Source organism: Tachypleus tridentatus, chromosome 8, assembly GCF_004210375.1.
Source record: "Tachypleus tridentatus isolate NWPU-2018 chromosome 8, ASM421037v1, whole genome shotgun sequence".
NCBI lineage: Eukaryota > Metazoa > Arthropoda > Merostomata > Xiphosura > Limulidae > Tachypleus > Tachypleus tridentatus.
In genome coordinates this window covers 74470067-74531395 of record NC_134832.1, presented here as the reverse complement: position 1 = coordinate 74531395, position 61329 = coordinate 74470067, and the positions used below count along the sequence as shown (strand labels likewise).

Sequence of the window (61329 nt, the reverse complement as noted above, 5' to 3'; positions counted from 1 at the left end):
GTATCTGTAGTTTGTAGATTTTATTGTGTTTGAATTTTGTAGAAGACTGCTTGCGTATTTGATATAATAATGAAAATAATAATTATAAATGCGTTGCCTTGCAAAGGTATTCACCCCTATCAGCAATATCATATTTTGGTGAAATACAATTAATATAAACAATTATTTTTAATGAAATTGTTTTTATTCAAAATTCTAATGGTCAAACTTAACACTGTTATGTGTGAAGGAGGTTGAATATCAGCAAAATCTGAAATATATATATATATATATATAAATTAAAATTTGCTCAATGCGTAAGTATGTAGTCCTCTAAGTCAGTACCTGATGGAAGTACTGCTGTGAATCTTTGTGGGTAATGGCCCTGCATGACCAGGTTGTTAGGTCGCTCGACTCGCAATCTGAGGGTCGCGAGCTCGAATCTCTCTCACACCAAACATACTTGCCCCTTTCAGCCATGGGGGCGTTATAATGTAACGGTCAATCCATCTATTCGTTGGTAAAAGAGTAGCTTACGAGTTGGCGGTGCGTGGTGATCACTAGCTGTTTTCCCTCTAGTCTTACATTGCTAATTCAAAGATGATTAGTGCAAATAGTCCTCGTGTAGCTTTGCGTAAAATTAAACAAACAAAGAAACAAACACTTTTTGGGTAGGTCTCTACTAGCTTTGCACAATGGAATGGTGTAATTTCTACCCACAATTTCTTGAAAAATTGCTTCAGTTCTTAAAAATTCGCTGGGGATCGCTGATGGGCAGCAATATTCTAGTCTCGCCATACATTTTCTGTTGGATTTATGTCAGGACTTTGACTGGGTCATTCCAGAACATTCACCTTAATCTTTTGAAACCACTCCAGTGTAGCTTTGGTGTTGTTGTTCGGGTAACTGTTCTGCCGAGGTTTGAATTTTCGATCCAGTTTCAAATTATTGTCTAACTCAAACAAGGTTTTTACAAGATTCGCCTGTACGTCTCACTGTCCATCTTCCCCTCAATCCTGACAAGCTTCCCAGACCCTGCTGATGAGAAACAACTTTATAACATAATGTTGCTACCACCAAGTTTGGCAGTTTGAATGGTGTTAACTAAGTGATGTTCTGTATTAGGCTTGTCCCAGATGTAATGTTTTGAATTTAGACAAAAAACTCAATTTTTGTTTCGTCTGATCACAAAACATTCTGCCTCACATCTATAGCATTATTTAGACACTTTGTCGTAAACTCCATATGAGATTTAAGATTATTCTTTTTCTGTAATGGCTTATTTCATGCCACTCACCCATACAGGCCAGCTTTGTGTAGGGACCAGGATAATGTCGACTTACCGTATGAACACCGACTCTCATCTCAGTGACTACCCTAACTAGTTTTCTGTGTGCCACTGCTTCGTTTGGACGGGCGGTCCGATCTGAATAATGACTGGGTAATATTGAATCACATTCCATTTCTTAATGACGAGGCCCTAGTGGCACAACGGTATGTCTGCGGACTCACACCGCAAGAAACCGGCTTGTGATACCGTGGTGGACAGAGCACAGATAATCCATTGTGTAGACTTTTGCTTAATTCCAAACGAACAAACCTAAACGGTGGACTTCACTGAACTCAAAGGAATAATAATCAAATTTAAATTTTTCGTGTAATCTCCTTCTGATCTGTATTTCTCTATCACTTTATCCCTGACTTGTTTAGAAAGCTCCTTAATCTTCATGGTTGACTTGTAGTATCACAATGTGATTTGTGGCTTGAGCAAATTCATTTACTTTGAAGTCAAGACAGGAAGAAACCATTACACTAATTTCATGACCTCCCGAACTGATATTTTGCACCTAAACTGATTAAAGGTTGCCGTAGCAAATGTGTTCAATACTTGTGCAATTGAGAATAATCTAATTTTTATTTTAAAACCTAACTTACATAAATAATATCAGCGTTTATTTCAGCTTTCTCAGTTTGGAACAGATTGTGTAGATTCTAAATATAAAACCCCATTTGAAAGTTTCATGATTAAAAGTTCAAACGGTAACAAAATGTGGAAATTTTGCAGGGGGGATGAATACTTTTGCATGGTCCGGCATAGCCAGGTGGTTAAGGCACTAGAGTAGTAATATGAGAGTCGCAGGTTCGAATCTCTGTCACACCAAACATACTCGCTCTTACAGCCATGGAGGTGTTATAACTGACGATCAATTTCACTATTCGTTGGTAAAAGAGTAGTTCAAGAGTTGGCGGTGGGTGGTGATGACTAGCTGTCTTCCCTCTAGTCTAACACTGCTAAATTAGGGACGGCTAGCGCAGATAGCCCTCGAGCAGCTTTGTGCCAAATTCAGACCAAAACAATACTTTTACAAGGCACTGTTTATATATAAATACAGAAAGATAGAGCCGTGTGTGTTATTTTCTTTCAATGTTTCAAGAAAGTTTATGCTGTATCTAATTTTTCTACAAGAGTGTTTCTTTGATACATTAGAAACATTTGGAGATGTTTTGAAAAACATGTGTAATTTTGAAATTGTGTTATTTCTGTTTTTTCACTTAACGTAAAGTTTTATATTACTATATATTCTATGTTTTATGAAAGAACGATATTAATACAAAGTAGGAATTCTGACACGTCTTGTGAATCTTTTAAATGTCATTGAAATGTTTTTATAGTCACACTTGTTCCCATGCGCTAAAAATGACAGCTCAATGAGATCACGTGCAAATAATAACAAATCAGATAGCGTTCCCACCAGAGCGTATCCTGCGCAGTTCAATTGCGCTCTCAAGATTGAGATCCAAAATGCCGTCTACCACAGAGGTAGGGGTTGTAGCACTGCCAACGGTGACAGAGAAGCCAATACATTATACGTAAGTGTGTGATTTATTTAATAGTTATTTATTTCTTTGCGTTAATACCAACCAACACAGTGATCTTATTTTTAAATTTCTGCATTTTTTGTACAGGTATTTAAAAGAGTTTCGTGTAGAGCAGTGTCCACTGTTTCTTCAACATAAATGTACCCAACATAAACCATTCACGTGTTTCTATTGGCATTTTATGAATCAACGTAGGAGAAGGCCGATATTTCGAAAACGGGACGGAACGTTTAATTACAGTCCAGATGTGTACTGTGCGACATACGACGAAACAACGGGCATTTGCCCTGAAGGAGATGAGTGAGTAGCAGGCGTTTTTGAAACTAACGTCATTGTTACTGGTGGTAGAAATAGAAGTATTCGAGATCACCGATTTATTCTCGCACATTATGGTTAACGTTATAAAATTGTTACTCAGTTCGCAGTCCCAAAAAATTTATTTAATTACTTTATTTCGTTGAATGCGTTTTGACAGTATGTAAGGAAATAATATTTCCAGATATACAGAGCAAAGCAAGGTTGATGTTATTAATTGCTGTCAGAGATGTATACGTATAAGAACTTACTTGTAAACATAAAGTCCGCCATCATACTCGTAATTGTATACACGCCATGTTGGCGCGCGTTTATGACGTGTCGAAATGAGAACCTATGAGAGTGACTTATCCCAGCGCATGGCGTAATTTTGATATACTTGAATAGTTCAAATCAGCTTCTACTCTTGAGGGTCTGAAATGAGCGAAGATTTATTATTGCGTGTGTGTGTGTATATATATGTAACGATTGTCACCACTCTTTTTAACTGAACTTTTGATTAGTATAGAATAGATCTTAATAACCTAATTAAAGCGCTTTGAAACAAAAGTGTTGGGTTGGATTTTCTTTTCCTTTAAGTAAACAGTGTAGTTAACATCAACAATGGCACGTGCAAAATGACCAGTAGTACTACTCTCAGTACTAGAAGTGAGTAACGTGTTTCAAAACAAGTGTTATGATTACCTCAAAGCTAGTCTTGTATAAACTTGAATCTTAGATTGATGTAAGAAAATCACGAATATTTTCGGTTAGCATTGACTGCATTTGGAAAAAAATATTAACTTAATTTCTGGTTTACTTCTAAGAGTAAGTGCTGCTACTGTTATTTACATTTGAATTAGAAAAATTACTTTGGGTTGCAATTGAATGTTAACTGTGTTATTTATCTAAGTGAGCAGGCTGATTTTGTAAATAATATAGTAGACTTGTCAATAGTATGTGATTTGTGATGTTAATAATCAGATCTGCATTATATCTGCTTGGTGATGCTCAATTAAATCATGAACTTGTGGAACCTTTTGTACAGCACCAAAATAATTCTAAACAGTGTATAGAACATTTAAACAATTAGACACTGTAAATAAAACTGATGTAATAAAAATGGCAGAAGTATACTTTGGTAATTTGTGCTTACATCATCTTACCACAATGTTGTATGTTTCTAAACATTTCTCATTCTTCTATTTACAACAACATTGCCCACATAATTATTTTAGTCACTTTATAAACAAAGGTCGTCCTTGAAAATAAACTTTGGCTTGTTTGGTCATTACTTTGTTAGCATCATTAACAAATTTGCTTTCAAACTGGAAATCAAGCTGAGCTAGTGCATTCTCCACCATGTTAGAAATGTGTACTTTCTGTTTTAGCTCATTTACTGGAAAATAACATGTTTGGAATTATAGTTTTTGTTAGTACAGTTGCAGTAAGCTGAAGTTATTGCATTCAGTGTTTGCTACTGTGTCTTTGTTAGCTATGTATACTCTTTGGTTTCAACTTTGTTTAATGAGTAAGAAAGAGAAAAAGCCATGATTAGCAGTGGTAACATGAAAATAAAAAGGAATTTTTTTATTTTTTTAGCCAGATACCATATTTTAAATACAAATCAACAATGCTGCTGTTTGATATTTTTTTGTTTCTATTTGGAAACAACTTTTTTTGTAAAGTAACACTTGCCGTAACTCTGTGTGCAGCTTAAAAAGCGTTTTACACTTTTTCTTAAGGTTACATTTAATCAACTTTTCTTCTTGTCTTTGGTATAGAATTAGAATATATATATATTTATTTAATAAATAAATTGTCATGATAAATTAAATGGTGTATATTTATAAAATCTGTAAACTTGGCTAAATCAAATTCTTGAAACTAAGAAAAGAATAATATTTAATGAAAATGTTCTTTCTTTATTGTGAAGAAAGACCATATAGTAGGGGAAGTGAAACTTTCAAAAGCTTCAGTATGAAGCTATTATTCTGTTGCTATTAGATTTCCACATAGATGAAATCAAAGTGTGTTTTATCAATCATAAAATAAGTCTCTAAATTTGAAGTTTATTACTAATAACTTGTATATTGTGAGTGTTAAGTTGATAAAATCTGCATAATAATGCAAACAATTTAGAAGTAATAGTTATAAAATGCTATGATTTATTATTTATTTACTAAAAAGTGTTATTTTATATAATTAAAAATGTATTATCTGAAAGACTAAACATTGTATTTATGAAGCTATTAAACCTAACAATAAAATATAAAAGTTAGAATAAATTATAATAATTAAAATTGCAGTGAAAGTTATACAGGTGTTCTACATAGAGAATTCAACTAGAAATATCAAAAAATTGATAGGTTGAAAGAAGTTAACATATTAATCAAATTTGGAAATTGCATGAAGAGAAGATAAATTGAGGACTAAAAGATTTGTTTGAGAATAAACAGAAATTATATCTTTTATGCTAATAAACCATGTAGTACTGTAAACAAAAGTAAATGTTTTGTGCCAGCTTAGGTTAGAGAAGTGTTGGGTTATCTCAAAACATGTTTTTTGAAGTAAATTAATTATAGAAATGTAAAATGGCAAATATTTTCTTTGCAAAAATATTTATTTCTTACTGGTCATATATTTCTTCATGAAATGTAATTTTATAATATGAGAAGTTCTGTATTTTTCCCCCCTTATTTTTGTCAGTTGCCCTTACCTTCATCGTACAGCTGGAGATACAGAAAGACGTTATCATCTACGCTATTACAAAACTGGAATATGTGTTCATGATACAGATAGCAGAGGCTACTGTGCAAAAAATGGACCACATTGTGCATTTGCACATGGAATCCATGATTTGAGGTGTCCTGTTTATGATATTCGGGAATTGAATGCTCTTGAAACTTCTGAAGAAGGGGCTGATGGAACATCAGGGCCCAATAATCTTGACAAAGAGAGAAGTGCTCTGAATGAAGACCTAAAATGGCAAGGTAACTCTTAATACAAATTTTATGGAAAACCATTTCCTGTTAGAAAGAAATGTCTTCAAATGGCATTTATACACATTTCCGTTTCTTTTTTATCTGAAAGATCAGGGAGGGCTTAACAGTTGAATTTGTATTTTCAATTTTGAGAACATTTAAAGACTGATTTGTATATCTGTTATATATATCTGACTTAAACCAAGTTGCTTTAATAAATTTGTATTTTAGATACTACCTATATTTTAGAAAGTTATAAGACAGAACCATGTAAACGACCTCCAAGGTTATGTAGGCAAGGTTATGCCTGTCCTCAGTATCACAACAATCGGGATCGAAGAAGAAGTCCCAAAATCTACACATACAGGCAAGTCTCTCTAAAATTGTGAATGCAAACATATTGCTTTATTTCCATAGACAGTTACAAAATATTTTTACAGCAGCTATGTAATTTGTGCATCTTTTGTATAAGTATGGATTTGTTTACTATATATTTCTTATCTTGATCATACTGATAGAATTGATAAACATAGGAAGAATATTGCAGTTTTTCTAGAAGCTTGTAATACTAATAGTTTTATATGGTAACAGATTTATTATTTAAACTTTTAATATTTTTTGTATTATTAAACATGAATACACTTTTCAGTTAGCAACTGAATTTTCATAGGACATTTTCAAACTTGTAGTTAAGTTACTTGTTTATATTACTTGACAGGTGAATTCAGCATTGTTGCATGCTTACATTGCAGCCTCTGAGAAAATTCACTAAGTATTAGAAATTGTAATTCTAATATTTGCAGGTCTAAAGATCTATAACCAGTTTTGAAATATTTGTGCAGATATTTATTATAGATGTCTTTTATTTTAGTTTCTTATCTGATAGCTCATATCTTCTTACATAATAGCTTTCTTCAGTTTGTGCTGCCTTCTAAATGCAGTTATTTGCCATTAGCTTTTGTGCTTCCTCCTACCTTGTGGCAGCCTTCCTCTTATCAGATTTATTCATCTGTGGCACCCTTTTGTTGCAGATTAGCGGGTTCTTGAAGTGGTAGTAGAACAAATATTTTCTTGTTTTTCACTTTTCTTCCATTAACACTAGTTACAATATTCTTTTCCTCCTCCTCCTCAAGATCCACTTTCTTGCCAGTGTCTCCTTGAAGTGTTCTTGAATCAAGCACAGGTCTCTGCTCATTAAGTGTAACTCCCTTTATCAGAATTTTATTTCTGTTTGTTTGTTGTCCTCAAGAAAACTGGTGTTTGATGCCATGTTATTGATCTTGTGACCTTCACCACTTCCTTGGCCTCCCTTGTTTCACTGTGGAGCTTTTTCTCAGCCTTATTTGATTGTTTATTCCAGGTCTGTGAAAGACTAAGGGCAATGTCTTGGATACTCATCTTTTATATCTTTATTTCTCCTGCATCCCAACATTACCCTCAGTTTTTTCATTAGGGACAAACTGGAGAAGTTACATTTCACCCCCTCTGTATCTTATTCATCTTGAGTTATTTTTCTAAGACAGTATTTGTTGACAGTATTGCTATTCTTTGACATTGGCTTTGCCTATTTCACCATTGGTCTAGCATGCTCCAGTTTTTTATACCCCACTTAAATTCCCTTAGATATTTTATCCATCTTTTATCTGCCCTCTATCCTGGTGCTTTACATAACCATCTCCCTTACATAATGTAATCACTTTTTGCCAACAAAGCATTGATTTTTTTTTACTTGGAGTATTGTGAATTGTCCCATCATGGATTTCAGTTTTTATGCTGCCTTGTAGATTTTGGTATAATTAAAAAAACAAACCCAAACCAAATAAGAGGTTATATTTGCAGGTATAAATTCATGTATTTACTGTTATCAGCATGGTGGCTAATCCAACCTCCCCTATTCCGCCTTTGTTATCTAGTATCTTTTTCTATTCAGGGGAGGGTGGTGTCACTTTTGGTTAGGGCTGTTCATATTTTCATCTGCTGAAAGATGGAGACAGTCATTTTGGCTTATGAAAAAACACCCTAGTGCTTCTGAATTTGCCTTTTTTGTTAACCCTGAGGAAAATTTGGATTCTGTTTTCTGACAATATTTTTAACTAAGTCAGCTTCTTATGAGTCCAATTTGGAACCACTTCCTGTTCCTTTTCTTCAATTAATCATTTGAATTTGTGAAATTTAGGGACTTTTCTTTGTCTCCTTTGGTTCTACTCTTGGTGGTATAAGCAGGGGGAATATTTAATCATTAGATTTCATTTATCTATTGGGGGACATTTTACAGGCCGCTATTCATACTTCTTTCAGTGCTTTTCTCTCATGTTCTTTACAGGCTTGGCCAGTTTTTTTTTACTTGGAGTTTTCCCCTATCTCTTTATCTCTTGGTCAACATCTGCTGGATTATAAGGAGGAGGGATACTTTTGTCACAATCTAATCTGTTTTCCAAGATTTCTTTCATCTTAATTTCACTGGATCACATTTTGTGGCAAGTGCTGCTTAAATATGTTTCTCTTAATCCATTTCCACACTAGAAACCAATATTATTATTTTTACTTTTGGTTGTAACAGGCTCTGTAAAAGTGAGGTGTTCCATAATACTATCTAGGTTTTTATCAGATGACATTTCTATATTATCTTGGAGATCCACTCGTGGACCAATGTGAGTAAAGCTAAAAGGGATCTTGCCTGTCCATACCAATCGTCATATTGAAGAAATTGGAGCCAGTTTGCTTTCAAAAATTCAGGAAACTTGGTCCACCTATTGCACTGTTGCCAGAAAACTGTTCCTAAGGGCTCTTCAACATGCATTACCCTCCAGATTCTACTAGGGGAGCTAGGAAGTTTTTACCAAACCCAGTTTCCAGTCACTGCAGTGGTGGACAGAGGCTTTTTCTCCAGTGTTAATGTTTCTCCTCTGTGGGAGTGTACTAACAGTTCTGGTTCAGATTTGACACTATGCTCTCCAGTTGGGTTGTGCATATTCTTTCTCTTTGATCAATGTTGGTTTTGTGTAATGTTCATGGAAGGAAGCGTAATGCCTTTTTCAAAATTCTGAACAGGAAGTAGCCCCATTCTAGGACCTTGGTTGAGTACTGGTTCCACATTCTCTTCATAATTCCAGGAGCAAGTGGAATACTCCATGCCTGCTTGGTTTGGAAGTAAGGGTGAATGCTCATAATTCCAGACTAGTTGAATCCTGTTCCTTTAGTTGAGTATGGCGTATGTGATCCTATCATACCAAGCTTAAAATGTTGCCTTTTGAACTATTTTTCAGGTGGAGGAGAAAGTTTGCTTAAATGTTGCTTACTTTCTCATTATGATTCCTGTGGTGTGAAATGCATCACTCTATGGTTGTGATCCAATTAAAAGTATGTATGTATCTATGACATTGCAGCCCAACAGCCCTACTCACCAACATGGGATATAGGAAAAAACGCCCCTTAATTCCGACTCGAGTTGTGAAACCTTGGCTATCTAGTTGGGCCTGGCCTGTAATAATAATTACTTGTGTACATGATACAGGAATTAGATTTGGGTGAAGAGCATACCTGTTCTTGGTGTAGTGGGGTTCCTCCACTTGTGTACCAGTTTTATATTGGTACAACACTGTTCTATGCAGATGATTTTTGTATAGATCATATCTGCACTGGCCCCTTTACTTTCTCACTCTGAGATTCCAGCTATATTGTTAGCTGATTATGAGTATGTTTTGGAAATGAATTTCCAATACTACTTACCTCTATTGACACTCTCCTGCCCCACCTCACCACTAAAAGCTAGTGTAAGTTTTGGAAAAGTGATTATATTATCTAAGTTAGGAGCTTATAAAGTTCCAGGATAGAGGATGCATTGACAAGGGTGGAGTAATTTCCAAATATAATATTGCCAAGGGTATTTAAGTGGGATATAAAAGACTGGAGCATGCAAGACCATTGCTTAGGTAGGTAAAACAAATGTTGAAGAATAGCTATATTTGTATTAAAAAAACCTTTTCTGTGTAGGAAAATGTTCTGTTATATTGGTGTTGCACAATCAGTGGAACCTTGCTTGGGATCCTGTGGACTCCATTTTTTTTCCTTCCATTCTTCAAGTAGACTTTGCCTGGTGGCTCAGTAGAGACAATGCCTCAGCTGGTGCTTCTCCTCATCCTCATCTCTATACATGCATCTTTGACAGGATGGGAGGCATGTTGGGATCCTCAGTAGGTAGCCAGTCATTGATCAGCAGTTGAAACTACCAACACTTTGACCTTTTAAAACTCCTAGCTGGTTGCTGAGTATTGGAGCATTTCCTGTCTGAGGTACTGGGGGTACCTGGTCTTGATCCATTGGGACAGTTCAATGGTTGTCTCTTAAATTAATCTCAAAGGGAGCACTTGATCTCTTTTACTTTGTTTTTGAACACTAAATCTCTGTATCAAACCATTCTTTATCAAGTATTGACATTTCTTTGGTTCTGATCCACATAAAACACATTTACAAGTAATTGGTATCGCACTTTCTTATAACACTTATTTTTGTTATTGCTGCAAAAGGCTTTTTCTAATTTGCTATTATTAGAGAGTTAATTCTCAGTCTGAGTAGTCACCTCACTAATTTCTCTTTTCCAATAACATAATCAATTGTTATTTTTCTTTTTGAACTAGAAGATTGAAGCCACTTCTTCATAATAACCCTCATTTAGTGCAAAGAAAAATAAACAAAGAATAATGTTTAGTTTTAATTTGTCCAATTTGAAACTTGCTTTGGCACAATGACAGTGGTCTCATACCCATGTGTCATCCCTCAAGCACATCAAATTCAAAACATTGACTAATAAGAATAATAAAAAGATTCAAAACATTATGACCAGTAAGAATAATAAAATATTGTAAATGTGTTACACATCAACATAAAGCAGTAGTAAATTGTAATAGATGGGATGTTTAAATTGAATATTAACTATTTAGATTTGATACATTTTTTTTTCTATGGATATAAATTTTAAAACATCTTTTTTTAATAATTAATGGACCTCTAATTTACTGTAGTACTTTTGTTTAAGTAGTGTACAATACTCATGGGATTTTTGTCCTTTATAAACTGCTCTGTATTACCTAAAAGTAATTTAAGTGTGAATGATACTATGGCATTTTGGCTAATTATCATTCAGTATTATACAGAGAACCAATTTTTTAAAAATTACTTTATAGATTTTTATTTTCACTAAGCTAAATAAAAGATTTATTTCTTTAATTTGCTGAACTCCCTGCTGTGGACATCATTTTCACATATTCAAGGCTCGTTAGCACAGCTTGTGTCATCAAGCTAAAGAAATACAGTTGGGTATCTAATTATGGTGTTATGTATATAATATTTATAGGATTTTTAAGTCCTTTTTAACTTGCCATGTAGTTACCTTAACAAAGAGTAGACAAATTGTTTGAATGTTCTGGTGCATGCATTTAATGCTACCTGATTCTTTGTAGTACAGAAGCTCCTTCATACTAAGATTATAAATATAAATAACCTTTTTTATTTTTATCAAATTACCAAACTTAATTATTCACTTTGCACACATTGTCTTCAGATTGTATTCCTATTTCAGGTCAACACCTTGTCCCAATGTTAAGCAAGCAGATGAATGGGGTGATCCAGTTAATTGTGAAAATGGAGATGATTGTCCTTATTGTCATACTCGAACCGAACAACAGTTTCATCCAGATGTGAGAGTTCTTTTTGTTACTACAATTAATTTTCTCATACTGTGAAATAGAACTTTGTACAATCTAAAAGAATAGTCATTAAGGTTGGAGGTAGCTTATAAATTAAATTATAATGTGATGCATTTCATTTTAGGAATCCAGTATAAGTGAATATTTTCCCCTTAGGTAATTTTAAATTTGCTTCTCAGAATTGTGCTACTGATGTTTTATTAAAAATGTGATCTTGATATTCTTATATTTAGTGAAAGTCAAAAATTACATTTTCATTGAAATTATTGGGGAATGTTTTAATATCTTGTATTACCTTGCTTAAAATAAACTACTACAGTTATGAATACAAAATGGACAAAAATAATAAGAATTAACATATATTTTTCATTAAAAACATTTTGTTAAATATTGCTTTATAGGAACATTGATGTCATTTGTCTAAAGTGCTTATGTTACTAATGTCTTCATTCCAGATCTATAAATCAACAAAATGTAATGATATTCAGCAGACAGGTTACTGTCCTCGTGGCCCTTTCTGTGCATTTGCTCATGTTGACAGTAAGTTGATTTCAGTTTCTAAAATCATTTGTAGATCTCTGAAATGAAGGCTTTGAGTTTTTTTCCCTTCAAATGTACATAAGACAGTCATCTAATGACCTAAATTTTTTTTTTCTGTTGAATATATTGTGAAATGATTAATCACACATGATAATTATGCAGTATAAATAAAATACTAATATTGGTACACTGAAATTATAAACCACAAGAGCATTCATAAATCAGTATTTATTTAAGTGCATCATTTATTAAACTGTATAGTTAGAAAGAATCTCTGGTCTCTGTCCAACAGAGTTTGAAATTAAAAAAAAAAAAAAGAATCTACAGGATGGCATCTAAATTTTCAAACATTACTCCATTTTGTGAAATATGTGAAACAAAACAACTGGAAACATTGTTTTATATTTTTATTAGTTTTGAGTTAACTATCCTGTTTGTATTTTAACCCTTTCACAGCAGGTTAGGGTTCAAAGACCATGTCATCGTGTTTGTTGATTTGGATTCAAAATTGTATTGAATTACTATTTTATGAATCTGTCACTGAGTTTGGAGTCAAATTGTACATTATAATTTAAACCTTTATATATGAATTAATTTCTTAGTTTTAAAGTAAATATTAAAAGAAAGTAACCAAATATAGATTTTAGTTATTCATGTTGTATGTTGAATGCAACACTGTTTAAACTTAGATGTTTTGTGATGTCAAAATACTAAATTTATAATTTTGTTTAATTTTACACAAATTAGGAACTCAAACTACTAATATTGACAAGCTAGAATGTAAAGAAACAAAGAACCTTGTGTCTTTTTATTTTGCTGAGATATAGCTTACATACTGAATCAAACACGGTGGTGCCCCATTCAACTCTCCATTTCTTGAAACTGTCCTTTTATTATTCTTACTATAGTACAAGACATGTGAATAACCAAACAACAGCTCAGAATGTCCACAGAGTGGTTTTCCCTGTCATTTTAATCTTTGAAAAGGCTTCCATGTTCTTTCAATGTTAAGTTTTCAAGAATGTAAGTTGTGTATTTAGTCTGCTAGAAGTTTCATATTTTATAAAATAAAAAAAACAACACAAAAAACTTAGTTACAAAGCTTAATAAATTATAGTGGAATTCTTTGGTATCAGTATAGTTATTTATGATGTTTGGTTATTCAACTACATGTATAAAACCTAAAAAAAAAAAAAAAATGTTTGATATCCTCTATGTGTGAAATTTCAAAAGGCTCGGCAACCTATGTCCAGCAACAAGTACAAAGTTATAGCAAGTAGTAGTAGTTTTCTTTACTTCTTGATTTGTTGTTCTATATATTAAGAACAATAAGTTTAAAAGTTTATTTCTAAATATCAATAACCTATATACATATATAATGTAATGAAATATGAGTGTATATTACAAAATATTAAATCACTAAAACACAGCCAAGACAGGCAAGCCTAAAGATCAGTTTCATATTACTGGATATGTGACCTGAGTGCTTGTGCACTGCATCAGTGCAAGCTATGTAATGCTACATAGGCATGAGTGGAAGGTCCAAATAATAAATATATATCTTACAATGCTATATCTGAACACTTAAGCTACTTAGAATAAACATATGTATTTTTGTATTATGATATGTAGTCATTCTAGGATTGCAAAAGTATAATTTATATTCCAAATTATTTTTATAATGGTTACGAAGTTGGTTAAGTGACAGATTCCACATAGAGTATAGAAGATAACATAAAATATAAAGTTTTACTGAAAACAAACTTTTGAAATGTATTTAGGATGTTTTGGAGATTATGCAAATAATATTTGAGATTTTGGGAAGACAAATAGTCCTTTTGATCATAACATAAAATCAATTTACACTCAGTCTTTATTTTCATTGTGTTTAGAACTTGAATTTAAAAAAAGAAAACTTTTCAAGAAAGCAAATAAATGTAGGGATAACTGATATCAATCCTTCAAAAGCAATACAAAAAAGATAATAGGGATAGCATTTGCAACATTTATATATAATAGAACAAGCAAGATTTATCATACAGCAATATACATAACTATTCAATCACAATTTAGTTTAATTTATCCTATTTTTGTCTGTTAACATTCTAATACATTGTGTGACCTTGCTATATGAAAGAAAGATACAAATGCCACTTTTATTATCTTGTTTGCATTGTTTTTGAAGGACAATATTAACCATTCCTACATTAATTTATCTTTGGAAAAGTTTATTTCTCTATTTATTTGTAAAAATATTAACTTACTGAAAATAATGTAAACTATGTTTTAAAAAAAGCCAGTGTGTTTGTTATGTCATATTTGATTTCTTGAAACAGAAGGAGTCATGAAAGACAAAATGCATTTATCCAGATAGAATAGTTCTACTACTGGTTGCTGTGAAAACTTAAGTGTAGCAAGTGTTAGTATAATAATTCTAAAGTAAAGGCATGGTGTAGGATCACCTGGCCTAGAGCGAAGTGCATAACATTTGTCATTTATCCATTTTAAACATAAATTGTTTTTCATTTAAGCTATTTTCTATTATATCTGCAGCATTTTTTATATAAAAAACCCACAAAAACAAACCTTTTTGCTCTACGAAAGCTCTAAGTTAAGAAATAAAGAAATATTTTTCCAAAGTGGTTGTCAATACATTTCATTTTATACTTTCAGTAGATAGACTAACAACAATATTAAGTTGTACTTTGGTTGCAAAGCCCTTGTTGGAATGTAATGTTATCAAAATCTATTGACTTTTTTATATGTTGTTGAAAATCTAACTGATTTTTACCAACAATTGTTCTATGAATATGCCATAAATTCATTTAATGAATGATCTTAATTTTGATAGTCTCAAAAAGGAATTTACCAACATTTGACTGCCTCAATTGCACTTTTCTGCTTTTGTTGATCAAGTTTGATTTTGCAAAATTTATTTTTGTTAGCTTTGAATTGTGATATAAGGGTATACTATGAGGTGGGGTGGTATTACTTTCCCAATCATTTTTTGATGGATTATACACTGTTATTTTATACATTTGTAAAGATATTGTAATAAAGGTTGTATTTTAGTTTCAAATGAAATCCTATTTGATGCTATGATTTGCATCTTTTTATTATTGATGCTGTGCTATGTCTGAATAACATTTTGATAAAATATTATTTATTACAGAGGAAATGTCTGCAATACGTGATATAGGTTCAGAAAATACTACTAATTTTGCAGCTATTTTATCAACTGTCTTATCACCAAACTCGACAGCTATTTCATCCCAGCCCCAGACAACAGTTGTAAGTATTTTCAGAGATTTTCTTTGAGGTTGGATATTTAGCATTGGTTTAAGTTTTATTTTGCTATCAATTTTACAACAAGTTTTCATATTTTATCTTGAAGGTTTGATCTGTTAATTATATAGACCATATTAAACAACTTGCAATACTCATTATTAGGCCTGTTAATTTTTTTTCAATATTTTGTATAAAGAAATAATCTCTGTACACTTAGTTTGTTTCATATTTTCATTAACATGGAAGAAAATTAGTTAAACTGTTTAAAAATATCAGATGTTTTAAACACTTCAGAAATATTAGCTTATGTACTGTGAAATGTATCGGATATTTAGTGTCAGTGTGCACTTTCTGATGTGTTTAATTATAAATTTTTGTTTAAAAAAAAAAGGCAGTAATGAGAGGCACTTGTGTATGTATTAGGTTTGGGAAGAATTTTGAGAAAACGTAAAAACTGAAAAGTAGTGAATTCTAATGCATTGAAAAAAAATCAAAAGTTATGAATGTTTAAATGTATGCTATATCTGTGTATCTATGTTGAAAATGTTTTCATCTACTTTGTTATAGACAACTAGTAAAAAAGAAAACTTGCAACACCAAAAAACTGATGTACATATTAATCAAGTTGAAGGATCTTCACAACAAATTGTATCTAGCACTTCAGTTGAAATTCCAGGAAATCAGGTAAATGTTTTGTAGTGTACCTATCTCTTTTGTGCTGACCATCATTTTTAACCATTGTGAATAATTATGTTAAACAATTTTTTTACTGTGTTAAATTGTATTGGTCAGGCAAATTAAACAACAGAAAAAGATATGTCAGTCAACTTACAGGGTACATAGTAGCTCTGTAGATTTATTTTGTTTAAAAACAATTATTCATATGGATAATTTTTGTTCCCTTTGTTTTAAGTTTGAGTTATTGATATCACTTATTCTTCAAGAAACAGTAGTCAAATCTAAATAGTTCAAATAATATGTTTAATGAAATCTATTTCCATTATACTATAGGACTGTTATATATATAAAAAAAAAAAATTCAATTATTAAGGCTATTCAGTTATTTCAAGAAAATGTTTCCATAATTAAAAAAAAAAAGTGAATGAATATGAAAATTAGCAATATTAAATGATTTTAGATATTTTAATACCAGTGATATTATGCATGTAATGTTTCATCTTATGGGGTGCAGTCAGGTAAAAGTACTTTTGTTATTAGTGGTTAATTAATAGTATCATACAAATAATGGTTAGTAGGATGACTTTTAATTTCTATCTTAATAAATATCTGTACACATTTTGAGTAACTTGTTAACCTTTTATCATTCGTGGAAGTTTTGTCTCCCTGCCCCACTACTGCAGCAGTACTTTGATCACAACACACCAGGCATGAGGCAATTTAAGTGATGTGTGAGACACGTGTACAGGTGGAGACAATATCTACCATGCATAAGTACATGGCTGGTGATGGTAAAGGGCTAATTTTTAATACAGACAAGTATTTTAAATATATTTAATCAAATGTTTACTTGTGTGCTCAGGATTAAAGAGTATACTGAAAGCATGCTGGAGAGCAGTGCTAGATACTCATCATTGGAAAGTGATCCTCACTGCTTGTGGTGTAATAAGATACATTGCCAAGTGTAATATTAGGAAAGAAGAAGTAATAACATTAGTGGATGAGATGTTACATTTTCACTTGTATTGGTCATGAGATGGGCAGGAATAACTATATTCAGCATCCTACATTAGAGTATTGAAGTTTGACTATGACTGGAGCTAATAAAGTTGTACTTATATATACCAGGAGGTAATAACATTTACACTTATTACACGAAGTCTAGGTAAAAAAGCAGAGATTGATAGATTTAATTGCATGTATTCTGTGTATTTTAAAATGTAATTTGCATAGTGCATCATTGATTAGTAATATTTTCATTGGTTTTGTATTTGATAGTTAATAGTCAATATTAACTTGTTTCTAGTAGTCTGATTTTCTTGGTTGTGAACTTGTATTTAATGAAGATAAATTACAAATGTTTTGAAGTTACTCTTTCTTGTTTGAAGAAAATATTCAGTAATAAATTTATCAATGCCAACAGATGCTGAATATTAGATTAAAATTTCTGATGCTGTCTTTGTGTAAAAGGCAATTCACACACACTTTTCAATACTATTTGAGACACCTTATTTCTCTTTAATTTTAAGCAAAATTCCTAATTTTTTCCCTACTTTTTGATTCGCCTCAACAATGAAATACAAACTTGCCAAAAAATACAGTTGTAAGTATAGTTTAAATTCCCTCACATTTAAAGTAGCAATGTATTTCAGAATCTGGTGTTTTGCACAAATTATAGTTCATTGGTGGCATCAGACAGATACTTTCATTAACAAGATAAGCAAGTTGTCTTCTCTCTCTCTGATAAGTGAATGTATAGTGAGCATAACTTCCATTCCACTGAATAACTAAGTAATGATCAAATGTTTGATATATTTTGAGTTTTCAAGTTGAAGCATATCAAATAGTGCTTTTTGCTATGGTTACTGTTTTACCTGCAAATTGTTTGATTTTCATGCAAGTGCATATGCCCTGAAATAGCCACACTGATAATTTCAATAGGCATTATTAATTTAATGCTACTCTGATGTAAGTACATATACTTCATGTTATATCGCTTGCATAATCTATACATCCAAGGCAGGTGCTTGAGATAGCCTTTTTAACAGTTTTTATGTGTTTGGAGTGTTATATAAAAAATTAAAATGCTGTATAAAAAACATAATTTTAGCACCATTGTTAACTTGTGTAGTTAATAATGATCATGAGCCATTGTAAGCCATTGTCAAATGACCACTTTCAGTATTTGTCAAAAAAACAACAGTATTTTGTGGTAATAATTGCAAACAGCAACCCTTAAAACATGCACAGGGATAAGAATTTAAAGAACTGGCTCAGTTAAAGTTTAGTTCTGATAATTGAGAACTGTTCTACAAATAAAATTAGGTATAAATATTTCAGTGCCATTCTTAATGTTTAATGGTTATGACAAAGTAGATGATTATATGAAAAACAAAAACATGTCACTAAGTCCCCTTCAAAACCTAAATTATCCCTACATTTTGAACTATTCTGCCATGCTAAAGTTGTTAATTTTTTTTGGGGGGAACCTCTTGTAAGGTCTGCAGTATATAGTTAAATGTTATCTTGTTCTTAATTTTTATTTATTTCTTAAGTCCTCCACAGAGTGTACAACCTTCACGGCCAATAGCACATTTCCAGCTCCCATAGCTCGACCACGGTCATACAATTCATCAACTAATAACCCTGGAGAATGCATAGGTTCATACCAGAAAGCTCCTGGATCTGAAAGGGAAGACAAAGATGTATGCACTTTTTTTCTAATATTTCCACTTCTGTTACATTTATCAAACCATCTGTCTTTGTGTGTGTGTACATGTATCAAATGGGTTAAAATATTCCAGTGCTATGTTGGATAGATGTATTATGTATTTGTACATATATTGTAACATATGAAGGCTTTTAAAGGTACATTGTTCCTTCTCTTATTGTGTGAGTAGAAAAGTTGGGTAAAATAAATAAGACTTGAATTAGCAATCAGAATAATTAAACTTGTCTATCAGCCATTTGCATCTGCATGATTAACTACATTTTTTAATTTTATATATGACATGTAGTTTCTGTCTAAATAGTTTATTGTATGTTTCATGAATTCTCCAAAACCTTTGAGAATCTTCACTTCAGAATTGAAATTCTGAGTTATCTTAAAATTATTTGAACAGCTTCCTATTAATTCCTTAGAATTTTTCTTTCTTGGAATGTTCTGAAGTAGTAGTGTGGTAATACCACATCTGAAGATTGATGACAGCGTTTTTATAAATTAGTTTTTGGTGTTTTTATTGTCACTTTGTGGATTTTGGTCTAAAAACTACAAAAACTCTTTTCATTCTGTAATGTAATTGCTTCAGTAGAGAAACAAAGTAACAAATGAAAATTTATCATGTACATAAAATGAAGCTTTCTGATAAATAATAATATAAAACAAGAAGGAATCCTCAATACTAGTGGCACTTAAAATTCTTTTAGGCAGGTTGAGAGTAAATCTGATACTTTTTTTGTTCCTTTTTATCAGCTGTAGTTTTGTATGTCATCAGTACAAAGTATGGTGCTTGCTTCTACAAAATTGTTTTATTATACATCAGGATCTCTGCCAGCCTATTCTCATATTGAAATTCTTTTAAGGTAAAATTAGAGTAAATCAATTTATGAGACCTTGGTCATGATCCAATAAATCAATTGGAAGGATTTGATCTCCTTAAGCAATTTGAGATCTAATTACAATTTTCGATGAAGAAGTGATGGAGCTATGAGCTAAAAGTTTGAACTTGAAAAATTCTGAGTCATGCAAAAATTTGCTATGCCACACCTAAAAAAAATGATTTCACTTCCTTCCTTCTATTGCAGTTTTACACTTTATGCTGGACATTGTATGTACATTTCCCTAAATTTTATATGATGTCATTAAAATAAAAGTAGAAAAAACATTTCACTCTTTTTTTTAATTTTTATAAATTAAAGAATTGAAAAGCTGTGCATTATGGTTTAATATTTATTTGAATTTTTTTTTCTTTCTAAATATTGGATGATGTTTTGAAAATTTTATATGAAGTTTCATTTAGTTTAATACAGTACATTTTTCTTTGTAACTACTAGGTGCAACAGTTCAACATGGTTGAAAGTAAAGGGTTAAATATGTATTTGTTACAGAGTAAGTTGATACTTTTTTAGGTAAACCTTAGAAAACAGCTTGAGGCTCTTGATAATGATCCATCTCTAGACATTATTCAAAAAGTTTGTTGCAAACAGAGTCTCTGTTTAGCACATGGACTTAACCCACATGCTGTTTCACTAACATCATCTTCATTACCACAAGGTTTCTCTTTGTCATCAACATTCTATCCTGAAGGAGTAGACACGGTTGAGTCTGTAGTAGGTAGGTGGTATTTAAATTCGTTACCTGTAAATCCTAATTCTATATACACTGATTAGCTGTTTTAGTAGAAATCCACCAAATACTAGGTTGCACCTCTTTCCAGCAAAATATAGCTTATCCTCAGTATGGCATAGGTTCCACAATATATTAAAAGATCTGTTTAGGAGTATTTTCTGTCATTGGTTCACAACTGTTGTAGCTAATATAACAAGTTCATTCAAATGAACTTGTGATGTAGTTGTTGTGCTGGTAAAGGAAGGTTATTGAATGTATTGTTATGCTCTGAGAACTAATTGAGAAATATGAATATTGTGCATTATTACGTAAAAGCCTGTGCCAGTCAGGATGGAAATGTGGCTTTTGAGGTGGATATTACTGACTTTTTTCAAGTAATCAGATTGTCATTATTTGCTTTTCCTTACTCTATCACTATGAGGTTGGTTGATTTGGCTGGCATCATAACCATTTTGTACTTTTTATAGTTTCCATACTATAAGTTTTAATACAGTATGTATATCTTCACAAATTTTGACATACTTTTAGCAAATGTTGCATTAGATTTTTTTTTTTAAATATATTTTCTAAAGATTTGTTTGTGAATGAATGAAAGGTTAGAAAGGATATCTTGTGCAAATCTACATGGGAATGGAGATCCTACTTCTTGCTTGAACTTTTCAAAACATGGAAAGTGGGTGAAGGAACTCTACATCAATTGGAACTTAAAAATAACTAATTTTTACCAAAATGCTTTCACCTCAGTGTACATATTGTAGAAAAGTATGGTTTTGCCTTGTAATTTAAGATTTACTTCATTCATGTACATGGTCAAGGCTACAGAAAAAGCTAATTTCCAAAGCTATTCATTGTTTGTGAGTAACAGTTGAATGGTTCTTTTCATTTAAGAAAATTTCAATCTCAGTTCTAAGCTGAAATAATCGTGACATAACCTTACCATAGCTAAGCCATTAAAGTGAAGTGTGGTTCGGCAAGTCAGGATACGTTTTTTTCTGTTTCTGCCAAAAATTAATGGAATTGATGATGGTTGAGTTCATGAGAGCAAATGAAGTTCGTATTGAAACTAGAAGTTCCATTACACATGACAGATCCAGATATTTTTGACACGGTGCCTGCTGATGAATAATGCAGTGAAGAACAATAAGTTGGGAACAACTCACACTTTAAACAGCTTTGTAAATTTGCCCACCTAAACATTTTCCTGCACCAGACATATTTTTATCACCATCTGTTGTAATGCACTTCAGCCATTTCCATTCCAGGTTATATTGAGTTAGTGATTTTGATACTTCTTTGAAAATTTCCTCACCTGTGGTTGTTCTATGCATACTGTGCATGTAAGATTTAAGGTAAAAATCCTGAATCTTTATCACCCTAATTTTGTTACAATGTACAAAAAAAAAACATGGTGTTAACCTCATTAATTTTGGACCATATTTAGAGGTTTCTAATAAATGAGGTTCTAGACTGCAGTTGCCTAGTACCATGTCCTATGATGTATAAAAACATATTTCATATGTACTCTAAATAATTTGTTTAAAGTATGTTATTAGTTTATTGCATGTATGATAGTATAATTACGTAATAATTAATTATATGATGTTGGTGTGGTTAGTCACTATTGCATTATTTTTTTTCCTTTTTTGCTGTTAGGGGTTGTTGATAGTAGTTAGTCACCATGTGCATAAGTAATAGCTGATTACAAGAAGTAACCAATTTTCACTTTTTTTTTAATTTTATTTATATACATGATTCTTAGAAATGAAAGTGTTCCATTATTTAATGTATTTTGTGTATAATTTCTTATGGCTTTAAACAGCTCTTTATTATGAATGTTGAGTTTTGTCAAAAGGAAAATGTTTAATGAATTATTTGCATTATTAACCAGGAAATGCTTTGGATGACTTGAACCTAGATGAAATAAATATTGAAGCATCTATAGATAAAGAACTAGAGTGTGATGTAAATTCTTCGATATCAGCTGGACTAGCTAGCTCTGGTATGCACATTTTTATATATATATTTTAAAAACTTCGAAGCAGTAAAATAAAAAAAAATTGGACTGATTTTTATCATGTTCTTCATACTAGTGACAATAACTTGCATCATATTTATATACATCAGAATTTTGTTTAAGTTTTTATATTTTTCACGTTAGTAGCCCTTCTATCAGTACGAAATAGAAACGTAGGACTTAAATATTTATTTTTTACTAATAATATCCTGATATTTTCATACATTACAAATTAATCACTAAAATTACAGGTGTTGACATTTTTTTAATTGCACCATGGTTACTTAATGTTTTGTATGTGTGCAATAAATCCTTTATTTTTTGTGAAATATTGTTCTAAATGAATCCATATAATGTTTGCATTTCTTTTATTGAAGCTCTTTATTCCAGACATAATTTTTTACATAATTTTTCTTTATCTTTGCATCCAAAAAATTATCAGTCACTCTGTACATGTAATTTATAGAAAAAGTATTCATCAGTATATTAAAAAGAAGTTGCTATATTAATTGTATATCAGTTGTTGTTATGGTTAGTAGCATAAACAGTCACTAAAGTATATGATTAATTTTTTTAACTGGTATCATTACTAGAGACTAATAATTAGCTTATATCCTAAATTTCAGTTGCTAATTTACCTTTTTATAAAGAAAACCCAGGATCATATATAAGGCCCTACCACAATAAACATAGTCCTCTCAGGACTTCCTCCAAAGGTGGCAGCAACTTATCACAATCTAGTAGGTAATTGACATCTAATAATAATAAAACAAAAACCAAAAATTATGACTGATTGACAATCAGGCTATGAAGGTGGTTGTACAAGATATCAACATTCTGTGAATAAAAGTTTGATTAGGCAAATTAAATGCTTATCTAATTAAAAAACAACAAAAACAATGCAAGTTTATTGTGCATGCACTGTTACTTGCACAGTTATTAATGAATCTTAGATTTTATAACTCTCAAACTGTCATGTAAACAAGTATTTTCATCACTGTGTGTTTAAGTATTCTCTGATTAGGTGGTAAGTGTGGCTATATTTGCACATTATAATATTGAAATGTTGGATCTGCACTATTTCATATACATAAATGCCTAAAGTAAATTCAGGTTTCATGTATTAGTAAAGCTATGTATATTTAAATAGGAAGCAACTGCTACGTTTTTATAATTTAAAAGTAATAAATCATTTCATTCTTTTTTGTAGTTAGTTTCACTACGTTTTATTATTAGTAATGATGATTTTTTAAAATTCTAATTGCACTTAAGAAGATTATATTGCAATCTTAGTTTGTGGATTTTGGTAGCACTAATATTAATCTCTTAATCTGGCTAAACCTCATGAGGTATTATTGGAATTGTAATGGAAGCATTTTCAATAAACGTTTGAAGCAGGAATGTATTTTTAAAATGTGTATCCAAGAAAGTTATATAAACGTAGTCACTCCAAGCCATGATGGGTATTGTCTTACACAAACTCATTTCATTCAGTTTTTTAGTAATATATAAATGTGTTCACCAACAAGTAATTCCCACTGATTGTATGCTACTTTTCTCCTTACATTATCTATAACTAGTAACATGTTTTGCAAACAGATACATCTGTGTTTTATGATGAGTAGGCATCAACTGCTTAGTGTGCATGGTTTTACCCATGCCACTATATCAGCACATTTTAACAATAATGCTTTAACCTCCAATAATTAATTGTAAGATTGGTTACTTTTTACACCTGTTACACTTCTTTTCAATTGAAATGGAAGTATTGCTCATTTCACTGTCTAATTATCTAGAGAGGATGAATGGTATTAATAAACAATACTTTACTTGGGAAATGTACAAAAATTGTGACTCTTTTAATGTTTTTTTTAGCTGATATTAGAACCTTACAGTTGATCAGTTGTATCTGTTCTTGCTTACTTGTACAAAATTTATTTTTCTAACTTCTACTGATATACAGATGAACTGTTGTAGTGCTGTAGTACCAGTAATATGATTAAATTCCTGGAATTGATTTGTTTTATAAATTTGGCACTGCAATGGATATTTCACCTACAATATTTATTTACATTTTATTTTATACCTTTGTCATAAAAGCCTAGATGCACCGTCATTCCATCATTTGTTGTTTACCTAATTGATTTATCTTATTTATTAAATGAAAGAAAAAAGGTGATGTTTTTTTTATTATTATAGAATATGCTAGGCCATAATTTTCAGAGTAGTTGAGAAGTTTTAAGCCTACCTGATGATAAATGCTTTAATCTGACTATAGTTTTGTGAAGTAGAAGAAATGTCTGAGCTGTATTTGCAAATTCATATACATCTAGAAATCATGTAATAAACAGTTTGCTCAAGATATAAATTGTAATGTAGAGCTTTATATAAGAAAGCTTCAGCCAAATGCAGTTATTCAATTTAACAAATTTGGAAAAACAGCTTTTTTTTTTAATTATTGATACATCAGTTATTTATTGCAGGAACCTCTCATTTTTTTTTACAAATATTAATTTCCATCTAATACTTCATATGCTCTACTCCAAACATTTAAAGGATAACCAAGGCTATGAAAAGGTAAAACTTTTATTATTAAATGTTCATTTGTTTCCCCTAATTACTTTTATGCAACAAAAGGTGTCAGGGTTGGTCATATAGTCTGTATAAAAGGGGAACAAAATGCAATGTTAGCAGTTTGAACAATAATAAAATATGTAAAAAGATCTAGATGATAAGAAAACATTCTACAAAGAGTAACAGGTCATTTAGAAGCTGTTTAAACACAGTCATATGAAATTACTTACATGTTTTGTAAAGTATGATTGGTAGGATAAGGACGCATTCATCGGCTAATACAAGTGACTAAAAACTTGAGTAAGCCATTGCCAGCATCATTCAAAACTATCTTTTTTTTTTTAACAGTTTTATCTCAGAGCCACTAGTGAGACTTCTTAACTGAGTAAAGCATTCAGGTTAGTGAATGGACAAATGTCAAAAAGCAAATGAGCAGAAAGAGCTACTTAATGTTGGTTTTATGCAAGATAACTGATGGTGTGAATATCACTAACCCCTTTATACAAAACAGGTGATTTCAGTAATGTAAAGAACATGTGAATTAAAAGTAAAATTCGTAGAATGAAGAGGCACACGTTTATCTGCTCACACAAGTAACTGAAAACGTGGGTAAGCCATTGTGAGTACCTTTCAAGCAACTAAAAATGTGGACAAGCCATTGTCATTAACTTCAAAAACAACCTTTTCTTGACAATACAATCTCAAACTCACTGTCAGGTCCAGCTTCTCAACTGCATTTGGAGATTTGTGTACCACATTGACTTTTATGTGAAAATGAATAACATACAATTTTGGGATGTATTCTTTAACTAATAAAAGTCAGTGCCATTCAGAGTCATTCTATGACATTTTAAGCACATCATGTCAACGTGGGGCTTATGTCCAAGGAAATCATTCATTTAAATTGTGATGTTATGAAAGCCAACAGTGATTTTGAATTTAACAATATTACATGTTGAGAAACCCTGCAGATGTATAATTTATATACATAAGTAATTAGGAAATGAAATTGGAGCAATACTATTGTTCTTTGTTTGTGGCATATCAACTGGAACAGTAGTTCTTTATATGAATATTATAACCATTTTCTTTGTATAGGTAAATTTATTCACAGAAATAATTTGGTTGATATGTAGTACAATGTTATGAGATTGGTAAAGAAAACAGGCCAAAATCAAGTCTTGTTAAGAAAACAATATTGTACAAGAAAAAGAAAGACAATGTTACAGTAAAGCCTATTAGCACTTAGAACAACAGAGAAAGAAAATCTTGTACATAAAAGTAGAAAGAATTTCTGTAACTTACTTCAACACAGAAATTAAATGTTCTAATAATTGACAGAAAGCACCAACTTGCTCAAATATTTAGTGTATGTTTGTGTGTTTAACCTTTTTATGTAACTAAACTTGTGGTAGAAACTTCTAATATTGGGTAAATTATAATTTTACTAAGTTTATATTCACTTGCAAATTTCCTAACTATCTTTTAATAATACACATAGTTTTATATTTGTTATTAAGTTATTACATTCATTTCATTGAAGGTTTTAACATTGAGTTCTTGGCCTTTTTATATTTAGTTAGCAAAGTCATTTGGTACATTGAATAGTATGCACTTGAATGGTACAGCTGCACTGTTTTTATTGTGTGAAATTGTTGGCCATTTATTAGACTCTTCATTTATATTTAGTTAAAACATTTCTAAAATGGTTTTTCAGCTTAACTAAATGTGCTCTAAATATGTAACATATTAAAAAAAAACTTATTTTAAATATCTTACGTTTGTGCTATCTATTAGGGAGTTATTTCTGTATGGTGTTTAAAATGTTACACAGTATTCCTATATTTTTATAAAAATTTCAGGAATCTGCAGTGTTGTTGCTACTAGTTTATTTTTGGGAATTATTTAGCTTGATAAGCAGTTTAAAATATTAGAAAAATAAATGTGCAACCCAATCTATCATTCAATACTTTACCTTGTAATGAATAGCATAAACATGTTTAAACTTATCTGAGTTCATTTGCTTGATTCACATTGTTAACAAAAGTTTAGTTTTCCTTAGCTTTTGTTTAAAAACTTGCTTATTATTGTAAATTATTTGTTGATGGTGACTTGTGTTTAGTTCTTCTTGGCCAATTTCACACACAGGCCTCATTTCTATTAGAGCTTCTGAAGGCTCATTAACTATCAGGGACATTACAGCCATTGGTCAGTGTGTTATGGATTACTTGTGTTAAATAATATAGCGTAGCATTTTAGTCCATATATCATGTAATCTACCTCATGTCATTCTACCACTTTGAAGGTATTTGTGATTATCATGATTGAAAATTGCAAGGACATTTTATATTGTTTGTTTGATACTTTGAAGCCAGCAAAGATTTTGAACTTATTAACATTACTTTTTGATAAACTGTTTAGTGGAAACTCAAATTCACATTTAAAAGAGCCAGCCTTTAAAAACAAAACAACTGAAGCAACCTGAATTTTAGACATGAATGACAGATAAGGAGAATTAATCACATTTGATATAAATGTCTCTGCTGTCAGTCATGCTCATTCAGATGATCTCATTATACACTGTTGCACACTGCCTCATTTTATATTATCACAAGCTTCTATAAGATAAACAGTAACATAAGTCTTAGACCATGCATTTTGACAACTTTTTCATAGGTCCTCCAATGTTTATGGGCTTCAGCTTTTAAGACTATATTTAAGCAAACCACATACACAGAGATCCATAGATACATAGTCAGGTTACTTCTTAGGTATGTCAGAGAAGGAGATATGAATGATTTGATTCTTAAGGTTTTGTGAGAATATGTGGACTTTGTATAATTTGATATTTGGTTCTGATGTTACACACCTTCTTGGTGTCCTGGAATTTTAACTTGCAATATATTATGTTAACACATTTCTTTGTCACTAACTGGAGTTCACCTTTCTTCAGAGTGCACTTTGTGAAGTAAAATTTCTTAGTGTAGTAAACACTTGCAGAATTTTTAAAACCTGATAGGAAAACTTTTTATCTTCTGGTCAACAGCAAGTTGCTTGTTTATTGTAGCAGTTGTTCTGGTGCACCCAAACTTGTTTGTGCAACAGACATGTCTTTTGAGTTAGATATTTTTATATGCTTTGTCACTAGTAAGTCTAGGGAATGGCTTATGCAATTTGTGACTTGTAAAGACAAGATCCATGCAAATTTATTTTGTATATAGTTTGATACACACATTTCCACCATTGTTACAGCATGTGCAAGTCTTTTTTTTTTGTTTGTTTATTTTTTAAATATAATACACTTAATACTCGGTATGTGCATTTACCTTACAAATTACTTTTAATTAGTTTAGATTCAAATAAGTTGGTTTTGTTTCAAAAAAAAATTTTTGTTCTCTCTATCTTATATTATTACTTCCATAGTTTGCCTGTACAAAGAATATTATTTGTATATTTGTTGTTTCTTTTTGTTTTACTAAATGATTTTCTTTCCATCAAAAAGTTAAAGTATGATATATTCTATGTAATCTAAATGATAAATATTAATGGAAGTTACTATTTTCCACAGGCATTTTAGGTAGTTCTGCCCCAATGAGCATTCCTGGAAGTGAAAGTGTGCATGATCAAAGAAGATTAAGTAACTTGTCACCTCCTGTTACATCCCCTCTAGGATCTCTCTCTCACAGTCTTTCAATGGGAGGGACTCCTCTTCTTTCTCTTACTTCTTCAGGAGTAGTTGGCTCAAGACCTGAACATTCTTTAGATAAGGTAGATACATTTTACATACCCAATTGTGAAAATTTGTAGCATACAGAGTGTGTTTGAATTTTATATAAATAGTTTACTCTTTCATAGCTGTTGTCTCATATAATATGGAAACTGGGTGATCTAGTTAAAAAGGATGAACATGTAAACAATAACAAAAAAATCAACTTTTTTTCTATTAATTCTCACTGTTTCATTTAAAAATGTGCACTTTTTGTATCCATAACAATAAATGGATTAACTTGGTAATTTAGTTTCTTAAGCCTGACAAGCCAGAAGAATACTCTTTACCTGATTTTACAGGCCACACAGACTATTTTTAATAATATCACATATTACAAAACTTGGATAGAGTATTGTCCATTAATGATTTATTTTATGTTGTGTGTTATAATGGTGGCTTATATTGTATTTTCTTTTTGGTATAGCAATTGTTTGTAAATATTAAACACTGCAGTTTTTCATTGTTTTTAATAAAGAAAAACATTTTCCTCTAAATACATGTTAAGTGCCCTGTGTTCCTTGAAAATCTGTCTTTTTCTCTTTTGTTTGTGGACATTCATTAAGACTGTGATGAAAGTTACAAGTCACTGAATGTTTTTGGCCACTGAGAGCTATAAACATTAGTGCTATGACACGAGATTTACATGACACATTACTCCTTGCCTCATATAGATCGAATAATCATGTTCAATGAAAAAGTAAAATTACTTTTAGGAGTAACACTAGTATTACCCTCAATTGCAGCTCAAATTGTAAAAACAGAAGTAACCAATTATAGTTTTTATTTTATGCTCTGAGCAATATATAATATAAACATTACTTCTTTAAAGTGCGAAGGCTAACCTTGCAACTTGTAGAGAGAATTTGTGTGTATAGTCCATGAATAAATTATTCCAAGGGCTTAGAATAGTTATGCAAAAGCTTATTAAAATTATTCTGATATTCTGTTTAAAGTAGTATTTGTTTTTTATAAAATTGTCATTAAAGCAAAATAATAAGTTTCTGAACTTTTTTCAGCTCATAATCATTTTTTGCTTGTTATAGTTTTTATGTTACACCTTTTAAATTAGTAATCATATGCTTGGCATATTATCAGTAAACTTTAGTACTTTCATTTGCAAAATATAAATTTTTTTAATAAGTCTTTAGGTTTGTTAAGTAATGCCTTTTGTTCTTTTTGTATGTTACTTATCAAACATGCAAAGTAATTTTCATTTTAAGATGAAAAATATTTTTACGCATTAGAATTTTCATATTCCACATGCAAAATCTTTATAATGTCTAGATAGTTGTCAATTGTTTCTTACGAGAAAAACAAAACAAAACTTTTTTTCCTTTATATTCGTTAATGAATATCTGGATAGGTTTGGTATATTTGATAGATCTTATAATCACCATAAAAAAATTAGAAAATAAATATAAATTGTTTCTTTCATTCCAGAATAACAACAAATTGAACATAGACAAATCTTTAGACCAAATAGCTTAGACCTCATAACATTATGCACTTATCAATATAATAAAAACAAATATATATCTTTCATCCATGCTTTGCTAACAGTATAGAAATTACAATGACGTGATGAAATGCACTCAAGGTAACGTATCTAGTTACATAGTACTGACCTTTATTCTTTATAAAGAGACTGGTCTTGGCTTTGTTTGAGTTGACTAGTATTTTATAAAAAAGTCATTTTAATTATACAGTTTTAATCTTTTAAATTATGTATTCTGTTGTTTTCAGTACATACCATTTGTCTATTTTGTCTTAAATCTGTGAAATGACTTTGTGCTAATTAAGAACATAATATATATTCACGTATTCAATGTTTGGTTGTGTATGTGTATACAGTCAAATATAAATAAAGCTCTTAAAGCGTGCATGTCACAACCTTTTATGGAATTTCATTAAAAATTAAACTACTTTTTATTAATTAATACAAATAAATTTGGCATCAAAACATAGTTAATGAATCAAGTTTTATATAAACTTTAATTTAGTGATTTTTAAAAAGAAATATTTAAATAAGTAATCTAACTTATGAGAAACTTTGTATTATTAGGTGGTTTGAACATTTAACTTAATCTGAGGGTTGTGGGTTAGACCCCATCTCACTAAACATGCTCACTCTTTCAGCTGTTAGGGCATTATAATGTTACAGTTAACCTTGCTGGTTATTGGTAAAAGAGTAGCCCAAAAGTTGGTAGTAGGTAGTAATGACTATCTGTTTTCTCTCTAGTCTTTCAGTGCAAGATTAGGGATGGCTAATGCAAATAACTCTCATGTAGCTTTGCAAAAAATTAAAACCAAATTCAAACTTCTATAAGAATCATGACATTTGTTCTATAGTTCTTTCCCATTCCCTAATTTATTAAACACTCATTTCTGAGTACAAAGCTTAACATAAATCACTTATTATAATATATATATTAAGATAGTCTACTTTTTATAGCCTTCAGTCTTTGTTTATGGTGACAAACTAGAAGTCAGTCTCACATGCCATGCCTACCTGTCACCATAATACTTTGTTTCATAAATTGCCAGTAATTCTTTGTCACCTGTTTCATTTATAACCAACAGAAGATGGTTTTAATTTTTCAAGTAATGTATTATATTGTTTTCAGTATACATCATTTGTCTATTTTGTCTTCAGTTTGAAAGTTTTTTTCTCTTGGTGTTCAGATTGAGAAACTTAGGGAATTATTTTAAGGCTCTTATTACCATAGTTAGAAAGCCAGTTAAATTATAGTAGCTGTAGGTTGTAGTTTACTTTGTATATACGTGTTTATGTGTTTGGTATTCTGTATTTTTATGTGCCATATTTAAAGATGATAAATTTAGTTTACTGATACCCACACACATTATCAAAGAAAAGAAAAGAGTAGGCTTAGATTTTAAGAGTTGGAGAAGTACTACCTTTCTTTTTTGTTGTAAAAGTAAATAAAATGTGAAAAGTAACTTAACAGGTTAGTTTAGCTAAGGTAATAATAATAATAAAATCTCCACATGATGTATTCACAAGTTTGTGTATTATCATTCACTATAAATTGAACTACCTACTTGCCAGGTGTTTTACAGGATTATAACTAAAACATGGTCCAGTGGGGAATAAAATTAAGTTTTTAAATGACTGTAGATTATTATAAGCTATTTAGTACAAACAAATGTAGTTTCCTGTTATAATTTCCAGTCATTACAGAACGATAAAGGAGGTAATTTAGATTTTTCATTTTTTCATAGTGATTAAAAGGTGAGTCAAATTGTCTGAATCCATAGAGTTAGGATAAAGAAAACAACAGATACAATATAAAATTTAACTGAAAAAAAGAAATTTGATATATGAGGAGGTTTTAGAGGCTATACAAACACAATTTGAAAATATTCAAATGAAGAAATATATTTTTAATTTTAACATAAAATCATTTATCATTAAATACTGTGACTCCATATACTTAGTGGCAAATAGTTATTAAAGATACTTTAAAAATTTTGATTTTTTGCATACAAAAGATTTAATAATTACTGAGTGCTTTCCAGGTTTAGTGGAGATGCTGTATTAAAATCTTTAGTTTGGAAATTAATGTTTACTTTTGGATTACAGGGCTGATTTAATCCACTGACCTTGTATAAAAAAGTTATTGGTAAACAGACTCAAATAAGTTGTGTTTATGAGAAACAGTACATTGCTTTTTCTTCTAAATAAGAATATTGCTTTATTTTACCACTAACAAAAAGTTTGAGATGGGGTAGTGTTTGTGATTAAAATTTTCTCTCAATTTGTTTTTGATTCTTCAGGGTGTAACTTTCCTTTCAAACAGTCAGGTTTCTAAAATGAAGGTTTCAGATTTGTGTACAGGTATACTAGTGCTTGTAGTTGCAGATTTTGAGCTTGTGTTTGAGATGGTCCAAGTTAAAATGGATAAAAAATCAACCAGTAATAAAAATAAACTATTTTGCTTTTGTTGTGATTTCCTTAAAATTTCATAAAACTGGATCTGACACCACATTTGACTGTCTAACAATTACATATTTGTCATATTGTTATTTTACTATAGTAATAAAAACTTATTCTTTTTGTCTATTTCTTGAATTGTTGCATGTTGTAAACAACATTATTATATATTTACTTGCTTAAATTGAAATATTTCATTTATGTTATATGTGATGATACAGATAAAATTTTCTTAACCTGACATCCTGTAGCCACCCCAGCACATTGGTTTTTAATACCTGTGGTGGGGAGAGCACAGATAGTTCACTGTGTAGCTTTTTGATTAACTTTTAAACAAAACAAATGGCATCTTTTATAATGCTAACTGTTTTTAGGTATAGTTAATTTGATAAAATGATTGTATCCACATTCAATGAATATGTGCATATTCATTATATGCTTTGAACTATTTTACTAATTTCGAAAAATGAAACTATTGGATGAAATATTGCATTTGAGCTTAAGTATGTTTGCCTTTTATTTTATTTTATTTTTGCCATTGTTTATCTACAAATGCAAATAATATTCATCAGAGACCTACAAAAACATTTTGCTACAGCTTGCATTAATTCACATCAAATGGTATAGAGTAATAGTCTACAAATACAGGTTGCTAGGACATACAGATGTGTTATACATTAATAGAAATAAAAACAGCCTGTTTTATTCTTGAAACTTTTAAAGCTTAACATTCCTAATCTTGTTTCAAATGTGAGGCTGATGAAGCTTACCCACGTTTGTGAATTTGTTTGTAAGTTGCAGAATCTTCAATTTATCAAAAAAAAAGAAAATATATATTTTTTTAATGTCTCATGCTTCACATGTGGAAATATTGCAAATATCTATCAGATTGCAGCTATAGAATTTGTGATCTGTTATAATAAAAGTTTTTTTGGTTTTTTTAGTGGGATCTGTATAATTTATAAAAATCTTATTTTTCTAATTACTTTAACTTGACATAATTTTCATATTCAGCCTAGTAGTTAATTTTATTACTGTTTAATATGAGTAAAATAATGAAATAACAGGCATTTCGACACTCATACAAAAAACTGCATTCTAAATGTTTATGACAAATGCTTAAAAACTGTTTACTCTAATCAGTCAAATTAAAATTCATTAGAAACTGAAATAATTCAAATTACAACCAAGTTTCTGTCGTCTGTTTTGTTTATTTCTTAAAATCTTTTATTAAAGTTTTTTTTTTAATTCTGAGATTGTTTCTCATTTTAATATTCTATATTAATTGAGTGGAACTTTGTATCAAGAACATTATTCTTTTACACTTTTAACTTAGCAATTTTTATTGTTTTTTTTTCTCTCTGTTTCTCTTAAATTCTAAAAGAAATACTGAAGTACTTAGGAGAAACTTAACCAACTAAATTAATACCCTGATAACCAGAGCTATAAGACCCATCAGTTCACTGAGAATTAGATCAGGAAATAGAGTTGAACATCACCTTATTATACAATACTAATGTCTTATCTGCTATGTTACAGTGTGCACAATGAACAATAAGTTTTATTAATATAAAGTTAGATAACACAATGTCTCTTTAGGACTTTGGTAAGCAGTGTACTTCAGCTACTCTCATCAAGGCCTTATTCAACTTCACAAAACTTGGAAATGTTGCAAAACACCAAAAGCACTTAAAGCAAAATTTTTCTGTAACTCTTTTCAGATGGGTCATAGGTCAAAAGCCACTTTATCACATTTGACTCTCATTCAAAATTTTATAGAACTACTACTTCATGAATTTATATCAGTAAATTTGGTAGCAAACTGTAGATTATAATTCAGTGTTTAATGTTATACATTATACAGTTTCTTACTTTAAATCTAAATATTAATAAATACAGTTAAACATCTGTTTTCCTGTGTAATAATATATTGAATACAGCACTGGTTCATATTAAATTTTTATGGTGTCAAAATATCACGTCTGTAGTTTTGTATGAATTAAAAACTCAAGTTATTGCCATTACCAAGCTAAAATATAAGATTAAAAAACCTCTTTCTATCTGCTTAGCCATCACTATATTCAGTGAATCAGACACAGTTGCCCTGCTCAATTCTTTCCACTTTTGGAAACGATCTGTTATATACACTTTTTATATATAAAAGTCCCCCTAGTGGTTTTAGCTGCTATTTTAATGTTAGGCCATCATACTTTTGAACTAAAATTTCAAGAGGTAGATTATATTTTTAGTCTGCTCAAAATTTTGTATTTGTTTAGACCAAAATACAGCATAGTTATAAAGTTTAAAAAATTATAGTGGAGTTCTCTGGTGTCAATATTGTAATTTATGATTTTTTGAATATTGAACTCTGCACATAAAACCTAAAACAAATCATTGTGTTTCCTCCACATGTGAAATTTTAAAAGGCATGACAATCTACATTGAGCAGCAACTGAGTATATTATAGCTAGAAGAGTTAATTGTTTGTTTTATTTTATAATTCACTGTTTCATCTTTTAGTAAAAGTTATATAATTTATTTTTAAATAGTAATAATCTTTATGCATATATAATTGAAAAGTGACTATATCTTACAAAATAACTAAAACACTGTCTTGGCTGTTAAGTGACATGTTAAAAAAAACTCCTACCACTCACAAGACAGCTGGTTTCCACATAAAAGTTACTGAACTTTTAATGCTTCTTTTGGGGGTTTTAGTATTGTTTCATTGTTTAGTAAGATATATCTCCAAATTATAGATAATACTGTATGAGAATCTTTACATATTAAAACCAGACAAATTGCCTGTTTTTAGAAATTTTGAAGGGGTTTTGATAATTTTCATCTGATTTGACCAATTTATCTTAGATTATAAATATTATTATATAATTTCAGTTGTATTTATTAGTAATGGAAGCTCTCTTGTCACATTTGAAACAAACTGGAATAACTAGATGTGTCCCAAATCACTTTTAGGTATATTTTGTAGTTGACATTATAATTTTTTCAGATTTTAAACTAGTCAATTTTTTGTCTTTCTTTTCCTTTTATACAGGTTTTTTTAAAATGAACTTTTTAGTTAGATACTAACCCACAAAGTACTTGTAAAAAAAAGTGTTTAAATATGTGAGTATATAAGATTAAAAGTGTTTTTTCTTGTTTTTTGTTTCATAAATGACATCTCATAGCTTTCAAGCAAACTGTATTTCTCAAATACAAGTGTACCTTTGTGTGTATTTGTGGGCATTTTTAATTAGTTTCATTTGGAAAGATATTTGAACTTTTTAACAGTTCAGTTAACTAAGTAGAATATACAGGAAAGAAATCTACTTGTAGAATTACAGAACATAAAGTCAGTTCATGATATGGATTTGAACACTCCATTATTTTGTCATATTTATAACTATTGTAAAAATTTATTATCCATTTTTTATATATTTCCATAAATAAGGAAAATGTTGATGTAGGTTGTAAATGCCCAGTTTGAACTTATTTCATAAAGTGGTAAAGGTTTGATAGTTCACTTTGTATTTGAGATAGGACAGTTTTGACATTTTTGTTAAATGACAGACACGCCGGTCTTTTTTTTTGTGTGTGAACATTTTTTAAATTGAATCTTTTGGCTTCTTTTATTGATTGTAGGCTGCTACAGCTTTCTATGGCCATGCAAGTTCCTATGGAAGCACAAATTATAGTCATTTCCATGGCTCTAGAGTGTATGAATATTCTGCTTCACAGAACATGTCTCCAGTTTCTCCTCTGTTATCAAACATGTTTACATTTAATTCAGCTAACTCTGGAGGTCCTAGTCTCACAGAAGTTCACAGATTACGGGAAGAACATGTTGCTAGTAGAACCAAATTAGCCACAATGGAAGAAGGTTATAATCAGTTGAAAATGGTAAGGCATATGCTGAAATTATACTTTTTTCTAGCAAATTAAAAATGTTGATTACTATTTTTTATTGGTTGGTTGGTTGGTTTGGTGTTTTATGGTGCAAAGCAATTAGGCTATCTACACCACTGATTTTTGTAGGAATATGCAAATTGAATATGCTGAAATTAATGTAAAGTTTTGAAACTGCTGTTAGTGAGATGAAAAATGTATTTTTGTGCATTTCTAGTAGTAAGACATGATAACGCACATTTTTGTAAATTTTATGTAGCCTTTTAAACTTTTTTTTCCCCTAATAACAAGAAACTATGGCCTACTATATGTTTCATCAGTATTTATAACACAAGTTATAAGTATTTGTGGTACCAAATGGCATGTGGACCCAAAACATATGAATCTAAGTAGGTCTGTCAGTAAAACAAAACCAGATATAAAAAATATGCAGGGCAGATACATAAAAGGAACAAGACTATAAATCTTATTCATGTTATTATTTTAATTGGTAACTTTTAGCAGTATACCTTACCTTTTGCACAAGTTGTATCCTTTGCAGTTCTGTCTGTAAGATTTCCATGCCACTAGTCCTGAGCTTATTCCTACCTAAAATATTTAGTGTGAATTGCATTGGTGCATGACAATCTTGTGCAACAATAGCCTACACCTGTAGGAGGGTGACACATCCTCAGTGCACAGTAATGTTATTCTCTTAAGCACTTGCACTTGAAATAACTTCATTCTTTTCATTGGCATTACACTGAACAGATGTATTAAATGTTTTTGAGCATGTTTAATGTACTGAAGTTTGTAATCAGTGATATTTATATCTTTGTTCTGCCTTCTGTTTCGAAAGCATTGTTTACGTCATGAATTTTCAAGTGATGCAACTTCTAATTTGTCCTGTGAAAGTAATTGAATTATAAACACAGAACCTATTTCTACTGTGGTTTCTGGATGCTTGTAGAGGATTTTACAGCATATTGTGGGTTCCCTCATCCATACTTGGGCCTCCTTGCACCCCTTTGGCCAAAATCCTCTCTCTTCAGTTTGTAAACGAAAAGGAGGAGAATGAATTTAAGTTTCTTATCATTTGGGTTTGGTTTGGGTACAGCCCTACCAGTCAGGAAGAATATTCAACCTTCTAGTCTCTTTGAGGATATGATTACTCAAGTAATCTGCGTCTTTTGATTCTTCCTGTTTGTTATTCCATGAAACCAATTCAAACAAACACTTTTTCTTTCTTCCTTCATCTAATGTTAAGGTTCATGCTGGTTTTTTTCTTCAGGAATTCTACACTTGTACCCGTGTAATTGTCCTCCTTCCATTCTTAACTCTTTTGTCCTGACTTCTAGCTGTTCTTCTCTCTTTCCTGCTTGGGGAGTAGACTCCTTATTCTTTGTTTCATTCTTTAGTTCCATGTTTCCATATCTTCATCTTTTTCTCTCCACCCTCCTATTTACCCTTTAATTCCTCACCTTTTATCTAGCCATTTCCCCATGTTCCAGTGGGGCTTTGCAGAGATGTTTCTTCCCTTCTCTTTACCATCCTAGCCTTTATTGCTTTCTTTTCTCTTTCCCTTCATGATCGATTTCTCTGCTGTTGGGACTTGTTGGGTTGGGATTCACTCCTCACAAATGTACACTTGCCTGCCTTCATATCATTGTGCTCGTCAATGAGCTGCCTTACTTTAACCCGAAGTCTTTGATGGTTTTCAGGATTTGCTTGAGACCTGAGCTAAAGTAGTTAGTCATCATTTTATGTTCTCTTGCTTGGTTTCTTGTGTTTCTTACCTTTGTCTTTGATCTTTTGTTCCTGGCTGGATCAGAGTACCTCTATCCTTTCCATTCCAGCTTTCAAGTGTTCTTTTTCCCATCATCCTGCTATGTGACATCTGATTCATCACTCTTTAGGTGCCTGTCTGTCTTATTTTTGCTGCTTTTGGTATCAGTTTTCTACCAGCAGGTGGGTTTTTTGTGTTTTCTTTTAGGATCTTTCTCCACTTCTCCCCTTTGCATTTCTTCTTCTCTTCCTTGTCACTCCATTTAGTTTAATGGATTTGGATACAGATCTTTTGACAAAACATCCCATTGAGAAGGTATACACCATTTTGCCAGGTATTTTACTCTCACCTCTTGATGATCCCCAAGAAAACCTGAAACTGATGTATATTTATCAACTTTGTGTTTTAGCCAGCTTCAAATCATTCTGTGGTTCCAGGTGGAAAATTTCTCTCCACTGGGCTTTTTCACTCAGTCAGTGGGTGACAAATTTCACTGCATTGGATGGCTTTCTACATGTTCTAATTATCCCATTATCCATTCTCCAGACTTTATTTTTTAACATTTTGTCCATCAGAATTAAGTCTTTCAATTACGTGTTCTTCCCTGTGATGTGGCATTGGCTTTTTATGCCTTCCATTGCATCATGAATGTCTTCCCCCACCACTTTCATGGACTGAGGCTGTTTCCTTTCCTACTTGGTCGACGGGCTTCTTCTTATCCATTATTGGAAGCTTTTATTCTTTTATAGAACTTTTCTTCTCCAGCAGCCTAAATAGTTGGAATGTTGTGTCATGCTTTCCATCTTCTTTCTCATGCCTACACAGTATTTTATACATCTTGGCTTTTATTTTTACTATTATTTTGGTCAGATTCAGCCTTCATTTGTAATCTCTTGACTGTATTCACCTTGATTTTGTGCTACTTGTTTCATCCTATGTAAGGCTATTTTGCTTTTTGGGTCTCTGACTTTCCTGGAACCACTCATTCCTTGTAGGATTGCATGCACACATGTACTTCTTCCAGTGAACTTTACAAGTCCAGTGAAATCTTTTACAAGGTATGTTGTCAAAGATTGTCAACTTCCTTTCTACTCCTCTTGAGGATTTATTTTGCTGGATAACTTGTGTTAATGCTAAAATTGGCATTCCATTACCACCACTTCCTCACCGAATCTCAATTTCTTAACAGTTGCTTCCTTTTTGGATTGAGGTGGATCTCTGATCGACATCATGTCTTATGGTATTTGGTCACTTCTTATTGTTCCTTGAGAAGGTTCCCACTTTTCACCTCTTTTGATACATCAGTTATTCTTGATCCACTCTGATGGTTTCACAGTAGTTGTTTTTTATATTGCCTATTGAGTGGGCACCTGCTCCAAGATTCTCTGCTTTTGGACATTGAACCTTTTTTTCAAGATTCTCTTTCAAGTTTGTCTTGTCCTGTACTAGAGACTTTAAACCTTGTGGTAGAGATCCTCTCTTGGCTGACTTCCCATGCATTAATCTCTCATTATCTTCATTTTCAGGCTGTTTCATCTCCAAGCAAAGATGTATACTCTGGTTAAGATAAGATGTTGTACTTCATGGTCTGCCCATAAAAAACCTGCTATTTAGTGTGACACTCCTTGTAAGATATCTTTTTGAAAGTTAACAGTTTCCTAATATGAAAATGTAATTTTGATGGATATCCACCTCTTCACACATTCCCACCCAGTTTCCCAACTATTGGTGCTCTTTCTTCTTGCCTGGTATAAGAATGAAGTTATTTCAAGTGCAAGTGCATAAGGGGAGTTACTGCATATCTAAATTGTGCCACACTTCTGATGGAGGGCTATTGCTGCATGACAACCTCATCATGCATAAGCACAGTCATGTTAATAAACAAGTGAACTTTAGGTGAGAGCTAGCACAAGACTAGTGACATGCAAATCTCATAGGCAGGTGCATGGAAGGTACAACTATTCTGTATGTAGAGGTGAGTATCTATTATAAATACATTTTCATATTAGGAAATTAAATTCAGCTGTGAGAAAATTACAGAGAAAATGTTTGTGCAACAATCTTCTGAGATCATGTAAAAATTGACCAAGAATTAGAAATATTTGCAGTTTTCAAACTATGAACAGTATTTTAAAAATTAATTAAGAAAAAAGTATATAATAATTTTGTTGTGATTATCATATGAACTGGCAATACTATTGATCCTTTACAGTTTGCCCAGAATGGAATGGCAAACAAACATGGAGGTCTCAAGAAACCTCACTTGGTTAAACTTTTAAATATTTGCATGTACCTTATAAAAATGCAAGGGCACTTTACAAAGTCATGAGGTATATAACTATTTTATGCTAGGTTTTGAATGTGGTGTGAAAGTTAAACCTAAGGTTGAAACTCGTGAATAGCTACTGTTACATGTGCATGTTGCATTTGTCTTGCAAGGTAAATTTGAATATTTTCCATAAAAACTTTTATCATTTTTAATCGTTTTAATTAAGTATTATTTATTGAGAGGAACATCCACTTGTGTAGAAAATTTGTGTTATGGAGCCACTTACGGTCACAACAGCAAGTTTAAAGTATGGTATCAGATGTTATATATTAAGTTTATTGTAATCAGCTGTGAATTTTTAAATTATATGCAAGTGGAGGTTGAATGTAAAAGTTAAAAAATATAATCCTGACTTAAGAAATAGAACTGTAATGTTTCTGTATTCTTTATTAGTACTGAATTGAATATTTTAATGGTTTATGGTAAGAAAGCAGAGAGACTTCACATTTTATGACTTAATCAAATACTTTTGGAAGAGAAGTTTCTTTTTTTTTCATTGATTTCTTTTAACACAAAGTTGGCATTCAGTGAATGGTTGGCTGCATGATGATTTTTGTAAAGATGCTGAATAAACTTGGTAGTCCTGTTAGTCAGACTTCTTCCTTTTAAAGTACCTTGGTATGTGACAAGAACTTGTTTCTATATTTTTAGATTGCCTACTTCTAAAACTCATAATATCACAGCTTGTTAGCATTAAGTTTTAAAATTAGTTTGCAGTGAATAAAGAAAATCATAATTTGCGTTTAGTACTGTAACAGCCTTGTAAGTTATAAAAATTGCTAATGTTAGTTTTCTGTTTACCAATCATTGCTCATGTATTTTCTCATGACAGATTGTCATCAACTGAATTGTAGTTAACTTTTGATCTTCTATTTAAAATGTAACAACTTGGAAAGGTATTTTACTATGAGTTATTTATAAGTAATGTAACACTGCTATTTTTAGAAATGTGGCCATCATTCAGTGTAAAATAGATCTAGAGCATGTGTATGTGATATTAAGTTGAAACAAATCATGTAATTTTAAAGATAATAAACAGATTGCAGCCAGTTGATTTAAATACTATAACAAATGTGTTGTTTTCTATGATTTTGGTAAAAATGGTTACTTAGCTAAAAGTTTGTTGGTGCACACCCCATTCAAGCAAACAGACATGTATCATAGCTCCATAACTTTTTCAGTCACTGTTTTATTCTCACATGTTATTAACTTTATTTTATTTTTGTTTATTTTGATTTAGTCATTTTTAGATTACCCTTGGTTTCATGTGATACACCTACTTGGCAAATGAACCTCTGCCAACTAAATACCACCATGATGTTACTATTATGTTTGATTTTACAATATGCATTAATTCCACACTGATCTTCTGGAAGACAAATAAATTGATAGTTTAATAATGAAAACATATTTTACTATCACCAATAATGATGACAGTTTCTTATTTAAAATGTATCAAAATTCAAATTAGAAATGATTAAATAGCCAGTTAGCCAATTTATTTATATGCGTTGTTTGGTTAGGATAACAGAAAACATTAAACAAAGATTTGCATCATCAGAATATTTTGCAGTCACCCACCATTCTGACTAAACAGTAACTTATCTTGTATGAGTTGAGAAAATTTGTTATGTAGAGGAGCGAACAACGTTTTGACCTTCTTCAGTCATCGTCAGGTTCACAAAGAAAGAAAGAGGTAACTGACTAATAGTTGACCACATGTTTGAAGGGGGTTGTGTAATTAATTGTAGGAATGTAGAGGGCTTGCATAGATGTTTGATTATATTTATTAGTATAGATTTAAAGGTGCTCCTTTGTATTGGTTTATTTTGGGCTTGAGTTGTTGTATAAGTAAGGCTTCTTTAATTTTGCATTTGTTTATGTTTGTTTTTTTATTTAGTATTCGGGTGTTTTTTATGGTTACGTTGTGTTTATATGATTTGTAATGTTCAAAAATGTGTCAAGGTGACTTTTTGTGTTCTTTGAATCTGGTTTCCATTTTTCTACTTGTTTCTCCAATATAGAAGTCATGGTAATTATCACATTGTATTTTATAAATAATGTTGGTGTGGTGTTTGTCAATGTAGTTTTTACACAGTATAGACCTTAGTTTTGTGCCTGGTTTTTGAATAAATTTGGTTCTAACTGGAATGCCATATTTTGTTACTAGTTTTTGCCAAATGTTGGTTATTTTTCTACTGATGTCAGAAATATATGGTATGCAGCAGTATATGGTTTCGTGAGTTTTTAATTCGTGGGATATATTTACTTTTGTTAGTTGATTTATACAGTTTAAAACAGAAATCTACTGAAAAATCACCCATACTGGACTATACATTCCTTGGGACTCAGTACATGAAACGAAACAAAAACTCAACATACTAAAAAACCAAATAAACACAGCCATAAAACTATGTTCACCAGATAAAATTAATGATGAATTAGATAAAATAAAACAATACTTGATCAACATCAATAAGTTTCCTCCACAAATTGTAGAAAACATACGCACACACCTAGAAGGTGGAATACGTTTGATACTTCATCCTCTACACTTGTATCTTCACAACAGGCAGTTTGCTGTCCATTTTACGGAATGTTTAAGTTCTTTTAAACTCATAGTATAGTAACATAATTTAGGTACATGAGTAATTTTTATTATTTGTTATTTGGCATTATGTAATGAACCAACTGTTTGATATTAAAGACTTTTTAGGTTACTAAGTGGTGAGTTAACAAGTACTTAAAAACAACAAATTATATACACAACACTATTCTAAGAGGTCTTAATGTTTTTCTTTGGTTTGTTGACCCAAGGTGTGCTGATGAACCTTGAATACGTTGAATTTCAGTCCATAGCAGAAGGTATGGTTAATCGACAAGTGCAATAGGCTTTTGTGTCACAGATTATATTTTCAAATTTCCTTTTGGTAAAAAGAAAATAATTTTTTAATATTGTTATATTCTAAGCAAGTACTGTTTTACATTTTTATAGGAATGTTAAATTATTAAAGGCTGCTCAGAGGTTCTTTCATTGTTTACTTCCTACTTTTAGTCATGAGGCATTATTGGCAGACAGTGAGATTCACATTTTCCCTTCACCTTGTATTTGTAAAAATTCAGTCATGCTGCTATTCAGTTTTGAATAAGTTTCCTACATCTCTGTAGTTGTATAAGACTACTGTCTTTTGGTAATGGATCTTTTATGTGTTGCTTAACAAAAATGGACCTGATATTTTTGTCTTAAGTATGTTTTGTGGATGTACAGAGTTTCAGAAGTGTACTGTTCCAACAGTAAATAAAACCAAAATTAAGAGTAATAAATATTTTTATTTCTTGTTTAAATTGTTTTACACTCTGCTGTAACCTACTACAGAGTAGATATTTTGTCTTGTGGTTCATGGAGCGTGCTCATTTTACTGACATCACAACAGTACAAATTGCAATAGTAATCATCCCTTATGTGAAATCATTTCAGTATCTACTGGCTGAAAGACAGCACTTCTGTATAATGGTGTGAATGATTAAAACTGGTGGCCCTATACCTTTTTTTCAGGGAAATAATATTTCAAACATTCATGAGGACTTAAATATCACTTTTTAAAATAGTTTTATATTTTAGTTCATGCATATACTTAGCTTGAAGTAAACATTTCGTAGTTCTTGACAAGTTAGTTCCCATAACTCTTATGTTTTTCAGGCTTTCATGACACTTTTTAGTTTTATTATTACTTTTTAAATAAAGTTTCTTTCTTTCTTTTTCCCAAATACATTCCCATTAGTCTTAACTAATGATGGTACTTGAAATTAATATTTAGGTCTTAACTTTGTGATAGGATTTTTATCATAAACCTTAGGCATGTTGGCTTTTGGTGCTTCACCTTTTGGCATCTAAACAATACTTTTTAGGTGATATGATTAGAAAAGTATGTTCTGGTACATCTGAAATATTGATTGATGGATTTGTGATGTAGTAATAATGTGGAAATAAACTTAGAAGTAAAAAAAAACTTTTCAATTTTTGTGTATGTGCAGTGCTTATATTGTGAGTCATTTTTGATCTAAGTTTACACCATTCTTATTCATTTTTTGGAAGCTTGCAAGAAAAATGTTTATATTTTCTCAATTGAAATTGCTTTTCTTTTATGATGGAGGAGGAAGTTTGGTGAAGAAAACTTTCTGAAGGAACTTTTAACAAAACTCCAACCCATCATTTTTTTATGGTTAGAGCAAGACTAGTATTAGAAATAAATTATACATTTAATTAAAAAAATAGTTATTAGTGCTAAGTTGAGTATGAAACTGTAATATTAAAAAAATACATGAATTTATTATTATAAATATCTTTATGGGTGGGGTTTTAAATTAAATAAAAAACACTAAAACAGTAGTTAGATTTTCTAGATGTAGCAGTTGGTGTCTGCAGAATTTAGTAGTAGTATGGTACCAATGTTTAATCATACTAAAGTGAAGTGTACTGTGTGATTTAGTACAGAGGAGAGAATGAGTGTGTAATGTGATTAATCCCCACTATTTAATCAAAACAGGTCATTGTCATAACTTAGATGTTTTTTTTTGTTACTTCACAATTTTAACATTTATATAATTTACAGAAATGTATGATATTTTGTGTATGTTTCTCAATGTGTTTAGCCACAGTATAGCATCTCATAGAATAACTCCGAGTTTGTTTGTTTTTTTAAAGTACAAACTTTTAGCTTGTAGTTCCATCTCTTGACTGATTTGAAGTGTAATTACAGCCAAGGCTACTGCATGTTCCCTCTTTTTAATTGATATAATGATGTTTAAACTTGTAAAAACATTTTTTTAAGTGTAAATATTTTGTTAATCTGTTAATAAAGTAATCTCTGCTAGCTTTCATTTGATTTAAACATCAACATTATGAAAACCTTATGAGAATTCTAACTTCTAAACAATGACAAATAAATTCTGTGACGAGTTGTAAGATTAAAGAGCTTAAGATGTCATAAACACTACTATTTTAAATTAAACAACTCTATAACTTAAGTATAAAGTCTAGACATGTTACTTTTACTGTGTCTTTAAAAAGATAAGACAAAAATTTACATGACATTGTTTGACATTCATATTATTGTATTTGAAATAATACATTATTGGTTTGTAGATACTCCAATTCTCTTGATTTCAGAAAACTTCAGCAAAACTTTTGTTGTAATTAATACCCTAATCAAATAAAACTAATGACATCTGATGCTTCTTTTTGGTACTGTATAATAGTGTAAAGATATTTGTCTGTTTTTGTTAATTTCTGAAAAAAAAATGATTAATTTAAACCCTTTAGAAGTGTGTGTGATTGTTCAACATTAAAATTTCCTACGAAAAGACGTTTCTAGTCCTGATTTCTCCAAACCCGTTCCCCTGGCTGTGGTTTCGCTAGATAGTAGATAGGGACAGTGGGAATCTCGTTAATCCATTCATTAATGGATTTAAATGGCAATTTCATTTAAATACAAAATTATTAGCCTAATATTAATAACCTTTCAAGTTGCTCTGGGGCCTATTAGACCCCACTTTTTGTAGGAGTGTTAAGTAATACAATTACTTTCATAAAAAAATGTGTGAGTGAGATTGGCCCTATTCCTATGTCTATGTTCCTATACATCTTTAAAAACACAGTTATATAATCTTAAGCTAGAAGTAGAACCATACCACAGTGTAAACAGTAAACTTACACCTCATTTAACACTTAATAGTTACAGAAATGTCATTGGGTGCTCTCAGCCAGATGCTTTCTCCCTATTCAACAGTAACAGTGGCAAATAGCCTTAGTAGCATTACAGTAATAAATACAAGATGAGCGAGCAGACTTAGTTGCAATGAGAATTAAATCCAAGACCCTCAAATCTTGAAGTGTAACACATGACCATTGTGTAGCTTTGTGCTTAAACAAACATAATCACAATATTTTAATAACTTGGATATTTAGGATAACTGGAAACCCTAATGTTGATCAGTAGATTTGTATTTTGTGTGACAGTGACTTACTCATAATTTCAGTTAATCAATTATTAAAAACAATGATTAGAACAGCTAATTTAGTTGATTATTTTCATGACATTAATTGATTAATGATTTATTCATTGCTCATAAACCATCAGTTAAATTGCTCAGCTCTGTTTGTGACTATAGCAGTGCTTGTAATTTTGTCTTAGAATATATCTTAAAATGTGTGGGATGCAATAAAAACAGTTAGGGACTGTTGGAAGTGAATAATAAACAGCTATTTCATTCACTTTCCTCTTGCTTTGAAATTAAGTTAGTAATACTTATAACTAGCAGTAAGAAAGACATCAACAAGAAGAAATGGGCAAATGAGTAAATTCTTTTAGTAAGATTAATGGAGAACTTTTTATAAGCATACATACTTTTGTTAAAGAATCTATTTCTAACATAATTAAAAGTTGGAATTACCCTATTTGTACTTTTCACCTGAGAAACACCTCTCTTGCTATATCTGATGTTAAACATGAAGTATTTTGTATTAGTTTCTTAAAGTATGGTTTTGATATCTTGTAAAATTGTGTAGCAGGATCTTCTGGCAAACTAAAATCTTGTTGTTTCAAGTGTTTCATTAACATAAACTTCCTGTATTTGTTCATTTTGAAAATATTTCAGTAGGGGTAAGGTTTTAAATTTTAAACCTGCTTTCCTTCTGTCTGAACTTCATGGATAATTGAACATTTGGCTTGAAACACTCACAATTTGTGTGTATTTGAGCTTAATTTTTGTACAGAATTTTGTATGTGAACTTTTAATGCCATGACATTATATATTGTAATTTGTGCCTGTATAGTTCTAAAGCCTGCAGTATTTTTGTTATGACTGTGCAATCCAATTTATTTTTAACTCTGTTTTCAGTAAACAAAATGTTTGAATATACTCGTACAACAACCACTGAAAATATATGACAAGTTTTATAAAATTGTTTATTCTAAGTATAAAGTTGTTTCAGTTTTAATTTTCCCTATTTCTGTTAAACATTATAAAATTTAATTCTTTTCTTCAATACCTACAAAATTATGATGCAGCGTTCAGGTTACTAGTGCTGCTTTTGGTTAACTATTCCCCGCTCAAACATAGTTTTAAATTTTACTTTTCTAGACTTCTTGAACCTATAACTGCAACAAAATAAAATGTACAGGTTAAATAAAGATAAGTGTCACTATATTTAAAATTGTTAGATTCTAATGGCACAAATATCTATTACCACCAATTTTCACTGCTTTAATACACTTATTTCAGCAAAGTTCTTTTAATTCAATCATAATAAGTTGGCCAGAAGAGAGAGGAGAAATATTCATACTACACTAGTGTATTTCTCTCACAATCAAACAGCATGCATACAGATCTAAGTGGATGTCAGAATTTTTTAAACGTGGTGAAACTATTATACACATCATGAATAAAGAATAGTGACATACTTCATGACAATAACATATAACATTCTTATTACAGATATATAAGTTTCATAATATTTGTTTTGGATTTTTTGAGTGAAGTAAACATCAGATATTTTGTTTCTACTTCAAAAATATACAGCATATAAAGCTTTAAAAAATATATAAACTGGATCATGTTTTAATAAGTGTTTCAGTTCTTAAACAAATGTAATTTTTTCTGGTTAGTGTGTATAGCCATGAAAAGATAAAATACTGTTTTGATCCATTTTGCAAAACCATGTTGAATTCTGTGTGTGTATGTATGTGTGTGTGCATCTTTGCTGACATAAATTTATTTCAGCTAGATTTATTATTTCATATACAATAAATATTTAGAAAACAAAAATGTCAAAAAACTAAAAAAATACAAAAACTTTGATGGAATGTTACTAGATGAACTAGAAACAGTACTTATAGAAAAGATTATTGGTGCAGTATAGCAAAACTGTGAATCTTTATATAGCAGTTACTTTATATGTTTAGGTTGAAACATGGAACCAAATTCTGTCTGATGTAATGTTAACAAGGTATGTGCTTTAATAGTTTTATATAAAAAAATTATTTAGGAGTTCATTGGAACTATCCAGGCATGTGAAGCTTGGAAGAGACAAGCCAAAGATGCGACTGAAAGGGAAAAAGTACGAGAACAACAAAGAGACGAGGTAAACTAAAAATATTTGCTTTCAAGATTGAATATTTTGAAAGTAAAAATAATTTTCACAAATATTAATAGATAATTAAGAATTTTAATTTTCCGCATTTTTTTTTGTATAAATACAGTTTTTAATAAAATAAATGATAAATATTGATTAGTAGTGGTTTTAAAACAATTTTTTTATGATAAATGTGTCACAGATACCTGAAAGTACGTAGTTTAAGTTTTATTAATTTGTCTTGTGAGTTGATTTTTTTTTTATCAGCCTTTATCTGTTAACAGCTTAATGTTTCAGTAGAATCTTAGCTTTCATCATTATACCTTTCCTTTAGTTAATTTTAGAATACTTCTTTTATGATTATTTTACAATAGGGTAATATTTTATAGTTTGGAAATTCTGGTAATATTTGTTTTGCCAGTGAGGAATTCAGTAATGTAGGGATTTTATTCTCCATATACTGTTGAGATGTATTTGTCTGCTTTGTGATCATTAGGTGGATCAAGTGGCTCATTTCCATCCCTACCTTGTTTGGCTCCTTCTTTCAAGTTCTTTAGCCAGTCCTACATAATTCAGCAATAATTTTTTTTGCTAATACTTGTGTACTGAGTTACTAGTTTGTAGAATGTTTTCTAAAGCTTTATAAATTTTGCATAGCATAATAACAAAATAGGTAGTCATAGATTGTGAAGCCTATTTTGTTCTATCAAGTAGTATAATTATAGTTATTAGTAGAACTAGGTAGGTGTTAGACCTACTGAAGACATATGATGGTAAATGAAAATAAGAAGTCTTGGGTTTTTGCTTTCCACCAATTATTTAACTTTGGGAAACTCTGGAAAGCTTAAAAGTGACGTATACACCAGAGATAGAGCAACTATGCCAAGTAGCTCTTCAGCTCTAAAGTCTGATGATTTATAGAAATTAAAATCCATATGATTTTTGTATTGCTGTAATACAGGTTTATGTGCTATCTCTACATAAAGAGTGCTAGTGCACTGTCTGATAAACCAAGAGTTGATCATTTTTATGATGATTTTTGCCTTCTTCACTGGTGTGAAGATAATACTGGCTGTGTGTATTTTGTAGTAGCTATGTTTTCATAATGGCTTGCAATAAGTTAAAGAAGTTATTATTCTGTATATACAGACCATGAGACATGCTGTTATTTAGTGAAGCAGTTTCCTAAGGTTTTTGTAATATCTATAGGCTAGTAAATGTACATGTGAAAAATTTCTAGACTGTTTTAGGTATCGTAACTAAACAAAGAGAAAAACTTTACATTTATTTGTATAAATTTGAGAAAATAGCTTTTAAATCAGTGTGGCTATATAATTTAAATAAATATAACTTTTGTTTAACATTAAAAGTTGCTATTTTTTGTGTGTATGTTGCTGTGAAGATAGTACAATATAGCTGGAAGGAATATCACATACATACATAGATACATATGAGGAAATTAAACAACACATACAATAACAATATGATAAATAACTATACTTTTTTGCTTGTTGTAAGATTAAATGTGGTATTTTTTAACTATATCATGATATCTTCTTAAATGTTTTTTTCTTCCACTTTAATAAAGGCATTAGCTAAGATTGATTTACTCCAAAAGCAAGTAGAAAATTTAACTGGTGGGTCATTATTACGAACTTTACCTGGAACATCTGAGTTAGAAACTATCTCTCTTGGAGAACTTAAACAAATAAAGGACCAGCTTAGAAATGAGTTAGACAGATTAGATAAGGTAAGTTTTTATATCTTAAAACCTGTCATAGCTCAATTCAGGTAAGGTTGAGTAATACAGCAGAAAATGAGACATATTTCAGTTATTACATATTACAATTTTTCTTGGATGAGTATCCAATTTATTATATAACATACATTATGTATTATGATTTAAACACATTTAAAAGTTATTTTATGATATTTGCCAATAAGATTGATAGACACAATTATTTTTTATCACAAATGTATTTTGATATACAAACAACAATACAATTTATTATAATGGTTATAACAAATAATTATTTACATATAGAAATGTTACAAATTCACAAACAATATTCAGTCTTCTATCTGGTTTGGAACTAATGTTTTATTGATGGTCCAAGTCCCCGAGGCTCAAATTGCTGTTATGTTGGTATACAGATATAGTTCACTTGATGGAAATGCTAGCTAGCTCCGTTTTTGTTTGGCCTAATGCAGTTTACAAGCTTCTTTCTATTGTCTTTGTAGAAATATTAATGTCTAAAGTTTATTCTCTTAAGTAGAATGGTTCATAATGTTCAAAGTCTGTAAATGTTATTGGTCAGATTCTGTAGTTTTCTTGTTAATACGTGTTAATCACAACTATAGTTTCAGAGGCTTACACTATACTGACTGTAGCTGAAAAACAATATATAACTGTCTTTTGGCATCTTGTGATGGCTTGTTTTTATATACAAATTACATGAGATTTTTGAACGTTCAACAGTGTTTAAAGACATACTAGTATTTTTGTAAACCATGTGTTGTTGATTCTTACTCTCGAGACTTTAAAGATATAAGTGCCTTGGAATCAGATCATTGTGAACGTGTATATTGAAGGCTAGATTTAACCTCCAGTGTAGAACATTTGGCAGTCAGAGATAGTACTGTGAGGTTTTTGTAATCAGTAAGATCTATTGAGATGAAATACTTCTGCAGATTGATGAGGCTACTCATGATTTCATTGGGAAAGAAGTAAAAGTATATAGTTTTTATATACACATCACATAAAGTGTAAATAACAATTTGCAATGTAGGAATCTTACCATAGACTTGTAGTGATTCAGATTCAGTTGTAACACATTAACTGTGTTAAGTTGAAAATGTGTTATTTAAGTTGTTAATCACCACCCCCTTTACCCAAACGGTGATCATACGTAATGCTGTTGAAATACTTAGGTATCTCCTACCACATTCAAAACGGTACTAAAGCTTTAACAGTAAATAAATTATTTGTCAGACAAATTTTTTAGGACAAAATATGATTTTTGTTGTTTTTCTTCCATGGTGAAACTCGTGATAAAATAGAGAAAGGTAACACCTTTCAAGGTGACCTATATTGTATTAGTTTCATGTAGGATGTTTACCTTTCATAAATTAAAATGCATTTTTTACCTAGTGTAACAGTACCAAGTTCCCAGCAGTTTGGAGTTGTATATTTATCTGTGAAGATACTATATGACCTTATAAGAAAGAATTGTTTTTACTTTGGTAGTCTTTGGTGTTGTGTCATCATACTTTCAGATTAAGGACTCATTTGGTCTTTGTGTTTTGCATTATTCATTTTTATTAAGTTTATTTTGGTTTGTTATCTTATGGCAAAGAGATGTACAGTAGAGCAATAAAAATTAATGGTGCTGATGCCATGATTCAAGCTTTCAGTAAGGTACAGTAATTGTACCAAGCATTTACATGTTGTAACCATACATACAAACATCTTTAATATATGGAAGAATTGTGTGTCTATAGAACTATTATTCCTAAAAGTCAATTACAGGCAATTCCCTAAACCTTTTTAGTTTATTAGTAACATTTTTTGTGGGTTATGTTTATATTTTGTATTATTTTTTATTGATCCTTAAGTACAATATAAATTGTTTTATAGGGATCATAAGGAAATATTTATTACTTAGAAAGAAGTAAAGACTCGTGATAAATTATGATTTTGGTGATTGTCATATGTTGCTCAGATTTTGTATCTAACAGTCACTCAGTGTCTATATTAATGTTTGTTAAGATTCGGTAGTTATTTCTCAGTGATAAAATAGTAGTGTTGCCTATTTAATGAGAGGAGAAAAAAGCTAATTATTTAAGGAAACAGATTCTCTATTAATGCTAATCACAAATTATCATTAACGTATTTGTTGTTAGTTTTAAAGTGAGTTGAAGTAATATTACCAGTTTACCTATTTTTAATGTCTAATCAGTTGAAACACTTAAAAGTATGAGGAAAATATATAAACATAACTTATAATCATACAGTGTTATTTGATTTAGTTTACTTGTTTAAGAGTTAAGTGTTTTTTTTATTTTTGTTGGTAAATTAGTGATAATGTATAAGTGAATACTTCTCTTATTTAATGTTGGAACTGATTTATTTCAATATCTGTATACTCAAATAAAATTATATAAAGGGTGTCAAACTTTGACAAAGGGTCTAAAAGCTACAATGATTTGATTTCAACTTGCTTGAAAATACAGGCACTGGGCTTAACCCATAATATTTTAGAGAGCTATTTTTAAACTTTTATTAAGTAACATTATTAATACTTTTATGCCAGTGAAACTAGCATTAAAATGTAGTTTATAGTTGAAATTTTGAAGTTTTATGTATGTTTTAATTTCATCGGGCAATTGATCACCCAGTGAACTAACTTTTGTCAGGCCTTTCCTTAAGTTTGAGGGCCTACACATTTTAAAAACTGTCCACTGTCTTTGCAGTGATAAACCATTTTACTTTAGTGGTTTTTATTGTTAATATTGATATCTGTGGTGAGTTGAATTCCATAATATAAGTTTCTTTAGATTGGTTAATACTTGCAGTGAAGTTCAGAGTAGCAATTAGTCTTAGTTGTATCTTTTCTACTATACCATTTGTGTGGGCCTATAATGGTTTTTATTATTGTAGGTTTACCAGAATTAATCTGACTGGTATATCAATGATTAGTTTAACTATGTTGCTTTTTCTTTCAAACATCACATCGTATAGTTATTGTTATAACACACTTCCTTAATTTTATATAGTCATGTCTATTTCATTTTCATTATTATTTATCTTGTTTTCTTGTTCGTATTCACTTAGTTTGTGTGGTACCCTTTAACTGGGATCCTACCCTTCCCCAGTGAAAACTGGTGATTCCATTTTCTGCTAACACTTGAAGTGTGATAGTAGAATTGATTAGAGGGAGTCACATCCATCGAGAATGTGTGTTGTTTGTATTCTTATTGGTTGAGGATTGTCACATAATGTGCAAGTGAGATTCATTAGGTGGGAGTTTCAAAGCTTGTGGCATGCACAAAAAATCTTGCGCATATAGAGGGCAGCACTGAAAGTGAATAGATATTTATGAGGTAAATATTGGATATACATTTTCAGTAGTGAAAAATTATAACTTTACAACCTTTTATTATACTTTGATCTATCTACAGTTTGAAAAATCAAGTATATCATTGAAGTAAAGATGTTAACAGATCAAATATAAAGTTTTCCTGGAAAAAAGTTTTATTTGTATTTAGGAGGTTTTAGAGGTTATACAAATGAAATTTGAGACAAAAATACTTTTAATCTTAAAACGAAAATACCTCTTCACCCGAACTAGTATTAAAAAAAAGATTTGGTTTATTCTCAAACAAATCTTCAGTAAAAGTCCATCATTAAGAAATCTGATTTTTTATGTTTAAAAGACTCGTAATATTTACTAAAAGTCTACCAAATTTATTGAACATACACATACTGTATTAAAAGCTGTAGTATGAAAACTGTAACAAGTTCAAAGTAGTTATTAGTTTGATCAATTAGACAGAGCCCATGTGGGCAAAGTTAAACAGTTACTAAAGTCAAATTTACATACGTCAAAATGGATACTTCTGGTTGATGACAGTAAGAATTTGTTTCAAAGATTTTCCTCTGATTTGAGAAGGGTCAAAAAGAGTAGAAGGTTGATGGGAATATCTTTAAAAGCTTAGTAGTGATAAGCATTGTTAGAGGGGGAAAGACTGAATGCGGAGACTTTCAGTTCGGGCATGATAAAACAGTTATGGTGAATTAAAAAATGCAAGATATATCTCAATCTGCTTCAGAGTTGTGAGTCATATTGTGAAAAAAATTTTCATGTGGTGAATTGATATTATTTATTTGGAAATGCAATCATAATACTTAATTCCAAATATATATATAGTAATTTTTACTTGAATTCATCTGTATTATTAGAGAGCTCTTCCTGTTATATGTACTCTTCAAAGAAAGAAATGCAAAAGGCAAAATATGAGACAAATTGTTAACAAGTTTATTCTGGGTAGTTCTGTATGACATGTGTGAAACTTTGCACATTCACTGCTGAACATCCAAAGTCTGCAAAGGCGAAGTCCACGCTCACTAGGTGAAGTTCAACGTCAATACCGAGTATGTCCCCCGTGAGCATCAATAACTGCTTGGCATCTCTTGCCCATGGAAGCGATGAGATAACGAATCACATCCTGTGGAATGGCTGTCCACTCAGCCTGCAAAGCTGCTGCAAGCTGATGTAGAGTCTGAGGTTGAGGTTGTCGCCATCGCAAACATCTGTCCAACTCGTCCCAAAGATGTTCGATGAGGTTTAAATCTGGTGATCTGGAGGGCCAGGGAAGAACGTTGATGTTGTGGTGTCTCAAGAAGACAGTGGTGAGTCGGGCTGTGTGAGGATGGGCGTTGTCATGTTGAAAAACGTCGTTGATGTTCACCATGATGGGTTGCACATGGGGCCTAAGAATCTTGTCGACGTATCGTTGAGCCGTAAGATTCCCTCGAATGTGCAAAAGATCTGTTATGGCATTGTAGGCGATGGCAGCCTACATCATGATGCTACCACCACCAAATCTGTCAACATCCTGCACACAGTTTGCTGCAAAACGTTCGCCTCTCGGCAACGGTAAACACTGGTCCTTCCATCCTGCCTACAAAGCATAAAATGTGATTCATCGCTGAACCAAACATGCCTCCATTGTCTATGAGGCCATACCCGATGTGCCCGAGTCCTCTGCAACCGTGCTAGACGATGTTGCTGGGTGAGGATGATGCCTCTGACTGGACGTCGAGATCGGATTCCTGCATCTCGTAGACAGTTGCGTACGGTTTGATCGGAAATCCTACGCAGCCCTGGTATGGTTGAGGGAGTAGACGTTGCAGTGGTCGTCCTATCCCGAAGGTGATGTAACTGGATGTTGCAATTTTGTGCGGGCGTGGTCACACGAGGTCTGCCAGATCGTGGACGGCCACGAGTTGATCCATGTTGTTGGTGACGATTCCGTAGCCTTGTGATGGTGCTTGGGTGGACATTCACAGCTCTGGCAACATCTGATCGAGATTTGCCTGCTTCCAAGCAACCAGGGGCGTTGTTGTGTTGTGCTTCAGTCAGTCTTGGCGTAACTGTATTGTGTGTCGGTGGCTTAACACTGAGCTATGGAAACCAAGAACTCGTCACTTTTATAGGGATTTTGCACATGTTGCACTTGCAGAACATGCAAATCTCTCAAACAAATTTATTGGACACGTGCGTTTTGGCAAAAAATCCGATGTTTTCCTCCCTTTTCAAAGTGCACAACTTTTATTGTCATTTTGGTCTGACAATCAGTGCCTTAACACGTGTAACATCACATACTCTGAGCTTGTAACGTTATTACGTATATTTCTCTTTAAAATAACAGAAATATCCCTTTTGTGTTTCTTGTTTTGAAGAGTATATATTTTGAACAGATTTAATTAATAGATTGAAATTCACTGCCACCTAACACAGAAACTCTTGCTGTCTTTTGACTTTTTTTTTTATTTATTTTCCATTAGTGATAAATGGAATATGAGTTCAGAAATTAAACTAAAGAAGTTAGTAACACTTCTCAAAGGTTGCTTTTAAAAGTGATAGATGTTTCCAGTTTCTGTTCTGATCCTCACACACACACACACACACACACACACACACACACAGAGAGAGAGAGAGAAACAAATTAAATAAAAGTAATTGAGAACAAAATAAGAAGCATGGCCATAATAAAAATTAAGTGATTGATTAATAACTTAATAATTCATTTATGCTGAAATTTACTATATATAGTAATTTATTCTGTCTTTACAGGTGATTTATCATAAAACTGCAACAAAGTGTATGGTATGTGAAAACCAGAACCGTAGTGTAGCACTGTTACCTTGTAACCACTATGTCTTATGTAACCAGTGTGCCCTTCACCAGTCAAAATGTCCTTACTGCCAGGCTGATATTGCCCAGAGATCAAGTATGAACTTGTCAATGTAAAGTTATAGATTATCTAGCTTCTGCATTTATTTGAACTGAAACATGTGAAAAATGTTTAATACAAATTATCTTCTCATTTGGACTCTTGTAGAAATAGTGTGGTTTTTAAATTTTAGAGTGAACATCAAGGATGTTACTGGGATTGTCCCTTGTTTTGCCAAATTAAGTACAAAAGAAAGCAAAAAAAATGTAATTTAATATACAGTTTCTAGGGTTTTAAATTATCATATATATTTGTCACAAAACAAGTCAGCTGACATAGCTGTGTTGATTTTTTTCATGTTTGACACCCAGCTGAGGTGTAATGTGTAGAACTGAATATTAGGTGAAATATTTTTTGAATATTTAGTATTTATTTGGCATTATGGATATCATTATTTCCAGTTATTCCAGGAAGTGAAAGTTGCATTGTTTGCCTGTTTATATTAACAGGTTTTTAAGACTCAGGGTTCCAAGATGTGTAAAATGACATTTAAGAATTAAAGTAGTTATGTTAAACTGGTTTATAAATAGTTTTGGCTCCCATTTTAAATTTCATATTAAATAATAAATTGCACACTGGTGAATGATTTCTGAGATGTGGCTTCTTTTCAATGAAAATAAGAGTAATATTTTCGTTAGTTAACATTTGTTAATATGTTAATAATGGAAATCACTGAAAATACTCAAATATAATTTCAGGCTTTCTATCAGCAACTTAGCCATATGTGAAGTGGGTAGGCAAAAACAAAATAAAAAAAATTGACTTTTAAAGAAGAACATAGTTGATTTATATAATGCACAATAAAAATATTAACATTTTTTATGTTAAGGTATAACATTTTTTGAAGTACACAGTCCTGATGAGAAAAGCAGACAGTTGAGCAATTGTCTGTTTGTGTCAAGCTTAAACAGTGTTACTGCTTCAGACATAGAGCTCACTATTACATCAAGGATCATGTCACTGTTATTTTGTGATAATAGTCAAAATTGTGGAATTATTACCATTATTTGAAAATTAGTTTGGCAAAATAAACAAGGAAAATGTAAATGTGATGATTTTGTTGCTATTATAACAAAGAAACATTCTTAAATTTCTTATATGATTTGAATATTTTAGTCTCATTATGAAATTCACTTTTGAATTAGACTTAAACGTAAATTATACGTTGAAATTAAGAATAGATAATGAAAATAAAAGTAGTAGGTTATTTTATGTGCATGGTAAACCATTTATTATTTGTTTAAAAAATTTAAAGCAATTTGAATAATTCCAAAATAATAAACAAGTTTACGAGCAAAATTTAATATTTCACATGACAGCTTTAGTCTGCTGTCTATTTCTTCTGTGAAAATTGAGAGTTTTAATTTTATAACAGATTTCATGAGCTCTAAATTGCTCTTGCAATTTAAAGTATTATTAATAAAACTATATTTTTGTATGTTTCGGATTTTAATTAGACATTGATAGAAAAAGTTATCTTATTAGTTTGTCTAACATAGCTAAACTACACAATAATTGTGTTTTGATACCAAGCTCCTTGAAATTTGAATACAATAGAAAGCTTATAAAGTTTATTTCATAATAGCAAAAAACACCCTTTGTGTTTGTTGTTCTCTGAATTACCAGAGATTAATGGATTATGCTCTTCATGACAACCAGAGTTGGACCTTTTGAAAGCTGCTGGAAAGCCTATTTTGTTTTCTCTCCCCTTTCACACTTGAAAAATTAAACTGAAATGAAGTTAAAATTGCTTATTTAAAAAAAATAAGGGCCAGTTTTCAGGATGAAGCCTAAACAATTATATCAGCAGTAAGAGGCTTAGCAAAAAAAACATGGGCATAATAAATTTCATTTTAAATTATCAGACTGAAGCACATTTCAGTTAAGGTGTTTATATGGCATGTAGTGTGAAAGCTGAAGGTCAACCAATCATTGGCTGTAGCTTCATAAAAAAAATTATATAGATTTCTTACTTTGTTTGTGTAATATTTATTTAGTATTCTAGTGTCCTTTGTTTATAGTGTTTTTTTCTGTAATGAATTGGCATCTGATTCAGAATATCAGTTTGTTTTGGATGTAATCTAGGTCAAGGATTTGTTTTAATTATTATAAATTTGACATTTTCTAGTATGTGTTTGTCGTTTTCCCGGTGACAATATTCTTTTAATTAAAACAAGACAGTTCCTGGTAGAAGCAACTCTAAAATATAGACACAGAAGCTGTTTAAAGGTGACTAATGTTTTTGTTCATTTGCTGCATTGTAAAAATGTGTGTTTATAAAATATATTATTTATGATTATAAACTGTTTCTAGTTCTTAAATCTTACACTAACTGGTAAAAGAATTAGTTGCAAGATTTTTTGCCAAGTTATCATCATAATATTACCTTTACCTTGACCCAGTTGACTGTCACAATGTTTTCAAAGTCTTTTTGTTTTGTTTTTTTGCACATAAATAGAAACCATTAAGCATTAAAAGAAAGTTTAATTTGAATCACAATTAAAATTGTTAATATTCTGTGATCTTTCAAATATAATTTTTATATGAAGCACAATATCTGAATGTGTCTGAACATTTCAGAACAAGAATAATCTATTTGATTTGCATATACTTATATTGTAGTTCTGTGACACACCTAGAACTTGACTTTAAAATAATCTATTTTGAATAAGTTTGCTACTTATTGGTGTATGTAATGTGAAAGCTGAATGGTCTTGAAATTAAACAGTCTTGCATCTTTACTAAGAAACATAATTTGGATGTTGAGGTATATTTGATTTTATTAATTAAACCATCCCACTGAGGTATTTTATTTGTATTAATTTGTTATACGGAATGACACATGAATTGAAAAGGAACCTTTTTGAATGGTATTGTATGATTTGATTGAAACTTAGTAGGTTATTTTCTATAGTATCAGGATTTAGCTGGTTCTTTTACTGTTAAGTAAATGTTTATTTTATAGGCCTCAAAATTAAGGAGGGGTACTTGGGAAGCTTTCATAATTTATTTAGTAATCCTGATCCAGAAAAAGAATGTTATAAAAATAAGTTGGGAAAGATGTTTAGTGGATAGAATCGCAAGAAAAGAAGTCTTAATGTGATGTCTTATGATAAAAAACTGGGAAGGAACCCACGTGACAGAAAGCTGTTGTTACTTATGATTAGACTGTTGACATGTATGCTTGATGTTAATCACTAAACAATTTAATTTATGATTTAACAACTTATCTTGTCATGTTATTTTGTTTTTAGATGTTTAACACTGGGGTAACATGGAGAGTCATATGATTTTGCACATTAATACTTGATAAAATTGGATATATCTGTGAGAGTGAAGTTGATATTTATTTTGATAAAAATTGTAATTCTGCCATGATAAATACTATGGTACTAGTAATAAAAATTAAGTGAAATTTCTTAGTAACTTATGTTGACTTTGACTTCTCCAGCATTTCTCAAAATAATGCTGTTCAAATTATTATGTATTTAAACCATTACTATAAATTAATAAGAATTTTGGTTGCTCTTGGAATATTGATGTGCATTGATTTTGTAAATTAATATTTACATGATCCTTAGTGTCATCAGTAACAGTATAAGTATAATGCAAGAATAAATGTTGGGCTCAGTTTTCATGTGACTTTTTTTTATTATTTTGAAGTATTCTCTGACTAAGGTCAGCATTTTGAGTCAAAATATTTTTAATTAGAGGCTCAGAACATTCTATTTGAACCTCTAATATTTTAAAATGCTAGTTTTAATATGACTTCTGATTCTGAGTCACTTCTGAATAACATTATACCTAAAGTTTAATTTGGTTTTTTTTTTTTTTTAATGTTATTTTCAAGTTACTAGACAGCCAGGCCATGATTTTGAATTCTTCATAACTGAAGAGATTAAGTGAAAAGGTTGCTTTACATGTTTTTAAAATGGGGAAATGTTTAGAGTATATAGAAATTTCAAAATTCATCACCAAATAATACTGATTTTATAAAAATCTGTATAAGAAAATATATATTTTATAATTATTTTTACAGCAACAAGTAGTATTGATAGAATTAATAAAATATAAATGTTTAAACATTTTTCTTTAACCTGTGCTTACTGTAATACTTAGGAAATTGAGAAGTAGCTCTTTCTTTAAAAAAACAAAACTAGTTGTTCTGCTG

General features: G+C 30.8%; 1 protein-coding gene across 5 annotated transcripts; it reads left to right on the top strand.

Annotated features, from left to right (window-relative positions):
- Positions 1–2708: 2708 nt before the first annotated feature.
- On the top strand, positions 2709–59579 carry LOC143222687 (RING finger protein unkempt-like). 5 transcript variants are annotated; one of them, XM_076449524.1, is made up of 17 exons: positions 2709–2850; positions 2947–3159; positions 5863–6146; positions 6387–6504; positions 11716–11833; positions 12298–12382; positions 15555–15673; positions 16238–16354; positions 18904–19053; positions 20477–20681; positions 22585–22695; positions 28853–29052; positions 36648–36905; positions 49053–49148; positions 50728–50889; positions 56999–57155; positions 59287–59579. In XM_076449524.1, the coding sequence occupies exons 1-17, from the start codon at positions 2783–2785 to the stop codon at positions 59436–59438; spliced, it is 2613 nt and encodes an 870-aa protein (XP_076305639.1). In that variant the 5' UTR covers positions 2709–2782; the 3' UTR covers positions 59439–59579. The 5 variants fall into 5 exon arrangements, with proteins under 5 accessions (XP_076305639.1, XP_076305638.1, XP_076305640.1 ...); XM_076449523.1 differs by having other exon boundaries at positions 6369–6504; XM_076449525.1 differs by lacking the exon at positions 22585–22695 and having other exon boundaries at positions 6369–6504.
- Positions 59580–61329: the final 1750 nt, after the last annotated feature.

Bases quoted from the DNA above. Each gene is read 5' to 3' on its own strand.
- LOC143222687 (XM_076449523.1), top strand. From the start codon at position 2,783: ATGCCGTCTACCACAGAGGTAGGGGTTGTAGCACTGCCAACGGTGACA. The intron at 6,147-6,368 runs GTAACTCTTAAT...TTTGTATTTTAG, and splicing joins TGAAGACCTAAAATGGCAAG to ATACTACCTATATTTTAGAA. The intron at 49,149-50,727 runs GTAAACTAAAAA...ACTTTAATAAAG, and splicing joins GAGAACAACAAAGAGACGAG to GCATTAGCTAAGATTGATTT.